This window comes from Anoplopoma fimbria, chromosome 4, assembly GCF_027596085.1.
Source record: "Anoplopoma fimbria isolate UVic2021 breed Golden Eagle Sablefish chromosome 4, Afim_UVic_2022, whole genome shotgun sequence".
Classification (NCBI taxonomy): domain Eukaryota; kingdom Metazoa; phylum Chordata; class Actinopteri; order Perciformes; family Anoplopomatidae; genus Anoplopoma; species Anoplopoma fimbria.
The window spans coordinates 23,897,675-23,969,375 of NC_072452.1; the positions used below are offsets into that span (position 1 = coordinate 23,897,675).

General features: G+C 35.6%; 6 protein-coding genes across 6 annotated transcripts; 4 read left to right on the plus strand and 2 right to left on the minus strand.

Moving 5' to 3' along the window:
* Positions 1-6,490: 6,490 nt before the first annotated feature.
* On the minus strand, positions 6,491-14,221 carry leprotl1 (leptin receptor overlapping transcript like 1). Its single transcript, XM_054597375.1, has 4 exons — positions 14,134-14,221; positions 12,913-12,988; positions 11,075-11,261; positions 6,491-9,619 (listed from the first exon to the last, which is right to left on the minus strand). The coding sequence occupies exons 1-4, from the start codon at positions 14,147-14,149 to the stop codon at positions 9,503-9,505; spliced, it is 396 nt and encodes a 131-aa protein (XP_054453350.1). The 5' UTR covers positions 14,150-14,221; the 3' UTR covers positions 6,491-9,502.
* A 2,350-nt stretch (positions 14,222-16,571) lies between these two features.
* srp72 (signal recognition particle 72) lies at positions 16,572-25,355 on the plus strand. The gene is made up of 19 exons (XM_054597415.1): positions 16,572-16,700; positions 17,187-17,307; positions 18,596-18,716; positions 19,003-19,146; positions 19,454-19,565; positions 19,651-19,682; positions 20,170-20,294; positions 20,732-20,789; positions 20,969-21,100; positions 21,197-21,325; positions 21,764-21,836; positions 21,951-22,015; positions 22,122-22,217; positions 22,509-22,612; positions 23,047-23,124; positions 23,514-23,651; positions 23,763-23,803; positions 24,082-24,241; positions 24,705-25,355. Exons 1-19 carry the CDS (start codon positions 16,601-16,603, stop codon positions 24,883-24,885), a joined length of 2,010 nt encoding a protein of 669 aa, XP_054453390.1. The 5' UTR covers positions 16,572-16,600; the 3' UTR covers positions 24,886-25,355.
* Positions 25,356-26,073: 718 nt separating this feature from the next.
* Positions 26,074-27,385, plus strand: LOC129090433 (snRNA-activating protein complex subunit 1-like). Its single transcript, XM_054598085.1, has one exon. The coding sequence runs from the start codon at positions 26,222-26,224 to the stop codon at positions 27,320-27,322; it is 1,101 nt and encodes a 366-aa protein (XP_054454060.1). The 5' UTR covers positions 26,074-26,221; the 3' UTR covers positions 27,323-27,385.
* A 2,122-nt stretch (positions 27,386-29,507) lies between these two features.
* Positions 29,508-33,624, plus strand: arl9 (ADP-ribosylation factor-like 9). Its single transcript, XM_054597485.1, is given in 5 exon segments — positions 29,508-29,695; positions 29,698-29,811; positions 31,250-31,418; positions 31,503-31,678; positions 32,284-33,624. Coding segments are annotated over 5 exon segments (738 nt in total). The 5' UTR covers positions 29,508-29,593; the 3' UTR covers positions 32,461-33,624.
* Positions 33,625-34,096: 472 nt separating this feature from the next.
* Positions 34,097-42,967, plus strand: LOC129089780 (uncharacterized). The gene is made up of 7 exons (XM_054597146.1): positions 34,097-34,209; positions 35,433-35,489; positions 35,991-36,125; positions 38,176-38,295; positions 40,708-40,849; positions 41,516-41,650; positions 42,109-42,967. The coding sequence occupies exons 1-7, from the start codon at positions 34,097-34,099 to the stop codon at positions 42,238-42,240; spliced, it is 834 nt and encodes a 277-aa protein (XP_054453121.1). The 3' UTR covers positions 42,241-42,967.
* A 15,064-nt stretch (positions 42,968-58,031) lies between these two features.
* hopx (HOP homeobox) lies at positions 58,032-64,596 on the minus strand. The gene is made up of 2 exons (XM_054598062.1): positions 64,259-64,596; positions 58,032-58,300 (listed from the first exon to the last, which is right to left on the minus strand). Exons 1-2 carry the CDS (start codon positions 64,406-64,408, stop codon positions 58,223-58,225), a joined length of 228 nt encoding a protein of 75 aa, XP_054454037.1. The 5' UTR covers positions 64,409-64,596; the 3' UTR covers positions 58,032-58,222.
* Positions 64,597-71,701: the final 7,105 nt, after the last annotated feature.

Sequence of the window (71,701 nt, forward strand, 5' to 3'; positions counted from 1 at the left end):
GAGAAAATACCAAGATGCATTTTTGGAACAGGGAAACTAGAACCATCAGTCTATTTTCAAAATCTCTCTTATATTATTCATAAAATAATTATATTACAAATTATATATATCCTATTCTATGAGATTTACGGAGTGGTGGAGACCAAAATGCAGCAAATAGGAAAGGGGAAATTGGAATTAAAAATGCATCAAGTTCTCAAAAGAAAAATCTAATGTTGGTCACTACATGCTAAACATCACCTAATATTGGTACATTTAGCAGATTTGTGTTGCTGGAGTTGGTGGAAACCAAAAATAGAGCTAAAAGGAGAGTGAATATTGGACTTACATTAATCAAATGGCCAGAAACAAAATTTTGAATTATTTTTTATTATTATTTTATGCTGCATTATTTGATTATTTGGGGCTTTTGTCCATATGTCTTTTTTTCTAATACAGCATGAGATTAATTTAGACATCTCTCGGACCAGACAACGCCAGACTAGCGACCTGTTAAGTACAAGGCAGCCCGGCCTTAAAGCATACTCTGCTTTATGGTCTATTTGACTGTAAATGGGACCATCATTTACAAAAGCAGAAGCTAAAAATAATCACTTAATACAGAATGAAATAAAGAAAAATGTGTTTTGAAGTTGGGTTTCTGGCCACCTGATGAATATCATTTTTACAGTCTCTCTACTATTAGCTCTATTTTTGGTCTCCACCAACTCGATCAACTATGTTTACAATCTTGTTGCTTACTGTGTCGATCTGCTGTTTGGTGCTGTTTTTTGGAGCGTTTTCACTAAAAACAGCAGCTTGTTGAGTCTGAAAACATAAGAGCTGTGAGAGCTCTCATCACCGAAACAGTTAGGTTGATGTAAAAGATGCTAAAATGCTCTTTAGAGTTGGGTGATAAATAACAGTGGGACTACAAGTGCCTTTTGTCATACACACAGTGATTAAATCCATTGTTGATGTATACATATTGATTATAGCAGCATCAAGACGGCCTCTTATATAACTGCAAAGACCAACTAATGAGATTATTTCTTTCTTTGTCAGACATCTGCTCACCTGCTGCTGGTGGATTTTGCCGATGAGCTGCTCCTCTCTCACCCTGAGCTCCATGTTCATCTGCTCCTGGTGGAGGAGTCGAGCTGTCACAGCTTCCAGATCATTCTGCAGCTTCCTCTCCCGGTCTCTGGACACCAGAAACTCCCTGTCAAGCACCGCTGCAGCCACAAACAACAGACCCAGAGTCAGGTTTGGACTGCTAAAACCACAGCTGGTGGGCGATTTTCATTAAAACAGAATATCTGCTGAATGTGTGCCAGTTGGACGCCTTCTCATGAAGGGTGGTGATAAAGTATGTTTTTTACTGCTCGCAGCATAAAATAACCGTAATTTTTAAAACCATAACAAATGTAGGGTTGTATGTCAGCTGCTGACACTTCTGGCATTGAAACACTTTCCTATTCTTCTCACCTCATCACTGCTCTTGTGTGTCCTTAATTCTTTTCACACACGTTTTTCTTGGATCTCAACTCTGTGTTCGTCCTCATCTCTCACATTATTGTCCACATCATGTACATAGTGTAGATAGAGTCTATCATTGGATTTCTTATTGTCTATTAACATTAGCGTTTTTATTTTCTTTCTCTGTCCTCATCTCACCTCATTTCATTTTAATTCTCTTTTTGTGGGGCTCACAAGCCAACCATTGACTGTTTTTTTAAGAAGTCACCGTGACCTCACTCATAAGTTTGTGGACTGCCGTTTTGAAGTCTCAACTTTGGACTTTTGGCCGTCGCCATTTTGTTTTTTTGCAACCAGAAGTTACACGAGAGGCTGGAGCTAAGTACAACTGATGAATAAGATCAGTAACAATTTTAGGCGACTTAAAATGTTACAATTAACTTTCATGAGCTGAAAACTGTTGTAAGACCAAAAGCAGGGACAACTCCAAGACTGGACAATGATGGATACCTGTCAATCACAAGGTAGTCCCGCCCTAAAGCATCCCTGCTTTATGGTCTGTTTGACTCTAAATGGAGCATCATTTACTAAATGAACATCATGCTGTATTGAAGAAGACTTGAAACTAGAGATTGAGACCATAAACTCATGTTTACAATGTTTACTGAGGGAATAAATCAAGAGAGAAGTAGAGTCATTTTCTCATAGACTTCTATACAACCAGAGGAGTCGCCCCCTGGTGGACATTGTAAGGCACTTCTGCTGGTGGCCAACATTACTGTCTTTAAGAGGCTGTAGCTGTCTCACTCTTAAAGCTAGAGTGATAATATTGGTATTACATGGAACTAGACGACCTAAGGCATGCATTGGTAGCAGCCATGTCATATGTTGTCATGGACCCCACTACAAATTTTGGCAAAGGAAAAACTGGCATGACCATATTCACAGGGGTCCCAATGATATCTCATCTGAAGATATCTAAATGAAAATAGTTTTATTGGGACCAAGGTGTCTCCCGTTGACATGAATGCCCACTTTAATATGTTTTGATGCACTTTGGGTGAAAAACCATGCCGTTTGTCTGCATACTGCGGTCCCTAAAACAATTGGAGGGATTTTTGATTATTTTAATTATTTCTAGAGTGGTTAAAAATTGTTACATTTAGCTCCAATTTAAAAGACATAATAGAGCATTGGGTGGTCATAATATACCTCCATCAAAATGTTCTAAGCCCTTTTACACTTTCACGATTTGTTTTAATCAATTAATGAATTATAAAAAAAATATTTTGGATCCATGACAGGAAGAACTTGTTGCACAATGCCGAGCTGCACCTCAAATGAATCTACCGGTGCCTCATTACAGAAAGGTCCTAACCCTTACATCCATCTAATCTTAGTTTAGGATGACATTCAGGATTTTTGGTATTACAGAAACCTGTCCAAACTGCATTTAAGAAAAAAAAACTCCTTTTGGCTATTACACAACAGTTCTAACTTAAGTTATGAATCCTAAATTACAAAGGCATAAACCCTATGAATAATTCAAAATAACTGACAAAAATTGCAGCAGCTTTGTTGTTGATCTGAACTTCAATGACAATGAAGATGGGGAACAACATGAACATCGAAATATCATGATTGAAAGGCTTCTAAAACCGTATGATGATGCTTCAAATTTACTGGACCATGTTTTAATGGGTATATAGATCGACTGCAAAGACAATTAATCAATTTTAAAAACATGATAAGTGCCTCCGACTCCGTAGCTGAAATTAAACGTAAAGATAGGACAACCAGTTGGATATTTTTCTGTGATGAGGCCCCAGGTTTCCAGTTTTCAAATGATGTATCATGCTTATCTGTGACATTTACTGTTGACCTAATCTGAGTTCTTCCTCCAGTGAAGTTATACTGTCTTGTTGTCACTGTGCTGTGTTGTAATTGTTTCTCTTGCTCATTAATCCTGACGATATCAAAGCAGTAAGTAGAACCAGTGATACACTTTTACAGCCCATGAGGCACACTTTCACTTTGTGACCTTTGAAGTTATATTATCTACTCAGAGAATGTGTGGCGGGAATTCACATGTTAATCTTACTCCAGCATGCAGCATGGATCTCTGTTTGTCAGATATGATCTGGTTTTCTGTACATTTAAGGCATAAAACTAAATACCTTCAGAGATCTAAATAGGAGTACTTGTAATTATTTAGATACCACAGTACTATGTGTGTTAAATAACACTTTACATGACATATTCTGCCACTTTTTTTATTATAGAATCTTGGACTTTTAATGTACAATTAATAAAACTGTGAATAAGAGGAGACATAAATAACATAACGGACTAACAAGGTCATAATGGCAGTGAACACCAGACTGAAATGTAAATGTGTAACTTCACTCTTACCTTTGTCATGAGCCAGGCGGGTGCACTTGGCCGTCAGATACTGGATCTGACTGTAGTCCTCGTCCCTGTTGCCTCGGAAAAACCTCCTCATGATGTTTCAACAGCTCTCTCCGATTCCCAGTCTAAAGCCTCCGCCAGTTTCCCATGATCCTTAGGGGCGGGGCAGGTGTGTGTGTCTCCTGAGATATTTCTCTCTCCGTGAACACAACGTTTGTCTTAAAGATGACAGAGTGCAACTATAGAGGGCAAGTTTAAGCATTAATCCAAGCTGCTGTTTCCACAACATGGAGGTGTGCTGCTGTGTGTTTGTTTGTGTGTGTGTGTCTGTGTGTGTGTGTGTGTGTGTGTGTGTGTGTGTGTGTGTGTGTGTGTGTGTGTGCGTGTGCTTGTGTTCAGATCTGATGCGTTTCGTTGCCATCTGGCCCACATTTTGAATAAATAGGAAAACTATGACTTGTTTCATGCACAAATTGAAATGTTAAGAAGGGCAAATACTAAATTCCTCCCCCGAGGCAGTGAGTGCTGCAGGAGAGAGCTGAAGAAGGTCGGGCGTGTTGCGTCTAGCAGACGTGCGTCTTTACAGCAGAAGCCTCAGGGAAGTTCTTCTATTATATAGGATTGCGTGAGAGGAAAATACTCCTACCACTTAATTACATCTTGTATTTATCAGGTTTCTATGTAGAATATAGTTTAAAACTGTTTAATCTTTCCTAATTTCTCACGAGATGCTGCACTTAAAGAAATCTGTGTCACTAGCAGTACTTTAAAGTGTTGTACTTAAGTACAAATTTGAGGAACTTGTACAAGTTTGTTCTTTTTCATGCCACTTTCTGCTTCTACTTCAAAAGAAAAAAAGGCAGTTTTTAATGCACAGCAATTATTTGACAGCTTTATTATTAAGAATGTGTCACTTTGGGCTCTGAGAACTTGATTGATCGGCATTTATCACTAAATATAGAATATTTACAAACCAATCAATTGATTGAGGGAAAAAATCAGCAGATTAAAACAGTGGAAATAATCATTAGTTGCAGCATGATAGAAAAAAGTTAAAGTAGAACAGTAAAATTGTACTTTTACTTTAATGTATGAGTAATAATAATATCATCATATATATTCACACCTTTCTGTTTTGAGTACTTCTACTTGTAAAACTTTACAGTTTCCTGATTATACTTTATACATTTTCAATGCAGGACTTTTAACTGAGTATTTTAACAGTGAGGTATTAATACTTGTACTTAAGTAGGGGATCTGAATACTTTCTGAAGTGTTTTTATTCATAAATACATGGTAAAGTTTTTGGTCCTCAGTGCAGAAGAAGATGATAGAAGTAGTTGCTTTTGAAATATATTCTCACTTCAAAGTGCGAGGTTGTGACTCGTTAGTGTCAAATATGTCTATAAATGAAATGCTGTGATCTCACTTTCTCTCCTCTTCTCTCTCCTTAAAAAGGTGTTGACAGTTAAACTGCATGAAACGTCGCATGACGCGGCAGATTCACTTGATGCCAGCAGAGGGAGACAAGGCGACTCCTCCAGGTCTCCTGTCAGGAAAGCATTTATTTATTTTTATTTATTTAATTTAACCTTAATGCATTTATATTCAATTGAGTTAATTATTAGTTTCCCTCCTAACTCTTTATTTTGTTGTTTAAGTTGTGCTGTGTAAAGGCAGTGGTTTGCTTTTTTAAGTTCTTTGCCACCAATAAATTATTACAAAAGAAATATTTCTGAGGGGAAAAAGTTAATTTGTGACTTTAATCTCACAGAATTTCTGACTTGTTTCCTGCAAGTTTTTTCTTGTAAATTTCCCACTTTGATCTCAGAGAATTTACAACGCTTATCTTACATTTAACACCCTCAGCTCCGTCATCTATCTATTTTTTTTAGCTACCTTTTTAAAATCTAGAACATAATAAAGTGTGCAAAAAGTGAATACTTTACAAAGCCACCGTATGCTCAATAATAACTTATTGGTAACATTTAAATTTCCTTTTTAGTATTAATAAGCAAAATTATAATGTAATTGTATTTAGATACAAGGACATAAATCCTTCACATACATATTTTAGCTTATGTATATAGTGTACATATATTTTTCAATATATTGTCATTCACTGTTTATACAGCAGCTTCCAGATACGAATGCCCACAGGATATAGTTGTAGGATTGATAAATCTGATGCAACTACATTATAGTGTTTTATAAACCATTAAATAAATATTTATATACTGCTTATACATGCGAAATAATGGGGCTTATAGTAAATTGTTCAATTATCGGTAAAATCATCCATTAAATTGGCGATATTGGTACAGGAGAATCAAGTAGGTTTCCCTTCAATATGAACAATATAAGATGAATAAAAATCATAACTGTACATGTTTAAAACGACTTCCTTCTACTCCACATGATGAAGTGTTTTGAATCTGTTTTCTGTCGAGTAATGGTCTGATTCTCCTGCGGGCTCTGAGTGCTGCTCACCATCACGACTAACTAGGCCACACAGATGATATCAGCTCGTTTCCTGTGAAGTCTTGCATAAAAGAGTCTTGTCTGATGGAGACTTACCGACAAAGCAAATGCATTAGTAGTCATTCAAAGGAGAGGATGTTCAAAAATGGCGTTTATTAAAAAAACAAAGAGAAAAGAAAACCACCATGCTGACTTCTGCCTCTTTAACAGAAAAGTTGTAGATAGAAAATGGCGTTGGACATTTGACACGAAGCGTCAGATTATTAAAATAAATAAATACAATATTCTCCCAAATTTGTGATAAACAAAGCGTAACATTTCTCTTCAAACAGAAACACAAGAGAAACCAAGATGCTGTCACAACGGGGAGTTTTTAACGTCAGACTACAGAACAGAGAGAACATTTGACGAACAAATTGAGCTTCATACAGATATTCACACCTCAGGAACACAATATTCCGGTTATACCCTGCTTGTCCAACCACGTGGTGTTACGTAACAACATGCACACAATATTTCAGTAGTTTTCAATGTTATTCAGTAGTTAAATACAATTTAAACTTAAATTAAAAAGCTGCCATCGCTGTGGTGCTTTGGATACAATCAGTGCCTTCACTGAGGTTTATGATCTCTGGAAGAGTCACGTAACAGACAGGGAAGTTTAAATAAATGTAACAGCTGAGGGGGAAGTTTTAACGCCAATCTGCAGATTTCAATATGTTTATTGTCCCATAATTTATGTAGGAAACACTGTGCTTAACATGAGGGTTTTGTTCCTATTTATAAATCATTTGTGTTAATATTCACTTGCCTTGGCTTCAAATATAGTGCTGCAACTCAGGAGCCGATTAGCTTAGCATAAAGACTGGAAGCTATCCTTTAAAAAATAAATAAAAAACACCTATTAACATCCCTAATGTTTACTGATTAACATGTTGTATCTCATTTGTTTTATCCGCATACAAGCATAGATATAAAAAGGACAAATGGTGGTTATAAAAGGAGTTATGTGCTTTTACTTATTGATAACAAACAGCAGTTTATCCAACAATTTATAGTGAACGCACATAAATCCACATTTTGTCATTTATATACATATATTTATTTGTGGAAAACAATAAGCTTCATGTTAAATAATGAACTTTAGTGGTGTTTTAGAGGCATATTGTTGAACTTTTACAGACAAACTGTCTCCCTCTGCATCCAGTCTTTATGCTAAGCTAGGCTAATCGTGAATTGGCTCTAGTTTTATGAACAAAATCTTCTCAATTGACTCTTAAAAGAAAAGCAAATAAGCTTCCCCCAAAAACACTTCCTTTAAATGTGTTCAATTTACTGTATGTGTGGTTAAAAAAAATAAATCTGAAAAAGTGGATTTTGAAAGTGGAAATTATTCTTTGGGACAAAACGTGTGGACATTAGGATCGTTAGAACTTGTCTTAAACGTTAATTGGAAATCTGCTGTTCATGGAAACCCAACTTAAAAGTACCTTCAGGGCTGAACGACAACACAAAATAAAAAAATAAGTTTTGAAATTCTGGGACACAAAACAAATGACACTAATTAAATATTATTCCTCATTAAATATCAGATTTTGTTTATCTTCCAGAGAGCACATATTCAAACTGAACCATCCACAAAAACAAAACCACTCAAACAAAATTGACCCAAAGGAATTGTTCCAGCTTTGCCACCATCCAATGCGGTTAAACAGCAGAGCATCACCTGACTGACTAGAGGCTGTAAGCTGCCGACAGATTAAACAACCGTACGTACAGATTTCCTTCACACAGGCAGGAGAGCACAGAAACGCCTTTAAAAACCAACAAAACAAATCAGAACTGTGTTTTTTATCATCACAATGCTGGTGTGAGGAAATGTGACGGCATGTCTGGACCTAATGTGCTTCTAGAGAGAAATATAACACTGAGCTTTGACGCCGGATTCTTTTATATTGAAGGAGTCACATGTAGAAGCTTAAGGGGCTGTCAGTGACTGACGAGGCCTCGGTTATAAGTCGCCCAGTTCTAAGCTTGGCTCAGTTTCTAACAAGGCCACTGTCCTCGAGCTAATCCTACGCTAGCTGGCGGCTACGAAAAAGCTTTTCATGCTTTCTTGACCTGACACGGCGACGCTTGCCCAAAACACAGAGTGAGGTAACGGCTATGGAGAATGACTAAAGCAGCCTGCATCCAGTTGGCACCTGGGTAATCACAACGTCTGCTTAATTTGATCTCTGCTGTGATGCTGAGGTCGTCTGAATGAGTCTCCTTCCTCTAAGCTCAGGAAACAAAACACTCTGCTGCTCATGAATTTGTCTTCTTATTTTGTGTGATGACTTTTTATGGGTTGCAGACATTTAAATAATTGAAGGAGTAACATTTTAAAGTGACACATGGTCCCAAACAGACATATAGAACATGCTGCTGATACAAAGACAACTGATTTACATTCACACGTGTAACGGGGTTTGGTGGCAGTAACGGCCTAGTTCTTCTTGACTTTCACAGCAGTTTCAATCTAATAAATCTCATGCCAAATGGAAATTTAGCTTTTTTTTATGCTAATCATGAGTGAGTGAAAAAAATCTGAGTTTGTATCAGTTTTCTGCAGATTTACACTCAACTCAGCACTAAGACTGGAAATGTACACCCATCTGTACTCTCAGCGTGGAGAAAACTTCCTCCAGAGTGTCTACTAATTAGAGAAAGCAGCCCAGACTGGACGACCCTTTCCTTCTAGGTCAGATTAAGTCTTAATCTGCATTCAGTTGGATTCCATTTAACGTCTTTTTCTCACAGATAAAACAAGCAGTATTTGTTCCAAAGCGCTCATTATCTTACAACGCTCAAAAATAAAACACACAAATGAAAAACGCTCTAAAACACGGAAACTAAAATGAGTAACGATCCAACAGAAAGTCAGCATTTTCCATCCCACTTGTGTCAGTTCAATGTGATGCAGGCGGTAAAAAAAGAAAAGAAAAAAGGAAGTATTGCACTGGTTTGAGTCTATGGATGGGCGGTCATCATATAAATAACAACAAGAACCAAACAGTAATACCATAATAATAATAATAATAATAATAATAATAATAATAATAATAATAATAATAAAAACAGTTCAGACTAAGGTCCCCCTCTCTCTGCTGTTTTACCACTGCTGCCAACTGAAGTCGTCGTTGGACCCAAAGACCATGAAGAAGCCCAGGATGGTCCCGAAGATGACTACGTTACCCGTTAGCACGAGCGCACACGCCCCCCAGGCGATCTGTAAACCAAGGCATTAATAATTCAGGTTAACAAATGCTGCTGCACATGCTGCCAGGCTGCAGAGCGTATTCAGGACGAAGTCTAGAGGGTCGTCAACGACAACAGTTTGCAGAATCATTTCAACAGGCTGCTCTACAGCTGTACATCCAGGACACAAAGCAGGATGAGGAAATAAACAAGTAGCTAAATGCTAATCTGGTCCTGCTGCAGCATCTGTCAGCTCCTCTGCTATGTGGACAGACTTACACGTATTAAGTCATTTGAATTAATAAGCCATCTTGTTTTGTTTAACTGTTTTTTCCTCATGTTCTTGCTTGTCATATTAGCAAATTTGCATTCTCCTGACAAATCAGAAAGCCTTCTTTTTACTGCATTAGAGCAAAAGATAGTTATATATAGTTATAAAGCTGGTAATATTACAAATGTATGTTTTTCTCATCAGATCTCATGAAAAGACCCTCTCTGTGTTTTAAAAAAAGGCCAAATAATTTCCCAAAACAGCTGCTCACTGTGGTTTTTAGCAAATGTTACTCAAACAGTTGGGGACTATTTTCAGCTGTGGGTTAATCCACATTTGGTGCTCTAGTGAGTATATTTGACAGAAGGACGGTGTGTGTGTGTGGGATTGAGTCACACAGCAGCAGTGATGTGTTTTAGTGAAGCTCTATGACACAAAGTAATAAAGATATCGGACTTTGGCTAAGCAGATTTTTAAATGTTAGTAGAACCAACAAATTGTTTCTTATAATCCTGAGCTTAATACACGTTTTACTATTACAGTTTAAACGTGTGCTTTGCATAAAAACAGAATGTTTGGGTGGGACAGAAAATGAGGAGAGACAGTTAAAAGTGGGCGTAACCAGATAACAGAAAGTGAAACACTTTCTTTGAAACGCTGCACTATTAGTCAAACATCACTTCAAAATTGCGAAATGGCCAAAAGCAATTGTTTTTTTTAGACTAGAGATGTCATTATAGATCCCACATCATACTGCAGTTGCAATATCAGTCAAAATAATCACAATAAGATATTTTTCCAAAATCATTCAGCCCTTCTTATTTTGAGCTTCAGTCGTTCTTGAAGCGTAAACAAGTGAAAGTAAAAATGACGGATAAAGAGGTGATTTTTGGGGGGTTTTAGTGACTGTAAAGGGGGCTTTTTTTATTCAAGATGTGTGGTGGTATTGATGCCTTCTTCTACTCTATGAATACTTTCTATTATCATTTATTTTTCCAGGAGGTAAAAGTAATTTTGAAGTTACATTGTTTATTATCATACGGACTGTAGATACATGTAGCAAAAAGGTTTGAAAATGTCAGATTTTGTTTGATTTTTACTTTAGGTGTCCTGCTTTAGTTGAGTAATGTTACTAAATACATGCATGTCTTCACACAGCGGAGGAGTTCCTCTTGACGTTACAGTAAACTGCACTAAGAAGCATCCGTTACTTACTACTTCAGCTCTTGCGAAGACGACGGGCAGGCCGAATGCTGAGATGACGATGCCCGTCGTGAGGAAGATGGCCAGCTCTTTGCAGGCGTTACTGGCCGAGTCCGTGTCGTCGACCACTCTCCGCGAGATGCAGTAAGGGATGGGAGACAGGATGTAGAAGAAGAGGAGGAACAAAGGCCAGTATTTACTGCAGAGGGGGAGAAAAGTGGAGAGATTAATACACATACGCTGAGATGATGAAGGATGAAGTCAAGTGAAGCACATTAATTAACGTCACAGGTGTATTTTATTCTATTACAACCTAATGACTAGTTTGTGGGTTTGTTTTTAACATAAACACAACACATATGGCCTCCCTTACATTTAGGTATTATAGAGTTATGCGTAAAGAGACATTACAAATATGAACAATTCATTTAACAGGGCTCATAACATTTATTAAACCTAACTGGGAATATTAGTTTCAGTAACTATAAACAACAACAAAAATACAACAAAATAAAACAAAATAAAACCCATGTACATATATTTTTAAATAGGAATTTTACTAGACTATGCCATCTATAATAAACAATAAATAAGCTAGTATTTGAAGTGGACAAGCCTGTATGATTAATATTAAATCAATGTAGATGTGGTAATTCTGAACTGCAATTTCCTGTTATTCATTAGCTGACGATTACACAGTAACTGATTTATAAGGGTTAGGGTTAGAGCTAAATTTGTCTGATGATATCAGACTCCACTAATAAATACCCTTAATTGATTTTCTAACAGCCTCCTTCCACTACATTCTGCTGGACCGAGGCTGTCACTTAGTGTAATGGCTTCAATGAAAATCAGATTAGATTACAGGAGCCAAACCTCAGGGCTGTAGGTCGAGGTATCTCATGTAGGGAGTGAACAACCTTGTCAGAGTTGGTTTTGAATAGAACAAATCGACTGTACCCGACCACACTGGAGATGTGCGGTGTGCTACAAACACACTTCAAAGCTGACTACGCTCTCTTTTGACACAATCTCATCTGAAATCAGCCTCTGATTTGAATGTTGGTGAAAGCCCAAGCTTCACTTTTTGACAATTGGTTTGTGGTTATTTTAAAAACTGTAACCTTGTTTGTGAAAATGCATAAATAAAGTACAATATCCACTGACATGTTGACAGGCTTTAAGGTGCTTTATCACCTAACATTGTGATCAAGTTGGGTGTCGAAAACAGGGTTTAACACCTTGAATATTTCAGGATTCAAATATGTTTGATGTTGTGCCCACTGGCGGTTGTTTCAGACAGTTTGAGAAACAATCAACCAATCAGAGCTTTGTTTTCAGGATTAAGAATTGGGACACTTTCTTCTTATATAGCTATCTAAAGCCACCTCTAGTGTGGGATGAGGCCGACTCAGCAGCACAGGTTGTTGTAAATCCATTTACAGAAATAACAACTCTTAAATCATCATATTTCTTCAATCCTCTTGGATGTTAACTGCTCTGAGAATGGTGTGGCAGTGTGTAGTTCAAATTACCAAATACCAAAAATGACGACACAATAAACCCTTAAGGGGCTGTGTAATACTCCACCATCAAAATGAGAAAGGGAATATCTACACGTCAGAATGAAACTTCACTTTAATGCTCACAAAAAGGTGGAACGTTGTCTTTGTCTCATAGTTTAAGGGAGCCGCCATGCTGGTTAATCCGGCCCTGCATCCACACCTGTATCTAAAGCTGTAAACCTTTGATGGGATCACACAAGGTGCACCTGAGTGTGAACACTGAAAAACAAACACACATTTAACAGGCTGTGATGGTGTGTGTGTGTGTGTGATGGTGGCACTTACTCGTACACAGGGAGGGCACATCCCAGCATGAGGAACATGAGGCCGATGGCTCCTCCAAAGGACAGGCTGATGAGAGCTGGAAGAGAGACAAAGAAGAGGGGGAGGAGGCCATCAGCATGAATCTCTCTCTGAATCTCCTCACATCTCTTGGTGTGGCAGAAAGTCAACGGAGAGACGCAGATCTTGGAGTTCGCCACCAGCGGGGATATTATATTGCAGACGAGCCTACAACAAAACTCAACACGTTCATCCTTTCATCATATCCCACCAGCCAATCACATCATGCCAAGTGGATCTGGTCCTCTTCTTACATCCTGTTCTTAAATACCACGATAACCTTTTTGGCAATACAGCTTATCCTTCCACCGGACATGTTATTCTTATTTCCTGGCACGACGTTGCCTCTGTTATGGGAATTGCAAAGAATAAACAACTTATTTCCACAGATGATCTTAACAACCAGGTTATTGGGGTTCAACATAACAGGTTCTATATACGTCTATAAAGTTGTATACCAAATAGATTAGATATGCCCACACTGACTTCATACAACCTTTATCAGATAGAAAGCCTTCTTTTTACTGCATTAGAGCAAAAGATACAGCTGGTAATATTACAAATGTATGTTTTTCTCATCAGATCCCATGAAAAAAGGCCAAATAATTTCCCCCAAACAGCTTTATCAGGTAGATTTTCCTCACATCTCTCTGCAGGGCCCCTGGGTGCTGCAGCCACCCATGTGATGAATCAGCTGGTTTCAAGTGTCAGAAATCTGCATTTAACATCCAAGCTATCAGGAGCTCCTGTTAAACTCTGGAAGCAACACAGTCAATGTGTTTGCATGATAAATGCAATCAATCCTTGCAGCTCACTTGCAGAAAAAACCCCAAATCAGTGTGTGTGTGTGTGTGTGCAGGTGCAGCCTGACTGCTAGGTTATTACACCACAAAAATGGGATTTTGCATTAATTGCAATGCCATAATGCAGTGGTGCATGGCTGGAGTGTGGATCTATTGTTGTGACAGAGTATTGGCTGCTTGGAGTGCAGGGAATGGAGGCTAGGAGGCTAATGCTATGTGTTGGCCCTGCAGCTTCCTGCACGGTCCCCTTAGAAAGCATGCAGCAAAACGCGTCCATGCGTCCTCACAATCCTCTCCCACAGCCAAATAAAGTGCTGTCGGGGTGTTGTATTGAATGCATTTGTTAGTGGACGTGTTTTACCTTTAATCCCAGCCATTTCTCCTGCACAAAGCTCGACACACACGCAGCCCTGACGGATGACAACAGAGAGAAAAGCCCGAGCTGCAGCCCTGACTGCCGCGCTGCCTTCACGTGCCAACAGAAGTGTCGGATTTTTGTGTGTGATGTGAATATGGCCAGTAAAATGTGTAAAGATAAGATAAGATGATCCTTTATTAGTCCATATGTACAGGACTTACAGCAGCAGAGGGTATAGTGCAAATAAGGTACATAGAAGAAAAAAAATAACAAGTATTTTAAATAAGTAAGTATTTTTTGTTATTGTGGATTTTTATATAAATATATATATATATAAATGTATGAATATGTATAAATGTATATGTATTATATATATATAAATGTATGTCTTATTTTATATACATTTATATATATATAAAAATGTATGTCTATATATATATATATATATATATAAATGTATGAATATGTATAAATGTATATGTATTATATATATATATATATAAATGTATGTCTTCTTTTATATACATTTATATATATATATAAATATATATATATAATTTATATATATATATATTTATACATATTCATACATTTATATATATATATTTATATAAAAATCCACAATAACAAAAAAACAGACAGAATAATTATAGTTATAGTATTGTAAATACATTTTTGTATTATTATTTTTTAAATGGATAAGTATTTTAAATAAGTAAGTATTTTTTGTTATTGTGGATTTTTATATAAATATATATATATAAATGTATGAATATGTATAAATATATGTATATGTATTATATATATATAATAAAATGTATGTCTTCTTTTATATACATTTATATATATATATAAAGAAGATATATATATATATATATATATATTTATACATATTCATACATTTATATATATATATATTCATATATTCATACATTTATATATATATATATATTTATATAAAAATCCACAATAACAAAAAAACAGACAGAATAATTATAGTTATAGTATTGTAAATACATTTTTGTATTATTATTTTTTAAATGGAAAACGTATTAAAAATCCTGCTAAATCAAAATCTGCTTCAAATATAAAAAGTGGTTGTATATTAGTTTATTACAACATAATAGATAAACGTGTAAGAAGCAATTTAATGTAGAAGCTCACCGAAGCTTATGTTCACAAACAAACTTATGGGTAATTTATAATAATCAAAAAGTTCATATTAAAATATTAAAAGTTATATATATATACAGTAAATATATCCAATAAAATGTGTAAAGTTTATTTTATTTTTTTAAATGGTGTTGGAAAAAGTATTACAAATCCTGCTAAATCAAAATCTGCTTCAAATATCAAAAGTAAAGTACAACTTCTCACAGTGGTTATATATTAGTTTATTACAACGGATTCATAAACATGTAAGAACGGTTTTAATGTCACCGAGGTTGAGCTTATGTGCACAACTTGTACAAACTTATGGGTAATTTATAATAATAAAAATGTTTATATTAAAATATTAAAAGTTATATATGCAGTACCAGTCAAAAGTTTGGACACACCTTCTCATTCAATGGTTTTTCTTTATTTTTATTTTTTTCTACATTGTAGATTAATATTGAAGACATCCAAACTATGAAGGAACACATATGGAATGATGTGGTAAACAAACAAATGCTCAACAAACCAGAATATGTTTTATATTTTACATTCTTCAAAGTAGTTGAATGAGAAGGTGTGTCCAAACCTTTGACTGGTACTGTATATATATTTTATTTATATAATTATTAACATATTTTGTGTGTAAAATCTTAACTAGCAAAAGCAGTGGAGGAAATAGTATAATTCCCTCTGAAATATAGTTTAGTAGCCTTGATGTGAGAGTAGTCTTTTGTCAAATAGAGCCAAAATATGCTAAATAATCTTTTAAATAAACAAAATAAAACACTAAACCTTTGTTGTTAACTCAAACATCAATGATTACCACTATTCTTTTTCTTGTTTATCAAAAATATGCTGCTGCAAGTTGAGCAAATGTAAAAATAAGGAATTAAAACTAATATAATAAATATAAATAAATCCATAAAACAGGGCAAATTCCAAGTAGAGTTTTAACCCATTCTCTCTGTGGTTCAAACTGGGTTTTAGTATAAATATCCCACTAACAACAGAGTATTTAGAACAAATACCAGTCTGCACCACTTAGCACCAAACTTTACAGGTCGGCCGTGAAGGCAACATTGTCTACGTCACTGCACAGCGAGAACGCGTTCATCTAACGTTAGCGTCCGTTTCCAAACACATCAAACGTAAAATTTAATTATAAATTAAAAAACGTCACAGTGTATCACAAAACGTTTTTATTGTGTTATCTTTTGATTTTAAAATATTTAAAAAAATATATATATATTTCTAATTTCTAACCCGGAAGTGTATACATTCTACTTCCGGCGGGTCGGTGAACTCAGCAAAGATGGCGACCGGAGGGCTCTCGGTAGCTTCGCTGTGGACCGAAGTGAACCGCTGTGGGCAGAATGGAGACTTTACCAGGGCGCTGAAGGCTCTGACTAAGAGTAGGCCTCCATGTCTGTTATTACGACCCTCAAACCAGACAGGATCCGCGGCGTTACAGCAGACAGGGGCCCCGTTTATTAGCTCACTGGCTAAGCTAAGGCTAGCTGCATGGACCAGCTGTTAGCATGTGGCTATGCTAAAGGCAGCTAGACGTCTACTTGTCAGCTCTCTCACACATGGAGTTAGCTTTGCATACAGAACTTTTTCACATAATTGTGTACTTTAGCATTGAAGCTAATAATCCAGGGTGTTTTTTGGGGTGTCATGTGCAGGATTAAAGGGTTATTTCACCCCATAAATGTGGCGTCTGTTCTTGATTAGTGACGTGTCCCTAGCCTTGAAGCTAGCTCAACATGGTGGCTTCCAGCTCTGTCAGCTGTTAATCCATCCTTTATTAATCCTGATCCCAGTCAGTGGTTTATTGTTCATTTATTGTTCATTTAATCTGCTTTACTCATGAATGTTTTGTGTGTTTTGTGTTGCAGTTCTGCACGAGAACAGGGACGATGTGACGGCCCTTCACTGTAAAGTAGTCTGCCACGTCCAGAATGGAAGCTTCAAAGAGGCTCTGAATGTCATGAACACTCATTCAAAGCTGCTCAGCAGGTAATGCACCACATGTGTCCTTCATTTAAACACAGTACCAGTCAAAGGTGTGGACACACAATATAAAACATATTCTGGTTTGTTGAGCATTTGTTTGTTTACCACATAATTCCATAGATAAAAAATAAAGAAAAACCATTGAATGAGAAGGTGTGTACAAACTTTTGACTGGTACTGTATAAAAGAAGACGTGCATCTATATATATATATATATATATATATATATATATATATATATATATAATATACATATATATATATATATATATATATATACACATACACACACACACACACACACACACACACAGTACCAGTCAAAAGTTTGGACACACCTTCTCATTCAACTACTTTGAAGAATGTAAAATATAAAACATATTCTGGTTTGTTGAGCATTTGTTTGTTTGCCACATAATTCCATATGTGTTCCTTCATAGTTTGGATGTCTTCAATATTAATCTACAATGTAGAAAAAAATAAAGAAAAACCATTGAATGAGAAGGTGTGTCCAAACTTTTGACTGGTACTGTTGGGACAAATGTGCATTCTTAGTATTTGGGACAACTATCTGATTAACCAGACATGGAAAGGATTTGTTTGATAATCAATTATTTTTAATATATGTAAAATGCTAAACCTTCTTTGGTTCCAGCTTCTCAAATGTTAGGGGTTTCACCACTGTTTCAGGTGATTGTAAATTTAATATCTTTGGCTTTTGGACTGTTGGACAGACATACAAAAGAGATATGACATGTAAATACTTGATCTATTATTCAGGTCTCTTTGTAGAGCCCTCTCTTGCACAAACATCAGCTCATAGTGCTTTACATAGGGATTAAACAGTAGAAAATAAGTAGTCAATACATACAGATAGCATGCATACACATATCAAACACAAACATACAGAAATGGCTTGACTTTTACTCTGAAACAAACAGGGAATTTGCAAACTTTCAATCAGCAGAAAGGCTGTTACATACTTGAGTAGCATAAGCACTGAAGCTCTATCTGATATGATTAGATTAAAGACATGTTTGACACTTTAATTGTAAATGAGGTGGTCTTATATGAAGCAGGGCTGCAACTACTGATTATTGAGTAGTTGCAGCCCAGCTTAAAATAAAACCGCGTCTCTGTTTGATGCGGTTATCAAAACCTAAAAAAAAGTATTAAAACTGAATGCAAATTTTGCTGTGGTGTTTCATTCTTTACACAATAACTAACTAGGTTACTTGCTTACATGACATGACTTGCAGTTTGAATGATGTTTGTTTCTCTTCTTTCTCAGTGATGTTGTGTTTGAGAAGGCGTACTGCGAGTACCGGCTGAACAGAGTGGAAAGTGCCCTGAAGACCATCGAGGCCGCTCCCGAGCAAACGGACAAGCTGAAGGAGCTCTACGGTCAAGTGGTAAGGCTGTTAAGATATTTTAAAAGAACATTTTATTATTTCTGGATGCTCTCGATCTGTAGACTGTATGCTTATGAGACTTTTAAGAGTAAAGAAAACAGTGCTCCTGCCCTCCCTGTTGTTTATGTGGAGCATCTTGTAAAAGCCCACAATTTGTTCACGAGGTGTAATTTTGATTTTTTTTGTATCCATCTGCTCTCTCAACAAGAAACCTTTTTTATCACTGAAGCTTTCTGTTTGCTGTAAAGACTCCTGCTGATTGGAAGTGTCTCTTTTCATTTTCCAGTTGTACAGACTGGAGCGCTACGATGACTGCAAGTCCGTCTACACAGATCTGATCAGGAACTCCCAGGATGAATATGAGGAGGAGAGGAAGACCAACCTCGCTGCTGTGGTGGCTTCTATGAGTCAGTGGGAGGAAGCTCCACTGGTAAGATTTACATTTTTGGCTTATTGACAGTCTTAAGTTTTATGTTTCAGACTTTAAACTGATGAAAAGCAACTTTGAACTGATAAACCAAAAGTGTTTACGTTCACACTAAGCAAGTGGAGGAGTTTCTTTCTCTTGAATGCTTAGCATAACAGAATAAAGTTAAGCGACTTTGGTGCTCATATTCAGCTTCTTCTTCAAATGTTTTACTAGTATGAATACCAGAGATCCTGCAAGTTTTACTGTATGTGTCACCAGGTATATTATAGTATTATGTTTTTTAACATGTTATATTTTCATTCTGCAGGAAGATCTAGGTCTTCCCGAGTCTACGTACGAGCTGTGCTACAACGCTGCCTGCGCTCTGATTGGCCAGGGCCAGTTTACGGAGGCCTTCAATAAACTACAACAAGCAGAGGGTCAGTCTCACTCAGTTCTACCTTCTTACTATTTTATCCATTCTTTTATTTGCCATAAACTTGATTGCTTTGTTTTTTTCCACAGAGCTTTGCAGAGTCTCGTTGGCAGATGATTCTGTGAGTGTTTATTTTTTTTTTTTTTGCTCCTAAAACATTTAAGCACCATTCATGAAGTCATCCATTTTTTTCAAGGAAAAACAGCTGTTTTAATTTGCATCAATTATACAGAAGAATATGCTTCAGAGATGATGATGTGATGACCTTTCTGGACTTTGTATTTTTTTTTAAAGATATTTAAGTGGAGAATATCAAGAGTCTTAACTGTCTTATAATTTAAGGCTTCATAAGGAAAAGGCAAAACAATTATTGTAAGCATTAATCTTGTCTTACAGAACAAATATAATTTGTCTGGACAAATACTGGGATTTTGAAATTAATTTGAGTTTAAATGTTATAAAGACAGATGATGGATTACAAGAAAATATTGACATTACAGGTCACTACTAATGGCTAAAAATGGATTTATTTATCAATTATTAGTACATTTGGGGAAAATGTAATTCGCCCATAAATAAACCGTCCTTGCTGCTTTGTCCCTTTTCAGGATGTGACCGAGGAGGACATCGAGTCGGAGCTGGCCGTCATCCATTCTCAGATGGCGTACGTCATGCAGCTACAAGGTCGGACGGACGAGGCTCTGCAGCTCTACAACCAGGTCATCAAGCTCAAGTGAGTGCAGGATTCAATACATTTCAATTACTCCCAAAATGAGGTGAAGAGAATGTAGCACGGTTTGAAATAATAATGATGTTGTTGTTGTATACTCATTTGAATTTGTGTTGCGATGGCACTTTTTGCTACATATGTGCCAGAAACATTTACGCAGGCACATTACACAACTTGTATATGGGTATGTGTCAACAGTGCAGATGTCAAATATATATTCCATAATATAGAATAAGATACTATATACTTTGTCTTGGACTCAAATGCTGCACACATGATATGACACATAACATATTGTCTTATCATTAAAGCTGCCTCAACCGTAGTAAAAACGAAACAAACTATTGCACTACCTCTGCATCCTCAAGTAACATCATTTCAAGTTCTTGTTTAGTGAGGCACAAATTAGTTTCTAAATGTTATATGCTCTTGATTTTCAGGCCGTCAGATGTGGGTCTGCTCGCTGTGACCGCCAACAACATCATTACAATAAACAAGGTGAGTGTGTGACGAGCTCACCAACTGAAATATTTAATCATGAAAGTATCGTTGTGATCTCACAGTAAACCTCAGACCAACTCACTGAAAACTTGTCTAAAAAAATACTGAAATTTGTTAACATCTATCCACAGTTTGATGAAATGTGTTTTGATTAAAGCTGTTGTCTGTTTTCACAGGACCAAAACGTGTTTGACTCGAAGAAAAAGGTGAAACTGACAAACGCTGAAGGTGTTGAGTACAAGCTGGCGAGGAAGCAGCTGCAGGCCATCGACTTCAACAAAGCCCTCCTGGCCATGTACACCAACCAGGTAGCTAAACAGCCGCTTGGATTCAGATGAATAGATTTTCCACAATTTTAGATTTCATGACTGATCAGGATTTTGTTGGCGCGTTGCCATCAACAGGCGGACCAGTGCAGGAAACTGGCGTCCAGTCTTCAGTCTCAGAATCCGGGTCACCCGCGGCCGGTCCTCATCCAGGTGGCTCAGCTGTGCAGAGAGAAGCAGCACAGCCGGGCCATAGAGCTGCTCCAGGTAGGAAATGACCAACACTGCTGATTGTCTTCAGTCCGACTCGCATCCTAAAAACATACTAGATCCTCCTCCTTCTCGTTCTGATTATATAAAAGTAAAGCACCAACTTTGCTGATGTTTCATTCCCACATCTGTTCTGTAAAATGTAAACAGAAAATAGGCTTTTAAACACCCAGCAAATGGATTTTCAGTTACAGGCAAACAGACTAATTCCACACATCTCTGTTTTGGCTTTGAATTATTTACTCAAGAATAATTTTCCTGATGTGTGGACTCTCTGTGACTTTAGAAAAGAAGATCAATATAAAGACGTGTCAGTGCTCCATGCATCCAGAGCTACAATAATAAAGTTATTAAGTATGTTAAGCAGGATTTTATATGCAATAAGTGCATATTCTTAAGATCATGCTTTTACTGACTATTCTTTGTTTTTTCCAGCAATTTTCAGACCAACATCAAGAGAGTGCATCGAGCATCAAACTGACAATGGCTCAACTCTATTTAATACAAGGTAAGGGCATGTTTTTATGTTGAATATGGTTTGATAATGCATAACATTTAGGGAGTTTTCTTGGTCACTATGGAATTTGTGTTATAATCCTATGTTTTTATTTTTTGGTCTCAGGTCACGTAACAAAAGCTTGTGATGTTCTGAGGTCCATTGAAGAGTTCAAGCACAAATCGGGGATGGTAAGTCTGTTTTGGATTTATGACCATTTTTATATAACAACGTTGTCTCTTTTCAAAGATGGCTGCCATCACCTCTCACATCTAAACTGTGTCGTTGACTCCTCAGATTTCAGCTCTGGTAACGATGTACTCCCACGAAGAAGACATCGACAGCGCCATCGAGATTTTCAAACAAGCTATTGAGCATTACCAGTCTGAACAGGTTCGTGTCCCGTGTTTAGTTGTGAACTCACAAATACAGTATCTGTTGATGGAACAAGTTAGTGCTTTTTCTGTGAGTCTTCTTGTCAACTGTATCAACAAAACATTCAGGAAACAACACACTGTTGCTACAACCCACAGTGTTTGATTCATAGAAAAAAAGTCAAAACAAACATGGAGTCCAAAAAAACAGTTGCCAGTCACCACTTATGCTTTAGTTTATCCTGACAAGACAAGGCAACACGTGAACTCGTTAGTTTGTAATCAGCATCCTGTTCTTCTCCCTCCTCAGACCGGATCTGCTGCACACTTGGCGCTTGTCAGAGAAGCTGCCAATTTCAAACTGAAGTACGGACGGAAAAAAGAAGCCATTAGTGATCTGGAGCAGCTGTGGAAGTGAGTTACAGCCCTGCAAATCTCTCTGAGGCTCAACATGTGTGGAGTATTAGAGGTCGTTTCACAGCTGTTGATTCTGCTTTTTTGTTCTGTCGAGCTTGTCGGGATGATTTCAAGTAGCTCATGTGTTTGTCAAGTTCTTAAACGGTTTGATAAACATCATTACAATGTGCTTATAGAGCAGAAAAAACTATAAAATTATAAAACGACAATATAAACTCAATGTGAAGGCATAGCATGTATGTATTCTACATGTTTATGCAGCACATCTGTGAGTGAAAGAGCAAGCTTTAAAGGGATAGTTTGGATTTTTCCTAATTTCATAGTCACCTTTTTTCTGTGTTAGTCTGTTTTTGTCATTTTTACTGCAAAAGTTGTTGGGATTCCTCTTTTAACATCAATGAATCTTAATTGTTAAATTTTTCCCAAAACAGGCAAAACACTAACGACATCCACACGCTGGCACAACTCATCTCGGCGTATTCTCTGGTGGACACGGATAAAGCCAAATCGTATCCTTTTTGATCTACTGAAATTGAAGACACTAAAGCTGAAAAGATTCTTCTCTTTTAATTTGCAACTGTTTTGGGACACTTATAGTGGTTTCAGGCATCTTTTTAAAACAAAAACACCAAACAGTCTCTGATTTTAATGTCTCAAATGTGTGACGCAATGTTGAGATAAAACAGAAACCGAAAAGCTGCTTCACTATAGTTTTAAGTCAGTTTTGGTAAATTGAGAAAGCTGAAGCTAGATGACCTAAGAGAACGCTTAAGAACATACTCAGATAAGCAATGCAAGATATGAACCATTTAACCAAGTAAAAAAAATTCAATTCTCAATCTTAAAAGTGTCCATTTGAAATGTAAAAAAAGGTTACGTCCTCAGCCTTCCTCTCCAGCCTCAGCAAGCACCTTCCGTCCGCAGACACTATGGCCTTGAAGGTGGACGTGGACGAGCTGGAGAACTCCATCGGAGCGACCTACGTCAGGAAAAAGGCTGCTAAAGTCACCGGAGAAAACCTTCCCAAAGAACAAATGTAAACCCTCACTGCTCTCTTCCTCTAACGGCTTCATGATGTTCACAACATGATCTTAGGTGGCTACGCTTTCACCCCCTTTATGCTAACACATCTGCATTTTCTTTACAGCCAGCAAGGCGAGATCAAAAAGAAGAAGAAGAAAAAGAGAGGTATGGCTTTAACCAAATGTTTGTGGGACAGATTCACAAATTCTTATAAAGATTAAAGTAAAGCGATTAACTACTATTTTAAAGTTTCTATGCCCTCTTATAGAACTCTCACACCTCCACATGTAATCTGTGAACACGGTTGACCTGCAATATTATAAATCTTCTAATACAAGATGCTTTCAAGATGATATATAATGCATAGAGTTACTGACCACAGACTCATCAATTCATGTACTCCTCCTAATGTTATTTATTCATCTTTGATTGTTATTTTTTAGGCAAACTGCCCAAGAACTGCGACCCCAAAGCGACCCCTGACCAGGAGAGGTGGATGCCCATGAAGGAGCGCTCCTACTACAGAGGCAAGAAGAAGGGGAAGAAGAAGGACCAGATAGGAAAGGGCACACAGGGAGCGACGGCAGGAGCTTCAGCCGAGCTGTGAGTAAAGAATCGCATGCGTATGCGCGTCGTCGCCTGCGAGGTGGAGTTGTCTGGGTGCAATTTCCTGTAATCGAAAACCCAGTAATCAACTTGGCTAATGGAGGAAAAGCACCAGAGATTTTCCTTTTTGTTTCTCTGCCAATGAATCCTCAGTGGAGGTGTCCAGCTGCTGTGCAGAAGAAACAGACTGTGTGTTATTTGGGCCAAAATAAAATTATTCTCAGCCTCAGACAAAGTAGAAATCAAAAATAGCAAAAAAAAATGTTTTATAATGTTTATAATATAAAGTACTTGAGCCAGAGGGCAATTAGCTTAGCATAAAGACTGGAAACAGCAAGACGCATGATACTAGGTTAGCCCCATCATATATATTTTAAGGTTTAAGTATGAATTTAGGTGCAAAATGTTCTCAGGATGAGCAAATATTTCCTTGATAACAATGTCTTTTGTTCTGTTCCAGGGATGCCAGTAAGACGGCCAGCAGCCCCCCTACCTCCCCCAGACCAGGATCTGCATCCGGCAGCTCCACAGCCCCCGCCAGCAACGTGGTCCCCCCGCGACAGCAGAAACCTGCAGCCTCGGGGGCCACACGCAAGAAGGTACCACAGAAGAAGAAGAAGGGAGGCAAAGGAGGCTGGTAGTCGGAGGGAAGCGACGGAATACGCTGACATCTCACCAAGAAATCAGAAGCTTTTCTTTTTTTTTATGTTTTTAGTTTAATTTGACTTTTGTCTTACATATTTAAATATGTGAAACCAAAAACTCCCCTCTGCTCTTCTGTGTCATTTGATGTGTTTAAAGTACAGAAGAGAGTTCTTAAAGGAGCGTCACACCGAAATTAACTTTTTGTTGCTCTGCAAAAGCAGATGGTTTCTTAAAGTTTTTTTCAGTTTTTACTTTTTACTTTTGACCTTCTCAGGTCACGGTAAAATAAAGAATAAAAAACTGCAGATATTGCAATTCATTCTTTTTTTCATTAAAGGTCGGATGAATGGAGAAAAAAAAAGCCTTGTTCTTTACTGGTACCTGGTGCTGTTAATGTCTATAACAAAATGTGTTAATGGATTGTTTGGTTGATCAAACGAACCTCAAATAAATCTTTAAAACCATGTCCCTCCTGACATAAAGAACATTTTTTGGGACTTAACATTTTCATTTTGGCAATACAACATTTAATTAATCTCAGTATATCATCTTTCTTGCTATTTTAAATATGCAGTTAGGAAAACAAAGTAACTTGAAGCTAAATTTCTGTAGAAGTGTCTTAGTATTACTTTGGTCTGAGTATTATGACATAACATCATAATTCCTTAAATTGTCCTTCAACTTTCAATCAGCTGCAATGTTAAAGAATATTTATTTTTGAGGCCCAAGACAAGTCATTTAAACTTTTGTCCGATGCATGTTTTAGGCCCAGCAGATGTCTTAATAAAACCCTGAACAATGACACATGACCCCTGTGCTTCATATAACTTAACTAGATGGTAACTACTCCTGAGCTGCATTTTGATGAGTGGAGCTAACTAGCCAGCTGCTACATGAGTAGGAATTAACCAACTTTGTTTCTTCACACAAACTTTGTGTACTAATCACCTGATGAGTGACAACAGCTCATCCTCTGTAACCAGTGGAGCATGAAATTATGTTGGAATTAACTGACTAATATTGTAATGTATGTTCAATGGCTGCAAAAAAAAAACTGCAGTGCACAAACCAATGGATGGCTAAATCCACCTCTTGTATAAAGTCCATGGTAATAACCCTCTTTTGCATCCTGCAGACAACCCATCTCCTTTTTCCAATTTTTCCGACACCACTTGAACGCAGCCTCAATCGCCATAATTGACTCCTTCTCAGGTGATTTGTGTGACGAGCCTCACCTGTCTCCTGAATCCTTCCACAGCTCCTGCAGACTTTTCTGACCAGCAGCTTCAGAGGGCTTCAGAGCTGACTGAGGTTGTTGTTTTTGGGGTCAGGATGCCTCGAGTGCAGCCCATTTACTCTGACATCTTCTATGATCCTCTGACAGAAGATGTGGAGGAACTTCTGGCTCGATTCCAGCAGACAGAGTCCATCAGGTTTCAGGACTTCTCAGCCATTTGGAGGGAGATGGGCTTCTCCGATGTGTTCAGGGGCACCCTGAGCATGGGAGAAATGAAGAGGTTCTGCAGAGTGGCGCTGGCCACAGCCGTGAAGTTCTTCATGCCTCCATACAGCTACCAGATCCGAGTGGGAGGCCTGTATTTGATGTTCAGTTTGTACCACACACAACTCGCCAGCCCGCCCGTGAAGATCAGGTTCGCTCTGAGGGACTGGGCTCTGGTGGAGAAGTTCCTCAAGGACTCTGCGGATTCTGGGCATCAAGATGTCGTTTACGTTTTCCAAAAGCTCGTTGCAATCAAAGCCGTGCACTACGCCGCCATGCAGCACTTTCTCGCCTTCCAGAAGCAGAGGAAGCCGAAGATGGAGACCGTGTGCGCGGAGTTTCTCGGGAGGACCACGGCGGTCCAGGAGCTCTCCTCCGCAGACGTCCTGGAGGAGGTGGCCAACATCCAGAGCCAGTATGAGAAGCTGAAGGAGGCCACGACGGAGGTCAGCTGCAAGGTCACCATGACCTACCCGGAGTTCTCCAACCATGTGAAAGACTGCATGTCAAAGTTCATCACATGGCAGCACAAGACTTTCTCAAAGCATGACAAGGACAAGAACTCTGACGATGAAGAAGAAGAAGAGGAGGAGAAGCAGACTGAGGCGGAGTACTGCAGCAGCAGGGCCCAGCTCCTGTCCTCCATCAAGCAGAAGAGCTACGGAAACTTCCAGGAGGAGTCCAAGTCCAGGAGGCATCGACAGGCCGAGACGGTGGAGTCCTCCAGCTCGGGGGCCGAGCAGGTCCAGGAGAGGCCTCCATCGCCCGGGCACAGGAAGAGGCCTCCATCGCTGAGGGCCCGGACCAGGAAGAGTCTCGGGGTGACGCGGGAGGAGTGCAAGCTCCAGGCCTGGCTCCTGAGCGTCCCTGAAGAGACGCAGCAGAGGTCGCCGGTGAGGAGGTACAACCAGACGGCACCGATCAAACCGTGATGGAAGGGAGGACTTTAAAGTAAAGAAAGAGGTTTTTTCTTTTTGTTCTTCCAGGTTAAATGAAAATAATACTTTACGTTTGATAAACATTTGGATTTGAGTTGATTTTCATTCATTATTAATCAGTTGTTAACTGGAATCCTTTAATTTGTTAATAAATGTATTTCATAATTGCCTCACTTTCTTGTTTTCTCTCCTGGCTCCTTGAAAAATTGCTGGTTTGAGTAAGAAAAGATTTGGCTTCCAAAACTCTTTTGTGAGGGGACTCTACTGTTTTTTTCCGACGTCCTCTGCACTGGAAACACCAACCAACGCCACTGTTTTTGGTAGATATTTATGATTTACTTGACTTGCTTATTTATGACTTACTTATGACTTACTTTCTGATGTAAATTCATAGATAGAAACCAGTTGTGTGGGGAAAAAGGATGAGAATTCTAGTATTTCTGCTTATACTTCAGTAAAAGATCTGAGAACTTCTTCCAACACAGGTTATTATCAATTGTATTCAAAGCAAGAAGATAAAAAAATAAAAGTATTATCACTAAAATAAGCATCAAAAGTGAAAGTACTCAATGAAAGAAGGGCTTATTTGATGGTGTTTTATTTTATATATCATATGCCTATACAGTACCAGTCAAAAGTTTGGACACACCTTCTCATTAAATGGTTTTTCTTTATTTTAATTTTTTTCTACATTGTAGATTAATATTGAAGACATCCAAACTATGAAGGAACACATATGGAATTATGTGGTAAACAAACAAATGCTCAACAAACCAGAATATGTTTTATATTTTAGATTCTTCAAAGTAGTTGAATGAGAAGGTGTGTCCAAACTTTTGACTGGTACTGTATATGTTTTGAGTCTGCAAACATAATTGTATTTAAAACAGCTTGTGTGAAAATGCTTCAAAAGAAGAAAAGTGATGAAAAATATTTCATAAAATTACTCAATTGGCATTAAAAACATTACATTACAGTCATTTAGCAGATGCTTTTATCCAAAGCGACTTACAATAAGTGTATTCAACATAGGTATTCAAGAGAACTACTAGTCACCAGAAGTCATAAATGCATCTCCTTTCTTAAACAAGCATCTAAAAGCATAAACCAGAGCAAAACAAGTCGGATTATTCTTACAGCACTGGCAGATTGGGTCACTTTATAAAAACAAAACAACATAAGGGCTAAGATTACTCAATAAGATTATTTTTTGCACTGAAAAATGAATCAATAAAAAAAACAAGTTTATATGTTTGAAATTAAGGAGGACTTTTTATTACACTGTGCAATAATAGTTAAAATAGTTTTTTCTGTCTGTAAATATTATATTTCAGTTATTGTTGTTTTTTATTGCTTATTTATAATACTTTTTTTATTTTTTATCTTGTCTTTCTTTTACTATGTCTCTTGTGTGCACTTTACTCTATGCTGCTGTAAGCCTGCAAATGTCCCCATCTTATCTTAAAATTGTATTATGCAAAATAACTATTAACTATTATATTCCTTTATTGATCCCCATGGGGGAAATTCAAGTGTTGCAGCAGCTCAGACTAAATACACATACTATACAACTACACAGACAATAAATACACATACTATACAACTATACTATAGAATTATAGCCATGAAAATAGGGATAGTAATGTGACAACTACACAGACAATAAATACACATACTATACAACTACACAGACAATAAATACACATACTATACAACTACACAGACAATAAATACACATACTATACAACAAAAATAAAGATACAACTACACAGAACAGGAATAAAAAACAGGAATAAACATTTTTTTTAAAAAGTATAAGTTTAGAGTAGCAGAACAATTAAACAATCAAGTAAGGTACCTAAATATCTTAAACATACTATTCACTTGGTTATATTTCCTTTATTCATCCATGTTTATTACAAAGCAGCCTTTCATTCTAGAATACTGTTTTCTGAAAGTCGGAACATTTGCGCCCCCCGCGGTGAGCTTGTTTCACTACAACAACAAAAAGCGGCGCACTCCTTCCCCGGAAGTAGCTGAAGGAGTTCCTCCTCAACTTCCGGTCCCGTCTGTTAATCCACCTGTTGAGTCGCAGAGGAGGAAGAAGGAGGAAGAGGAGGCATCATTTATATACTCTAGAACTTTTTTCTGCATCACTTTGAGACAGGATTTGCAAACACACAAACAAGCTTCACCAAAAGTACAACAATGGACGGATAAAGACAGCGACAGTTCGGGAGAACACACAGCCGGAGATCTAGCGCCATGCTCGGGCTGAGAGAGGCGGGAGTGCTCGGCGCCTCCGTGGCTCTGGCGGGAGGAGTCGCTTATTTTATCTGGAACTACACCTCCTCCTCCTCCTCCTCCGGGGGGAGAAGACACAAACACGGCCGGAGAAAGAGGCTAAAAGTGCCGCAGAGGAGAGGAGACGGGAGGCGGTGGTTCCGGATGTTGCTGCTGCTGAACGCCAGAAAGCGTCGGAGGTACAACAAAAAAAAGCGTAGAAGAAGAAATATTAGAGGAGTCAATTTAAAGCGTAGAAGAAGAAGAAATCTCTTCTTCTTCGGTTTGAGTTGATTCCTCTAGTTTTCATTTAATTTCTAACCTAAACTCTAAAATAGAGCAGAAAACAAAAGCTATATAATATATTTAATAAAAAAAAAAAAGTTTGAATAAAAAAAGAAAGAAATTTTCTTAGACTCTAAGAAGATTTTTCTTCTTCTAAATTGACTCAAACTATTAACTGACCATAAAAAAAGTTTGCAGATTAATTTTCTGTCTTTCTGAATATATGTGGGTGATCCTACATTTCCCAGAATTCACCACAGGAACCTACAGAGAACTTGCCTTTAATTATAACTGTTGTAACCCCCAAATAAATGGTTTAAATATTAGTTTATAAACTCTGAATGATGTTTATAATTAAAATTAAAAATATGTATATTTTATAGTTTTTGTTTTCTGCTCTATTTTAGAGTTTAGGTTAGAAATTAAATGAAAACTAGAGGAATCAATTAAAACCGAGAAGAAATTTAAAACCGTCTTCTTAGTCTTCTTAGAGGAATCAATTAAAAGCATAGAAGAAGAAGAAATCTCTTCTTCTTCTACGCTTTGAATTCAGTTAATTTTAAACCATTTAATTTCTAAATTTTCAATTTAATTAAGCAAAGAAATTTAGGGAGAACTACTAACTATACAATAAAACTCATTTTTTCATTGTAGATTAATCTGCAGATCATTTTCTTGATGTAAAATGACCATTAAAGTACTCCAAAGTTTGAGGTGACATCTTCAAATGTGTTGTCTTAAACCCCAAAATATTTATTTAACATTGATATGACAAAAGAAAATCAGCAAATCATCAGATTTTAGATGATAGATACTTTATTTATCCTTGGGTTGACTATTTGAAAGTCACAGAAGCAGCACACAAACAAACCAGGTAGGTAGGAAGAACAGTGCAAAAATAAATGTAGGCTAATTCATTTAAACTATTCATTTAAAAAGATATGCCATTTGCCGAATGCATGCACGTTCTTAAAGGGGCATATACTTTTTTGCAACTATTTTTGCTTGATTATTGACTTAAATAGTAAATAAATCACCTAAAATTGTTGCAGTTAAAAATAATTGTCTAATTGTTTGCAGATGTTAACTTATTTTTGGAGCAAATATTGCAGATTTTTAGACTTAGCTTTACTCTATGTACAACTGCTTTATGTTATAAAAAAAAATCATATTTTCCTTCATTTTATTTTGATATTTCTAAATATAAACAAGGGGGTTTGTTAAACATGCATGACCATATTCCTCAGTGTTATGTATCTTTATGATATCAATATAGAAACTCCTGTATCACAAACATTCTCATATTGTCCAGCCTTAATCTGACGTGTACTGGTCTCTGTGTGTCTGCCACAGTCTAAACCAGCAGGGACACAGGTGCTGGTTCTGGGTCTATACGGAGCCGGTAAGTCCAGCCTGCTGAACTGTTTGGCCACCGGGTGTCTGGAGCAGGACATGCAGCCGACGCAGGGCTTCAACGCCGTCTCCATCAACAGGGAGGACCTGCGCATCGAGTTCCTAGAAAGTGAGTCTAAACTCAAAAGAGACCAGTTCACTTCTAGTCTGTCATGAGTTTGATGTCACAGTCGTCTGTCCGTCTGTCTGTCAGTTGGAGGTAAAGAGGAGCTCCGGCAGTACTGGCAGAGGTACATGTCCAAGGCTCTGCTGCTGGTGTTCGTGGTCGACTCCTCCTGCCCGGAGCTTTTCCCCGTCGCTAAGAAGCATTTACACGAGCTGCTGGCCTCCGAGCCCAGCCTGCCTTTGATGGTTCTGGCCAACAAACAGGTGAGTTTGACAGTAAAAACACTCAATGCTGCTTTCAACAAAAGACTGCTGAGACCTTTTGTCCTCGGAGAAGCTTCCACAGTTGCATCAGAGACTTAATGTTCACATCGGCTGCAACAAACGATTATTTTCAATATAGATTTATGCACCGATTATTATTGAGATCAGTTGTTTGGTCTGGAAATTGTCAGGAAATAATGAAAACGTCACAGTTTCTCTTGGTCCAAGGTGACATCTTTAAATGTCATCAAAACATGATTGTGACCTGCTATCACTCCCAAATCAACGACATGTATTTCAGACTTGGAGTAACGCTTTTCTTCGCTCCAATTTTTATAAATCCAGCTCTCTAAAAAGCAGGAGTTACAGTATATATATATATATATATATATATATATATATATATATATATATATATATATACCCTGACACAACCGTGTCAGAATGAAAATATTTAATCACAATATAATATTTATATATTTGTCAATCAGATCTCATAGCTACAGATTGTTGCCTCCTAATTCAACAAAAGCTGATCAGAAATCTCCAGATTTAATGTTTAATTTATTAAATGGATGATTAAAATGTTTGACTCATGTTTCCAGGACCTCTCAGGAGCTTGCGGCATCACCGACCTCCACGACGCTCTGTCTCTGTCCGAGATCGGAGACCGCCGGTTGTTCCTCATCGGCACCCACGTGAAGAGGGGCGAGATCGAGCTCGGCTCCGGCCTCCAGGACGCCCGGGACCTGATCACCCAGATGGTCTGTGACGGCAGATAAGACACAGAATAAAATAAAATCTACAGGTTCTCTGCACCTTTTTCGCTAAGATGTTTTCACCAACACTAGGTCGGCTAAAAACTCTTATTTATTCATGAGAAAATTTGAATGTATTCGTTGTTTTGTTTTGGTAGATTTGGTATCATAAAAACGAATAGATTCTGGATTTAAAAGTGTAAAACTATTTTCTTGTTACCAAAAGTAGTTGTTCATTTAAGCTGTGGGCCTAAAGGACACTTGAACTGTGTTTAGATAATATCTTCACCAAAGATTTATTTTCATCCAAGAAGGCGGTGATGAGTCTCATCAATAGAGACATGAATGTTTCACTTTACAAGAATCACAGTGGGTTTAAATTCACTCAGGAGAAACATCTGTGTAGCTGCTGGGTGCAGCTTTATCACCAGCGATGAGCTAACAGTCTGTTAGCTCTATATATATCTAGTTTTTGAGGTACTGTTAGCAGTTATTATTCTTATTTGGACTGTGCCATGATGTTTACATGATCCACAGGATATTTAATACCTCGACATAAAGACTGTTGGGCAAGATTTAATATCAAATAGTACAAAAATTAGCCTCCCATACCTAGTGATAAAGATACAAATATAAAGCTTGCTGTTTTTAGGTCAGTGATGGTACGTGACAGGTTTTCTTGGTATTCACCTTTAAATAATTTAAAACTGTTACCTCGTTCTGCCATGTGGGGCCGCCAACATGCTAACTTCACTATTACCGCTTTAAGAAACTAAGAACTTGTTGAGCTTTCTGATGTGCCGTTAATATTGAAACTGAAAAACTTCAACAGGACACCACAGCTATTAAAAGTCTAAATAAAACAGTTGTTGAGTGGAGCAGATTATGTGGATGCTGAGGGCTGTTTGCTCTAAAAAATCAGCAGTTTTTTCGGCATTTTATTATTGAATAAACACATCTAGTCAACAAACTTACGAACTTAAACACTACCAAATCATTTTGATAAGCTTTAAAAATATTATTGCTTTTGTGACATGTTCATTTAAAGGGATTTTGCTTAAAAAGAGAAACTCTTGAAACTTAAACCATTTTCTAGATGTATTTAGTTTCTTCGCTGTTTTTGAGAGAGATGCTCTCAGCAGCTTGTTCCTTGTTATTTCGTCTTAATAAAGTTTGATTTGTTGTAAATCTGCTTAATTAATCACTGTCTTAACTTTGGAATGAAGGGGAACTACATTGATGAGTGCAAAGCCTTCATGTGTTACATTTGTCCAGGAATGTAAAAGTTTCAAAGAGCACACTTTTTTCACATTTCAGATACCAAAACATGTCCAATATACAGTATTGATCAACTGTTTTTTTCACACTTAAATAAACTGTTTCCACTAAATCGATTGCTGTGAAAATTAAAGCCAGTGACCTCCCACATTCTGGACACCCTGCGGCGACATATTTGTGGGTATTAAACTAATAATAACAGTTTATTTGAGGATTTTTATATCTGGAATCTGATCCAAACACACGGCAGCTCTGCAGAAAAATACGTCCGCCCTTCACAGGCTGACCTCCACGTATCACTTTCTGTTTAACGGAAGTCTTGAGACGGTTAGATGCATGACTTGAGTTCCCAGACTCCAGTTTCAAGGAGTCCTCGGCTGTGATGTTGGTTGCTAAGGACTCCATAGTAACAACAGGACATTATGTGACACCATCGTCAGGCAGCGAGAGGAGACATCCAGCTCGCTGCAGTGGAGATGGTTTCTGGAAAAGAAGGTGAGTTTACAAAATATGTGCAAAACAGCCTTCATATATTTGTAATTGCATATTTTCAGTCTAATTAGTTTTTCTTGTTGATTTCTTTTGCAGGAATTCAGTCCAGATTTGGTCCATCAAACAGGTGCAGTAACAACATTTTTATGAATTTCTACAAACAAACTACAAAAAGTTTACCAATGTTAAGTTTGTTGTAAGAAAATAATGACAACTTTTAACAAACTTTAATTGCTGTATGTTTTTTTTTTTGCTCATGTGTTTATTTTCTCATATCTATATATTTCATTATGTGTTTATTTTCTCATATCTATATATTTCATAATATATCATTTGTATAATACTCTATACTTATAGTAAGCCAAAAGTAATTACATTTTTTGGGGGGGGAACCACATATTGCAATTTATATATATATATATATATATATATATATATATATATAGTATAGTTTTTTAATGTTACTCTAATTTCCCTGTTTTATTTTGTATCTATTTCATTCATATATCGTTTTCTGCTTCTTTTCTTTCGTCTTAGTCTCTGTGCTGCTGTAAGTTAATGTGAATTGTGTCGCCGCTGACTTAACTTTATTTCAGGTTCTTGCTATTTTGGTAGCACTTTATTTGAACCCCCCTATTTAGCATTTATAAGCAGCACTTAAACATTCAATACATGTTTTTTTAACACAATATAAATGTACCACTGATCCTTTGAGGTCTTTTTAAGTATTTAGTGTATTTATCAACGACTTGTAGTCCTCCGGTGCAGCCTCCATAACTGGATTCAAACATGATAAAAGACACTATGTTATAAGACAGTTGTGTTTTTAATTTAAGTTTCCTATATAAGTTTCTATGTCCGTAAACCACCTTGAGGGTTCTCCGGACAAAATATAAAAGCCAAAAAAATTTCTCTTCAAAAAAGAACTTCTGTCATGAAAATGTTTGATTCACAGATAAACTTTAAAAAAAACAAAACAGTTGAGTCTTTGACTTGATTAGTGGCCACAGTGAGGTTAACAGTTTGAAGCCAACTTTTTAAAACTGTAGAAAGAAACCAGTTTTTGGATGTCACAGCTCTGCCAGAAAGAAGTAAAAACCCTCAACATAGACGGGAAACCCACTGAGTGATTGCATGTTCCCCCTCTGGGGCCCAACGTCTCCCAGTTACTCTCGTATTTAGAGCTGATTTGTGTTTTTTAGGAGGTTTGTGTGTTTTTTCTGCAGACTCTTGGAGCTGGCGCAGCACAAAACCTCAAAAACTGTTTGGGCCACGACTCCTTGGTGAGTAGCTGAGTCATACCACATTTTTCCTCTTCATTAAAATCAGTTACATATTTAAAAAAACAACTTTACCACAAGAGGTGAATGTTCTTTATTCTTATTATTCTTATTATTATATCTGGTTATTCTCAGTCTGTAAACATCTTCAGCGTAGCAGGATGGGTTCTGTTCCAGCCGTTACATCATAGAAAAATTGCACGTTTGTTCATTGATCTGATGTGAAATTGAGTCCAAGAATTCAGGAGCCTCTGTGGTCAGCGTTTCCTTCCTTCACTGGGTTTCTTTAAAACTACATAATTAGACACAGATGTCTGTGAATGTGTGGTTAAAATATAAAAACAATGGGTAAATGAAAAAGAGGTCACATTTGATTGAAAGTATCATTCTTTCATTTGCTCAACGCTCGCTTGGAAAATATTCATCCTGCTTCTGCGCCAACATTGTCATCACCGCATCTCCTCATCGGAAACTTTCTCATCTTTTTTTATTTTTATTGATCAGTGAAAAGCTGAGCTGGGGCAACCAGGAGTCAATATGGCCGCTCTCCGCATCAGCACTCGGAGCCATTCCAAGTGCAAGAATCCAATACCTAGCCAGGCACAAAAGAGACTTCTCAGCAAGGGAGGACCACCGGAGGTAACTGAAGCCTGTCTGCACTCCTGGAACATTATTGATGACTCTTGCAGAGGCATGAGAGGGTTTGTTTGGGTTCATGCTGTGTTCATCACAAGCCTTTTATGCTGCGCTGCGTCGACATATCTGAGAAAATGTTTGCTGAAGGGGTAATGACTTTGGCGAGGAGTTGATTCAGGAAATGCAAACTGCAAAGTGAAGCTCAGGACTGATGCCAGCTGTGTATCCTCATCAGGTGTATGTCAGGATCAATTAGTGGAGGAGAAAGCTGTGATGGCACCTCCAGAGGCTTTTATTTTGATGTTGTTTGTTGTTGTTTTTCCGTCTTGCCTCAGCTGTCAGATTAAAAGCAACAGTAACATGCAGTGTAATTCAATCAGAAGCCCACACAGGAAGTGCAGCTCCCAGAACAAAATAATGCTAATTTACTGTAATTGAAGATGACGGCAATCACCTGCTGGTTTGGTTCAGAGCAGGAGGAGCTGCTGAATACATACAGTTTATATATATTGGCTTGTTTTGTGTTGATTAGTTGAATACTTAATCTAGATTATAATGATATCTGATTATTATGCTGCTACTCCTATTCTAATCAAATCACTCTGCAGTCTCCTCCGTTTTGTTCATTTCTAATCTGATTATCTGGCAGACTGTCTGGTCAAATATCACAACAGCACCGGTGTAATACATCAGTTAATTGGGTCTTTTAGTCTATGAAATAGTTCTTAAAACCCAGACAGACTTACATTACTGTCTTTCACTCAGATTTATCCAGGCTGCAACTGCTGAGAATCTTCATTATGGATTAATCCGCACATTAATAAATCTTTTAGTCTATGAAATAGTTCTTAAAGCCCCGACAGACACCTTCAAATGCTTTGTTGTGTCAGACCAACGCTGCAAAACCCAAATAAACTCAGTTTGCAATAAATATAAGATAGAGAAAAGTGGAAAATCCTCACAATTGAAAAGCTGGAACCAATTAATTAACTTTTTTGCAGATTAATATTTAGTCCATCCACTTGTAGCCTGTTTTTTTTTTTAAATCTTAAGGATTATTAATGAACCTTTAAAGATCTTTTGACTGGTTATGAAACAGTCTCAGCTTAATACTGATGCCTCTATATGACCTTCATAAGTAAACCAATCCGGCAAAATTATAGAAATCATGCAGGTTTGCAAGAAACTCCTTCAGCTCAGACTCCAGCAGGGACCAGTCCACCGTGGTCAGACCCAGATCCGGCTTCTTTACCGTCATTGATCTGCAGCCAGAGCTCCAACAACAACACCGTAAGGCTGGAGACCGAGGCCGTATTGCTGGAGGGAAGGGAGGCAAGGAAGAACCAGAACCAGGACCGGGGCAGAATGTCAGACCCTGCTGCAGTGAAATTAGAGATTTTCTAAAGGGAGTCTGGTGCCGGGAAACAATACTGCAATAGTCCACAGTAACCAAAATACCTCTTAGTAGCTTTAAGAAAAAATGACAAAAATGTACCAGTTCCAGCTTTCTCAAATAGGAGTATTTGTTTTTTTTCTCAGTTTACAAAATTTAGTACTGAATATCCTAAATCTTAAAAAAAGGGGGCACAAATATGGTAAACTTTCACTTTTCCTAAAACCGCTGCACACTTTAGTTAAATGAAAACATAACTCAAACGATTAAAAATGTAAATATTGCTTTTGTTTGGGACCACCATAGTAGATTTATGTCTTTTCATGACATTTGTTGACAATGAGAAATATAAAGTACATTGCCAGCCTTTTCCTTGATATTTGATGATTCATTCCTCAAATCCTCAACATGATCTGTTTGACTACAGAACAATGAGTCAAAATGAATTTGTCAGCATTTGACCTTTATGTGTCATCCAACTGTCTCCACTAAGTGTTTTACAAATTTGAATGTTTTTGTGGTTACAGATGATTTTCCATGCACTGACACCCATCCATTGTTCTGTGTCCCCCCCCCACTCCTCCTCCTTCCTTCTGCCTCAAGACATTCTTTTGTCCCGACTCATAATGGATGTGGTAATAGCCTCCATTTTTCCTGCAGGAAGGAGGAGGCGAGCTTCTCCAGGAAGACCCAACGTCCTTCCTCCGAGGCACCCCAGTACGAGCACATTGTCCGCTTGTCAACACCCAGAACCCGGAGCCGTGGCTCCCAGGAAGCAGGGTAAAAGCCTCGTTAGACATCAAACAGCACCAGTAGAGTGAGGACAAGTAGAGCTGAACCAAACAAACTCGGGTCAAATTAGTTCTTTAGGTTATTTTTAGGGCCATAAAAACAACAGCTTCACACATAATTCAGTAGATATCGTTAACGATCGGACTTCTTCCTCTTCTTTGGATCGTTTTGTTGAGCTGAGATGTTTGCTTGTTGTTTTAAACACACTTTCCCTCCAGCTCTTGTCACTGGAAAGATTTGTCATTTGTCAGAAACACATATTACATAAACGTTTTGAGAATCGATTGGTTGTCTAAGACAGTTGTTCCCAATCTTTGGGTTAAAACGAGAAGATAATTAAAGGGTTTTAAGAAAAACAACAATATTTTTTTTAAGAAGAATATTGTTTATATTTTTCTGGCTTTTGTCAATTTTCTTTCTTGGGAAATACTGATAACTTTCAACACTGCAGGCCTCTAAAAATAATTTTAAGAAAACAATCTGTGAAGGAAAAACATTCTTTGGTTTAACCGCTCACACTAAAGCTAAAACCACAAGTCATTGCTTATTTTAAGGGGTGACCAGCCAACAGGGTTGGGGATCACTGATTTAATGTATTTATAATGCAAATAAACCTCAAATGTGAAGAGTTTTTGCTGCTGGTTTATATAACAGTAAATAGAATATATTTTATATTTTTGGAATGTTAATCACACAAAACTAAAACCTTAAGACGTCACCGCAGGTTCTGAAAATATGTGATGAGCATTTTTCAGAAAGGTTTGATATTTTGCCACCTGAACGAAAACGTGTTAATCCAAAAATAAGAAAAAAAAATATTAGTTGCAGCCTTGACTAAGCAGAGGACAGTGGTAGTCAGTGGTAGCTGAATTTTGATGATTATCTTTTCTCTACGGACAGCAACTATTTGGAAACCGTCATCATATCTGACAACTTTAACGTTATGGGATGTGTACAGTAGGTTCAACAGTTCAATAATAAACTCTTAGGTTTCTGTTTTAGAGATTATTTTGATCTCCAGCTCTCCATTAGACCTCTCCTTCTCCCTCAGGGGGGGTCCACGTACGAAACCAAAGTCTAGAATTCAATCTCTGCAGAATATTACATAACATGTAGTTAAATATGAGCAGCAGCAGTTCCGTTCCAACACTAACGTCTACACGCTGTTGAGGAAGCCAACGTTTGGACATCTGCTATTTCAGTGTCAGACTGGGAGAGCGAGGAGCCGAGACAATAGAGCTTATTGTCCAAAGTTCAGGTCCCCCGGGACGCTCGCAGACAGCCGCGGAAGTCTTTTTATAAATCCTGAGCTCGGCGGCAGAACATGTTGTCAGGCATGAAGATGAGATTTATACAGGGTTTACATTCTGGATGCAATACACAAAATGAATTGTTGCTTTTGTAATTTAGATTGTAGATATTACAGTGATTGATTTTTTTTATTCTGTTTAATGCCCTGCAGAAAAATATAATCATCACCAGCTGCTGAAACTTAATCCTCTCATCCTGTATTGCTCCAAAAAAACAACACAAAAAAGCTTAATAGATAAATAAACTTCTACAATTACAACCTTGACTTAAAGATTGTAGTGTTTAATGAAAGCTGCTGGAACTATATTATTGGTCGCTGATACATTTTTAAGTATTTATAAGACGAGTGTTTACAGATGTCCCTTTCTGTATTGGTAATAATAAGTGTACAGTGTAATAATATTCTCAAATACTAAAGTACCAGCCCTCTGTTTCATTATGTTTTCATTCAGAATATTTTAAGTACCAAAACATTACAAAAATACCCAGCGAACATATACAGCAAACTCATTATTAACATACTTAAATATTTCATATCCAAAATACTTATACTATTTATGTTGTCTATGAGAGACTGAGACATGGAGCTTTTCACGCACAGATTTTGTCAACAAATTTTCAACCAATATTTGAGAAATGTCTGCAGCTACATAATATTTTCCCATAAAAATGCATCTTAGAAAAGCATTTAATTTGTTGTTGTTGTTTGTTGAAATGTAAGAAAGATGCCCCATCTGTGGTAAATACTCTAAATGTGAAGTTCCTCACTGTAGCTATTATCTGAGCTTTCGACTGAATTCAGAGATGCTCTTCATTTTTGCCCTCTGAAGGATGCGATTAATAATTAAAGTGGGGCTTTGCGTTTATAATACTTACCACAGATGTATTCCCTCATACATGTCCTAGAAACAGTTGTTTGTGGAGAAAAACATCGAGATTTAACGGATAAAGACGCAAAAAAAATTATTAATTTTAGAAGAAAAAGCGTGGTTTCTTTTAGAAATAAACCTCGTAAAGAAACCACTTGACTTTTTTTCCGATGTTTATTTCTGGCAGTTTATTAAAATGTCTTTCTTCTGATCCCAACAGGCCTCCTCACACACCTCAGTGTGATAATAACTGTCCTATTTGGCACGTTGCACCCAACGTGAAAACCGCTGTGATCACACCGAGACTGCTGCACCTCTCCATCCCCAAACTGATCCATCCAGACTTCCAGAGCAACAGAGAGGTGAGATCCTGAAGCACTTACACTCTGAGGAAACCCATCAGATTCTAAGTGGTGATGTCGGCCAACAAGATGCATTGTTGTATTGATTAAATAAGATCTATTAGATATTGCTGTACTACACTATATTTTATGTTCTATAAAAAAAAACTTTCACCATATGCTCGGCTATATCTCATATCCAATACAATGTAATAATTGTCCATATTTTGTCTAATTGTTGTTAATTTGTTATTGATTTTTTTGCATAACATTCTATATTATATTTATATTAAATATCGATATCAATACAGACAAACACTAAGTTCCACCAGTTTATCATCATCGGCCTTGTGTACACTGTTAACAATGAGTTGCTGACTCTGCTGCTATTAATCGCATTAATATCACATTTATTTTATTCTTAATTTAGTTTTATATGCCTTTTATTATCTGTTTCTTGTACTTAAGCTATTTGTAACGACTGAATTTACCCTCTGGAGATCAACAAAGGTGTATCTTCACTTAATATGCCTTTGGTCATAAATGTTAGGGAAGATGAACGTTTGTTTTTCTTCTAACAAATCTAAACCTTCTTCAACCAGTTTTTCTTTGCAAGTTATCTTACTAAATCATAACCACAAAGCAGCATGAAGTCTTGAATCCCCTCCGTCTCTTCGTGTTCCACAGAACGCTGCGTCCATCGTTTCTTTTCCTTCCAAGACGGCTCGAATCTCTCAGCGTCTGGTCCAGCTGTCGTTGCCCAGACTGAAGCAGAGCAACATCTGCCAGGAGCTCGGACGCCCGGTGGAACCAATCTGGACCGTAAGAGCGCCTCCTAATAAATCATCTCAATATTTATTGCTGCAGTTTAGTTTCTTCTTTAAAACGCTCTTGAATGAAACAAACATTTCAACAAAGCAAGATCAGTTTTTCATTATATGTGTTCATGCTTGGCATCACACAGTAAATGTTAATATGTTCCAGCTGTTTAAACCAGCTCTCTGTCATAAACTGTAGTTGTTTTCACTTGATGAGTAGTTCTTACAATTAATTGTGGAATTTTCCAATCATTGTAATCAGCCAAATGACTGCTTTCCCACCATTGCCAGATGTTTTTCTGCCCTTATGATCTGTAGTTTTGCACTCCGACTCTTATTTTGATGAATGAAACAATTACAAAAACATTTAGCAGCTCAGTGTTTGGCCAGCAGTTTTTTTTTTTCTGGAATTTCTGTCAGCGCTAAAACAATGAACAAAATGTCTGACTCTCCAAAAACCAGGTTTCAAAGGCGGCGATGAAAGCCACGGCGAGTGCTCGCGTTGAAATGTTGGCGACGCCAAAACAGCTTTCCAAGGACTACGTTCCTCCACGAGAACCAGACTGGAGCCGAAACAACGTCCCGTTCTCCTGAGCCTCCCTCAACATCACAACCAAGTCAGCCTCGGTGAAGCAAATTCAACGTCAGCAGAAACCTTTGAAAAGGATAAAGACAGTGACGATGGTCGTTGTGGACATTTGACATTTTTGGTGCTTCATCCTGTCCAAAGATTCTCCTATTCAATGGTTTTTTTTCTTATTATTTTAAGATAATAATCCAGATAAAGTCTTTGTTTGCAGACAAAAAAAATACCAAAGCAGTTTCTTAGATCATTTTCTGTCATCATAGAACCACAAACATATGAAAGAAAAATCAGGATAAGCAAAGACACCAGGATTTAGTAAAAGGATCTAAATGATAGCATAAACATTTACTAAAACACATTAAAATAAACCGTAAAAAGTTGTTTTTTTTAAAACATCAAGCTGAAAGATAATACAAGTATTGAATATGTTTAAATCCAAATTCTATTTCAGATGTCTTGAGTAGAAAAAAAACACATTGGTGGGTCTGTTTCTCAGCGGTTCTGTTGATATTGTTACCATGTGTTTGAATACATGGAATAAAAGATTTGGACCACAATACTAGAATTTATGACAGATTGACTATTTATGTCTCAGACCTTTTGAATAAATCAGAGCAGCGAAGATGAATAATGTTGGTAATAAAAACATGCCATTGCCTCGGTATGAAATGATCCACAGGGTTTTTTTTCTTTTGACTTTGCATTTATATCACAACCATGTGTGAATGGATCCTTACAGACGGACTTTTATTTTGTAGGTATTGTAGCCTTTGAAGAGTGATGTTTCCTCTGAGGCGACATTGTGCTTTGTCGGTTTCACCACTTCCTCTCCATCTCTCTCTGAAGTTTTCAATTTGAAAAAGATGTGTGTCTGCCATGAGCATTCTTTCCCCTATTACATATTCTGAACAGTGTCACTTCAGGCAACTGTCTTCATGCATGGGCAGTGAATGTGAGATCTTTTTAGCAAAGCTCTTCAGAAGCTCCTCTTTTAAAAGTCACAACTTTTTTCTCTGGAAAAACCACAATCTGGCCACAGTTTAGTTTACCAAAAATCCCACAGCTTCAGTTTGGAAATCCCCTGTAATCACATTTACACTTGTGTAAGTGAGTGTCAACATAAGAAACAGTCACAGTTGATGTGTTCAGAGGTGGAGGCGCCCTGTCCTGTAATTTGATTTGGAGCGCTACAGGCAGTAGCAGCTAGCGTGGGCTTTAGATCAGTGCAGGTTTGTGGCCCAGCACGACTCGGCTAGACATCAAAGGAGATTGAACCGATGTGCTACTGGGAGGCTAATCTGGGATTAGCCTGCCAGAGATCATGACCTGGGACCACAAGGTGGTAAGGAGGAGGTGGGTGGTAGAATAGGGACTTTAATAACACAACAATCATTTGTTTATCCTCTGCCATTAAACCACTAAGATTTCATCATTGCAATATCCTAAAGATCTTCAAACTTCTCACTAAACCTCCCCCTCGGATTTAAATGTTAACAGCCTCCACCCATTTTCAACACTTTCATTACTAGACTTCACTAAACCTCTACTAACAACGGAAGTATATCAGAAGGAAATAGTAGAATTAATGTACATATTTCTTTCTCATTTTAAGGCAAAACCCTCTGTAATTCCCTACATGCCAGCTCAATGCAGATTCAGTCAAGTCCTGGTTAAAACTTGGCCAGATCTGTTGGTGACATCAACTAGTTATTTGTGAAAATATGGCCATGTTTTCTGTTCTGTTTTTATGCGTTTCATTTGTTCTTGTCTTTTATTATTATAAGCACCGATTTTTAAACTGTGACATGTCATTTTAATGATCACTTATACACATGGCCAGTACATTGGCCAATGCTTCTGCAACTGTCAATGTTTCTCTGTACTTGTCTCTGACAATAAACAAATAACCAGTAGGAAAAAATATATTGTGCTTTTTGTCTCTTTTGACTCAATATCCATTTACCATTTATCATAAACTGTATATGTTGCAGAGCAGTTGTTTTGCATTTTGGTGTACAGATTTTGCAGTTATTGTGTAAAAAATAGACAATTAGTCTATTCATTTCAAATCAATAGATAGTCAATCAACATAAAAATAAATCAACAATGTTTTGATAATTGTAATTCATCAATCAAAAACACCAAAAGTTCTCCAGCTTCTTGAGTGTGAAGTTTTTGTGCTTTTCTCTCTTTTAAATCACTGTGAATTCAATATCTCTTGGTTTGGACAAAACAAGCAATATGAAGACACTTTGAGTTCCTGGGAAATTTGATGTGAACTGTTTCTTCTATTTTCGGAGACTGAGGAAATGATAACTGATAATGGACTGATCAATGACAATGAAAGTATCACTATTTGCAGCCAAACTGATATTTTTTTAAGATTGCTATATGCTATATTGCTGTATTTCATCCTAATTGTGTCCACTGTTCTGTAAAATGCAAATGCATGTTTTTAATTGATAGATCACAGTATAGATCATCTCTGAAAAGGCTCAGTTGCAAACAGTAAGAATGCTTATTTCCTGCTAGGCACTCAGTGGTTTAGTACACAGTTTTCATGGTATCATGGTGGTGTCACACGCTTTGTGCCAACTGCCTCACACAGGAAGTTGTGCACAGTCAACTCCCACCTTCTGCTAAACACAGGAAATTGTTGAATCACCGCATTCTCATATCATCGCCCTGCTCTGTCCGATACTGATACAATCACTTAGCCTTCATTTAGGGATGCATATTTAATGTTCTTGTTCTGATACAAGTTGCTTTACACAGTGATATTTAATAGTTCAATAATCGAAATCAAATTTAAAGAAAATAAATTAAAACTACTGCAGATAATAAAGTGAAACCAGTTATGATCCATCTCATAGAATTTCCTTACAAATAGTTTTAGAGATACTTATCTATATCTCTATTTTTCGTTGGCAAGCTGTAACTTTGCAAACAACCATGTCATGAACAATTTCATGAAGAATGTCGTAATAGAGTATGCCATGAAAATATCATGAAAAGGTAATAGTTTCAAGATCTTATTAGTCACATTACTATTATTATTGCCTGTACTATTACGCTTATTGACTTGCTTGTACCCTGGAGTCTTTGTGCTTTCTCGCTTTGCAGGCTTCTATAAATCGTGGCTGTACCTGGACCGTGGTCGTGCATCCTGCTACGGCCCTGCTGACACCGACTGCTACCACCATTATTATTATTACTAGTCACATTACTATTACTATTACCTGTACCATTAAGCATTTTAGCTTTACTTCCACCCTGAAGCCCTTTTGCTTTCTCGTTCTGCAGGTTTCCATGAATCGTTGTGGTACCTGGACCGTAGTCGTGCCTCCTGCTGTGAGCCGACTGACACCCACTGCTACTTCGATTATTATTATTAGTCACATTACTATCCCTATTTTCATGGCTATAATTCTACTGTAATAATTGCTGCTGTTATTATAAGTAGTCTTATTATATGAATCATTTATGTCATATACATGTATCTAAGAACTGTTATGCTGCTCATTCTGTACACATGACATCTATTGCATTCTGTCCATCCTGGGAGAAGGATCCCTCCTCTGTCGTTCTCCCATAGGTTTCTTCCTTTTTTCTCCCTGTTAAAGGTTTTTTTTAGGGGAGTTGTTCCTGTGCCGATGTGAGGGAAGGACAGAGGATGTCGCATGTGCACAGATTGTAAAGCCCTCTGAGGCAAATTTGTAATTTGTGATTCTGGGCTATACAAAATAAACTGAATTGAATTGAATTGAATCTTTATTGTTTTATGCACATAAGAAAATCATAGTATAGTATGTCATAAAAAAGTCATAGTATAGTATGTCGAAAGAAAGTCATAAAAAAGTCATAGTATAGTATGTCGAAAAAAAAAAATAGTATAGTATGTCGAAAAAAAGTAATAAAAAAATCATAGTATAGTATGTCATAAAAAAGTCATAAAGAAGTCATAGTATAGTATGTCGAAAAAAGGCCATAGTATAGTATGTCGAAAAAAAGTCATAAAAAAGTCATAGTATAGTATGTCGAAAAAAAGTCATAAAAAAAGTCATAGTATAGTATGTCGAAAAAAAGTCAAAAAAGTCATAGTATAGTATGTCATAAAAAAAAAGTCATAAAAAAGTCATAGTATAGTATGTCGAAAAAAATAGTAATAAAAAGTCATAAAAAAGGTCATATTACAGTATGTCGAAAAAAAGTCATAAAAAAGTCATAGTATAGTATGTCGAAAGAAAGTATAGTATAGTATGTCATAAAATAAGTCATAGTATAGTATGTCGAAAAAAAGTCATAAAAAAGTCATAGTATAGTATGTCGAAAAAAAGTCATAAAAAAGTCATAGTATAGTATGTCGAAAAAAAGTCATAGTATAGTATGTCGAAAAAAAGTCATAAAAAAGTCATAGTATAGTATGTCGAAAAAAAGTCATAAAAAAGTCATAGTATAGTATGTCGAAAAAAAGTAATAAAAAAGTCATAGTATAGTATGTCGAAAAAAAGTCATAAAAAAGTCATAGTATAGTATGTCGAAAAAAGAAAAGTCATAGTATAGTATGTCGAAAAAAAGTAATAAAAAAGTCATAGTATAGTATGTCGAAAAAAAAGTCATAGTATAGTATGTCGAAAAAAAGTAATAAAAAAGTCATAGTATAGTATGTCATAAAAAAATCATAGTATAGTATGTCGAAAAAAAGTAATAAAAAAGTCATAGTATAGTATGTCGAAAAAAAGTCATAGTATAGTATGTCGAAAAAAAGTAATAAAAAAGTCATAGTATAGTATGTCATAAAAAAAGTCATAGTATAGTATGTCGAAAAAAAGTAATAAAAAAGTCATAGTATAGTATGTCGAAAAAAAAGTCATAGTATAGTATGTCGAAAAAAAGTGATAAAAAAGTCATAGTATAGTATGTCGAAAGAAAGTCATAAAAAAGTCATAGTATAGTATGTCGAAAAAAGATCATAGTATAGTAAGTCGAAAAAAAGTATAGTATCGTATGTCATGAAAAAAGTCATAGTATAGTATGTCGAAAAAAAGTCATAAAAAAGTCATAGTATAATATGTTGAAAAAAAGTCATAAAAAATGTCATAGTATAGTATGTCGAAAAAAGGTCATATTACAGTATGTCGAAAAAAAGTCATAAAAAAGTCATAGTATAGTATGTCGAAAGAAAGTATAGTATAGTATGTCATAAAAAAGTCATAGTATAGTATGTCGAAAAAAAGTCATAAAAAAGTCATAGTATAGTATGTCGAAAAAATAAAATAAAAGTCATAGTATAGTATGTCGAAAAAAGGTCATAAAAAAATCATAGTATAGTATGTCGAAAAAAGTCATAAAAAAGTCATAGTATAGTATGTCGAAAAAAAGTATAGTATAGTATGTCGAAAAAAAGTGATAAAAAAGTGATAGTATAGCATGTCGAAAGAAAGTAATAAAAAAAAGTCATAAAAAGTCAGTATAGCATGTCGAAAGAAAGTATAGTATAGTATGTCATAAAAAAAGTCATAGTATAGTATGTCGAAAAAAAGTCATAAAAAAGTCATAGTATAGTATGTCGAAAAAAGGTCATAAAAAAATCATAGTATAGTATGTCGAAAAAAAGTCATAGTATAGTATGTTGAAAAAAAGTCATAGTATAGTATGTCGAAAAAAGTTAAAAAAAAGTCGTAGTATGGTATTTCGTAAAAAAGTAATAATAAAAAAGTCATAGTATAGTATGTCGAAAAAAGTAATAAAAAAGTCATAGTATAGTATGTCGAAAAAGTATAGTATGTCAAAAAAGTAAAAAAAAGTCATAGTATAGTATGTCGAAAAAAAGTCATAAAAAAGTCATAGTATAGTATGTCGAAAAAAAGTCATAAAAAAGTCATAGTATAGTATGTCATAAAAAAGTAATAAAAAAGTCATAGTATAGTATGTCGAAAAAAAGTTATAAAAAAGTCATAGTATAGTATGTCGAAAAAAAAAAAAAGTCATATAGTATGTCGAAAATAAAAAAGTCATAGTATAGTATGTCGAAAAAAAAAAAGTCATAGTATAGTATGTCGAAAAAAATAGTCATAAAAAAGTCATAGTATAGTATGTCGAAAAAAAAGTCATAGTATAATATGTCGAAAAAATAAAAAAGTCATAGTATAGTATGTCGAAAAAAAGTCATAAAAAAGTCATAGTATAGTATGTCGAAAAAAAGTCATAGTATAGTATGTCGAAAAAAAGTAATAAAAAAGTCATAGTATAGTATGTCATAAAAAAAGTCATAGTATAGTATGTCGAAAAAAAGTCATAAAAAAGTCATAAATAGTATGTCATAGTAAAAAAAAAAAAAAAGTCATAGTATAGTATGTCGAAAAAAAGTAATAAAAAAGTCATAGTATAGTATGTCGAAATAAAGTCATAAAAAAGTCATAGTATAGTATGTCGAAAAAAGATCATAGTATAGTAAGTCGAAAAAAAGTATAGTATCGTATGTCATGAAAAAAGTCATAGTATAGTATGTCGAAAAAAAGTCATAAAAAAGTCATAGTATAATATGTTGAAAAAAGTGATAAAAAAGTCATAGTATAGTATGTCGAAAAAAGGTCATATTACAGTATGTCGAAAAAAAAAAGTCATAGTATAGTATGTCGAAAAAAAGTAATAAAAAAGTCATAGTATAGTATGTCATAAAAAAAGTCATAGTATAGTATGTCGAAAAAAGTAATAAAAAAGTCATAGTATAGTATGTCGAAAAAAAGTCATAGTATAGTATGTCGAAAAAAAGTAATAAAAAAGTCATAGTATAGTATGTCATAAAAAAGTCATAGTATAGTATGTCGAAAAAAAGTAATAAAAAAGTCATAGTATAGTATGTCGAAAAAAAGTCATAGTATAGTATGTCGAAAAAAAGTAATAAAAAAGTCATAGTATAGTATGTCGAAATAAAGTCATAAAAAAGTCATAGTATAGTATGTCGAAAAAAGGTCATAGTATAGTATGTCGAAAAAAAAAAAAGTATAGTATCGTATGTCATGAAAAAAGTCATAGTATAGTATGTCGAAAAAAAGTCATAAAAAAGTCATAGTATAATATGTTGAAAAAAAGTCATAAAAAATGTCATAGTATAGTATGTCGAAAAAAGGTCATATTACAGTATGTCGAAAAAAAGTCATAAAAAAGTCATAGTATAGTATGTCGAAAGAAAGTATAGTATAGTATGTCATAAAAAAGTCATAGTATAGTATGTCGAAAAAAAGTCATAAAAAAGTCATAGTATAGTATGTCGAAAAAAAGTCATAGTATAGTATGTCGAAAAAAGGTCATAAAAAAATCATAGTATAGTATGTCGAAAAAAAGTCATAAAAAAGTCATAGTATAGTATGTCGAAAAAAAGTATAGTATAGTATGTCGAAAAAAAGTAATAAAAAAGTCATAGTATAGTATGTCGAAAAAAAGTAATAGAAAAGTCATAGTATAGTATGTCGAAAGAAAGTATAGTATAGTATGTCATAAAAAAAAAAAGTCATAGTATAGTATGTCGAAAAAAAGTCATAAAAAAGTCATAGTATAGTATGTCGAAAAAAGGTCATAAAAAAATCATAGTATAGTATGTCGAAAAAAAGTCATAGTATAGTATGTTGAAAAAAAAAAAAGTATAGTATAGTATGTCGAAAAAAGTAATAAAAAAGTCATAGTATAGTATGTCGAAAAAAAGTAATAAAAAAGTCATAGTATAGTATGTCGAAAAAAAGTAATAAAAAAGTCATAGTATAGTATGTCGAAAAAAAGTAATAAAAAAGTCATAGTATAGTATGTCGAAAAAATAAAAAAAATAGTATGTCATAGTATAGTATGTCGAAAAAAAGTCATAAAAAAGTCATAGTATAGTATGTCGAAAAAAAGTAATAAAAAAGTCATAGTATAGTATGTCGAAAAAAAGTCATAAAAAAGTCATAGTATAGTATGTCGAAAAAAAGTCATAAAAAAGTCATAGTATAGTATGTCGAAAAAAAAGTCATAGTATAGTATGTCGAAAAAAAGTCATAAAAAAGTCATAGTATAGTATGTCGAAAAAAGACAAAGTATAATCTGTCGAAAAAAAGTCATAGTATAGTATGTCGAAAAAAGTAATAAAAAAGTCATAGTATAGTATGTCGAAAAAAAGTCATAGTATAGTATGTCGAAAAAAAAGTAATAAAAATGTCATAGTATAGTATGTCATAAAAAAAGTCATAGTATAGTATGTCGAAAAAAAGTAATAAAAAAGTCATAGTATAGTATGTCGAAAAAAAGTCATAGTATAGTATGTCGAAAAAAAGTAATAAAAAAGTCATAGTATAGTATGTCGAAATAAAGTCATAAAAAAGTCATAGTATAGTATGTCGAAAAAAGATCATAGTATAGTAAGTCGAAAAAAAGTATAGTATCGTATGTCATGAAAAAAGTCATAGTATAGTATGTCGAAAAAAAGTCATAAAAAAGTCATAGTATAATATGTTGAAAAAAAGTCATAAAAAAAGTCATAGTATAGTATGTCGAAAAAAGGTCATATTACAGTATGTCGAAAAAAGTCATAGTATAGTATGTCGAAAAGAAAAAAGTAATAAAAAAGTCATAGTATAGTACGTTATAAAAAAGTCATAGTATAGTATGTCGAAAAAAAGGTCATAAAAAAATCATAGTATAGTATGTCGAAAAAAAGTCATAAAAAAAAAAGTCATAGTATAGTATGTCGAAAAAAATAAAAAAGTATAGTATAGTATGTCGAAAAAAAAAGTAATAAAAAAGTAATAGTATAGTATGTCGAAAAAAGTAATAAAAAAAAGTCATAAAAAGTATAGTATGTATGTCGAAAAAAGTATAGTATAGTATGTCATAAAAAAAGTCATAGTATAGTATGTCGAAAAAAGTCATAAAAAAGTCATAGTATAGTATGTCGAAAAAAAAGTCATAGTATAGTATGTCGAAAAAAAGGTCATAAAAAAATCATAGTATAGTATGTCGAAAAAAGTCATAAAAAAGTCATAGTATAGTATGTCGAAAAAAATAGTATAGTATAGTATGTCAAAAAAAAGTAAAAAAAAAGTCATAGTATAGTATGTCGAAAAAAGGTCATAAAAAAGTCATAGTATAGTATTTCGAAAAAAAGTAATAAAAAGTCATAGTATAGTATGTCGAAAAAAAGTATAGTATAGTATGTCATAAAATAAGTCATAGTATAGTATGTCGAAAAAAAGTCATAAAAAAGTCATAGTATAGTATGTCGAAAAAAGTCATAAAAAAGTAAAAAAAAAGTCATAGTATAGTATGTCGAAAAAAAGTAATAAAAAAGTCATAGTATAGTATGTCGAAAAAAAAAAGTCATAGTATAGTATGTCATAAAAAAAAGTCATAGTATAGTATGTCGAAAAAAAAGTCATAAAAAAGTCATAGTATAGTATGTCGAAAAAAAGTAATAAAAAAGTCATAGTATAGTATGTCGAAAAAATAGTATAGTATGTCAAAAAAAAGTCATAGTATAGTATGTCGAAAAAAAGTCATAAAAAAGTCATAGTATAGTATGTCGAAAAAAAGTCATAAAAAAGTCATAGTATAGTATGTCGAAAAAAAGTCATAAAAAAGTCATAGTATAGTATGTCGAAAAAAAAAAAGTCATAGTATAATATGTCGAAAAAAAGTCATAGTATAGTATGTCGAAAAAAAGTAATAAAAAAGTCATCGTATAGTATGTCAAAAAAATAGTCATAGTATAGTATGTCGAAAAAATAGTAATAAAAAAGTCATAGTATAGTATGTCATAAAAAAAGTCATAGTATAGTATGTCGAAAAAAAGTAATAAAAAAGTCATAGTATAGTATGTCGAAAAAAAAGTCATAGTATAGTATGTCGAAAAAAGTAATAAAAAAAAAGTCATAAAAAAGTCATAGTATAGTATGTCGAAAAAAGTCATAAAAAAGTCATAGTATAGTATGTCGAAAAAAGATCATAGTATAGTAAGTCGAAAAAAAGTATAGTATCGTATGTCATGAAAAAAGTCATAGTATAGTATGTCGAAAAAAAGTCATAAAAAAGTCATAGTATAATATGTTGAAAAAAAGTCATAAAAAAAGTCATAGTATAGTATGTCGAAAAAAGGTCATATTACAGTATGTCGAAAAAAAGTCATAAAAAAGTCATAGTATAGTATGTCAAAAAAAAGTCATAAAAAAGTCATAGTATAGTATGTTGAAAAAAAGTCATAAAAAAAGTCATAGTATAGTATGTCGAAAAAAGTCATAGTATAGTATGTCGAAAAAAAGTAATAAAAAAGTCATAGTATAGTATGTCGAAAAAAAGTATAGTATAGTATGTCATAAAAAAAGTCATAGTATAGTATGTCGAAAAAAAGTAATAAAAAAGTCATAGTATAGTATGTCGAAAAAAAGTAATAAAAAGTCATAGTATAGTATGTCGAAAAAAAGTCATAAAAAAGTCATAGTATAGTATGTCGAAAAAAGGTCATATTACAGTATGTCGAAAAAAAGTCATAAAAAAAGTCATAGTATAGTATGTCGAAAAAAAGTCATAGTATAGTATGTCGAAAGAAAGTGTAAATAGTATGTCATAAAAAAAGTCATAGTATAGTATGTCGAAAAAAAGTAATAAAAAAGTCATAGTATAGTATGTCGAAAAAAAGTAATAAAAAAGTCATAGTATAGTATGTCGAAAAAAAGTCATAAAAAAGTCATAGTATAGTATGTCGAAAAAAAGTAATAAAAAAGTCATAGTATAGTATGTCATAAAAAAAGTCATAGTATAGTATATTGAAAAAAAGTTATAAAAAAGTCATAGTATAGTATGTCGAAAAAAAGTAATAAAAAAGTCATAGTATAGTATGTCGAAAAAAGGTCATATTACAGTATGTCGAAAAAAAGTAATAAAAAAAGTCATAGTATAGTATGTCGAAAAAAAGTAATAAAAAAGTCATAGTATAGTATGTCGAAAAAAAGTAATAAAAAAGTCATAGTATAGTATGTCATAAAAAAAGTCATAGTATAGTATGTTGAAAAAAAGTAATAAAAAAGTCATAGTATAGTATGTCGAAAAAAAGTATAGTATAGTATGTCATAAAAAAGTCATAGTATAGTATGTCAAAAAAAGTAATAAAAAAGTCATAGTATAGTATGTCGAAAAAAAGTCATAAAAAAGTCATAGTATAGTATGTCGAAAAAAATGTCGAAAAAAAGTCATAAAAAGTCATAGTAGTATGTTATAAAAAAGTCATAGTATAGTATGTCGAAAAAAAGTCATAAAAAAGTCATAGTATAGTATGTCGTATGTAGTAAAAAAAAGTCATAAAAAAGTCATAGTATAGTATGTCGAAAAAAAGTGATAAAAAAGTAATCGTATAGTATGTCGAAAAAAAAAAAAGTCATAGTATAGTATGTCGAAAAAAAGTAATAAAAAAGTCATAGTATAGTATGTCATAAAAAAAGTCATAGTATAGTATGTTGAAAAAAAGTCATAAAAAAGTCATAGTAATGTAATCTCTTCAAACATGTAAACTACAACTTCGGACCATGAAACTGTCCATGATATTTACAACAACAAGGAAAAAGGCATTTTTAAAACATCACAAAGCAAGTAAGGACATACATTCAGCAGATGTGTAATTCAATTAAAGTTAAATGAGGACAGACAGGCTTTGAACTTAAATAACAAGGTACAAGAAAAAAAAGAGCACAAAAGTAAAAGTAAAGCTAGGAATGAGTAAAGTGATCTTAAGTGGAATAACAGCTGATCATGAGGCAGGAATTACTTGTGGCGACATCTCTAATGTCGAAAAAAAGTCATAAAAAATGTCATAGTATAGTATATCCAAAAAAATGTCATAGTAAAGTGTGTCAAGAAAAATGCTGTTATATAGTGATTAAAAAACATCTTTAAAAGTGATTGTGTAGTATGTCAAAAAATGTCATTTAAAATGTCATGTTATAGTATTTCTCAAAAATATTTTAACAAAATCATGGTAATATATGCCACACATTTTAAAAAACGTTTCATAATATAGTATTTAGTACATATATAATAAAAAATGTGTGTATATTATGTCAAAAAGGTAATACAAATATTATTGTCTAGTATGTGAGAAGAAATTAAAAGAATAAGGTTGTATGGAAACTAGTGGCACTTTATGTTCAGTCCTCAATGCTAGTGCTTTAAGTTGTTAGCTGATAGCAAAGAGGATAACTCAACATTTAAATGTGGAATTGCAATTGAATAAAAATTGTTGTTGTATTTGGACACTTTTTCCTGTGTGGCCCTCAAATCATATGTAAGCTTTCAGTCATCAAAACTTTAGTAAAACCAAAAGTCAGGTTGCACAAAGTGACTCAAACTGAGCCTGGCAGCTTCTAAATGGCAGATTCCTCACAGCTCTGCAGAGTCCTCTTAGCAACAGACAAAACCAGACTGCATTTAAATTCTGCACACACTCTGATCGGCGCTTAAGGCCCACCATCAGACGCTCAGATCCTCCTTACCCTGGAGTGACTCGAGGACAGAGAGCACTGAGCCACATGTTCTCCTTCGTACAGGAGCATTTGTTGCACCATTGAGGCTTCATGACCTCTCAGAGTAATATTAGTAATAAAGCTATTTAAGCTGTTTATTCCACTTTAAGTTCCACTGTAAAGGCACTTTACCCCTCTTCCCTTTTCCACAAATTAAAATGACCAGGTGAAACTCTATCTGCTTATTGAATTAATTTGTTTAAATGTCATAAAGTAATCCTTCATTATTACTGTCTCATATTGGTAACAGGGTATCACAGCTGGTTTTGAGTAATTCATGACAAATAACTTAAATGACTTTGCTTTCAAGTTTTTTAGGAGTCATATCTTTCTATATAGTCTATCTTCTTATTCTAATATGGTGTGGTCAAATACACCCAAAAGTATAAAAAGAGAGACTGTAAATACCACAGTATGAATGGTGAAGCCACACAAAGACTCAACAGACCATGAAAGTATTTCAATTTTCAAAATACTCTGCAGCAACGAGAGTACTGCTGTTTTTTTGGGCTCCATAGTTGAAACTGAAAACAGGAGGGAGTCTTGAAAGGACTAGATTTGTTTCTAAACTTTGCAGACTATTAAATTAGTTTTTCTAGAGACAAGCAGCACCAGGTCGATAAATTGTTATATCCTGGGTTTTAATTCATAATCCTTTAATTCATAATACAATATCGTGATCATTTCAACACTAACAATCTGACATAACCATGTAGTGGGTTTAAGCAATCAAAACTGTAGAGCAAGTGGGAAAGGGGCGAGGTCTGTGATGTAATGTGTGTTTTTAAGCAGAGGCTTTAGTAACTTTAGCACTGTGTGTGTGTGTGTGTGTGTGTGTGTGTGTGTGTGTGTGTGTGTGTGTGTGTGTGTGTGTGTGTGTGTGTGTGTGTGTGTGCAATATAAACAAATACTTGTTTTTCAACTGAACGGATGAAACCCCCCAGGTTCAGGAAACAGACACCAGTATGTGAACATGTGTGTGTGTGTGTGTGTGTGTGTGTGTGTGTGTGTGTGTGTGTGTGTGTGTGTGTGTGTGTGTGTGTGTGTGTGTGTGTGTGTGTGTGTGTGTGTGTGTGTGTGTGTTTTTCTATACAATGCTTAGAAATGAGGTGATTTTCTCTTTAAATGTAAAAATTAAAGTTATAACTCAAGAGAAAAACTAAGTTAATGTCAGTAAACATAAATATGAGTGCTAAAGTGTTCATACTTTATGAAAGTGTGCAGCAGATGCCTGAGTGGAAACACTCTGTCACAACAGCGTGATAAAAAGCAGCGGTGTGTTTTATGAGCAGTTGAACTACCTGTCGGGTCGGTGTTGGTTTCTGTCGAGCTCGTTTGGTCAGACTTTTTCCAACAATCACAGGGTGTTCACTCCGGGCTCTTTGGCAGGAAACCTCATCCCCTCACTCGCTCTCTTTCTCTTTCTCCCACCGTCTTCAGTCTCTTCTCACACAGAGAGAGTTCTGGATGTCTTTTCTGTCCTGTAAAATGAGAAACTGAAGCCTTTTCTCACTCAAACGTTCCACTTTTTCGGTCTAATTTTAGGACATTTGTGTTCCTTTAAAGAACAGCACTCCAACTACTTTAATCGTCCAGTAAACACCTTTATCTGGGGAAGAATTTGGTCAAACAATCTTAAATTCCTCTCAAGAATGCCTCATTTATTTCTCCTGAAAAAGAACAACATCCTTCATTTCAAAGAATTCATTTAAACTCTTATGTAACGTCACAAACTAGAAACAGGCCTTGACATTTTATCTTCTTTGATGGAGTTTTGGCAGCTCAAGAAAGAAGTGCAGCCTTCTTTGTTTTTTGAAGGACTGACAGCAAAACCTGACCTTTTAGATTAAATATAAAACTCCACTGTAGGTTCTTGAAATATCTTGAAATATCTTTAGATCATGTATATTATATATATATATATATAATGTCATCTGCATATTTTTGCAAAGGCGGAAGAATCCTCTAAATTGCATTCAATGTAAAATGTTTCATTAGGTTTGTCTTTGTGCACCTTGATCCTGTTCAGCAGCAAAGTGACAAACGTAACAGATACCATGTCGTTACTCTTGAGGTGCCGGGACAATTAATGAACAAAACAGCAGCCGATTGATTTTCTGTTGATTGGGTAATCAATGAATCGCCTCAGCTGTGGTTATAGAGTAGTACAGAGTGAATTTGTAGTCAATTCGAGTCAATTCAATGTGGTATGAAAGATGTTGCCAAAAAAAGTGTTAAATTAATATATATATATGTATATATACTCTCTGTCAATCAAATATATATTGCAAAAAGCAATATATATGCTTTCTTCCCTGTCAGAAGTAGGAACCCAAATCAAATAAACTAAAAAAATATATAAAATTGGAAATAGAAAACTGCACCACAAAAGGTAAATTTCAAAGGATATTTGTGGCAATCAACCCAAAAACCACTGGTGTCTACTGAAGACGTTATTCCTAATAACACAGGGAAAAGAGGGTTTCTCATCCCAAATCAGCTCGACACTATTTTTTTAAGCAATCGTTACTGAAACTAAAGAAAATAGTGTTGGGGAATAATTACAACAGAAGATCTGCATACATCTGGTGAGTATTTAGGGCTGCAAGTACTGGAGTTCTTAACTTGTTAGCAGAATACATTCTCTTTTAGATTAAAACCAACAAAGAACTGACTCTTAATTGGTTTTGATCTCTTTGTTGAATTAATCAATAGTGCTAAAAATACAAAATACCTTCAGCTCAAACGGTCTGCTGAGATCACTTCCTTTTTCTTTTTTTTTTTTTTTTTTTTTTACATAGAGTGACCACAACGGAAAAACTAACCATGAAATTACATCACCTGTCATTTACTCAGCTCAGCCCGCTCACATGTTCTCCTCCCTCCTTCCTCCTCCTCCTCCTCCTCCTTCCTCCCTCCTCCTCCTCCTCCTCCTCCTCCCTCAACAACTGGAAATGTTCCAGATTTGTCCCTGGATGTTCCTGGATAGCGGCAGCTGATTCCAGCAGCATCTATTGTAATCCTTCCTCACATCTTTTATGTTCCCGTGAACAGCTAAGCGTCCAGCTCCGCTCCCTGCTGACAGACACACATGTAAACAAAGCCTGAAAACAAAAGCACACTGTCCCCAGTCCTCCCTACTCCCTCCACATCATTGTATAACTCCGCTTCCTCTGTGAATTTGGACCCCAGGCGTACCGTAGCAACAAAGCACACTCCAGTCATGTTTAACTTATAATAACAATATGTTTATTTCTGTAAACATGGCGGTTATATTGGCAACAGCACACAAACACCTTCACATTCCGTATACAGTAAGTTAAAATAGCTTCATAGATACAAAAAGGAGAGCATGACACATGGAGAGGGAGGGGGGGTGGGGTGTATGAGGAAAAGGTGGTAGGGTCAGTTTGTCCGAGGAGAAACAAAGGCCAGCACGGAGAGCGTCTCAGTCCAACACTGATCCGAGTTCAGCCGGAAGACCCTCCTCCTTCCTCCACTGTTTGTTACGTATCTTGAACCACACCTGGAGGAAGCAAATAAACAAAGAGAAAACAATTACAATCACATTGGGAGTTATATAGAAATGCGTAACATGTGCTGCCGAGCCTGAAATACGAGAGCGATGAGGTAACGGGTCAGAATACACAGTCGTGACATGAATATTCCTGAGAAGTATCACAGGTGGAGTTCTTGTGTTGAATAAGAACGATTTTGAACAAAACACTGAGTTCTCAAAATTCATTGTTGTAGTTTTCTTATCCTCGGGGGCCTCTGGTTACATTTACACACACAACAATAATTTAACAATCACTGAGTATTCAGTTGAGTTACTGTAGGTAATCAAGACACACGAGATACTAAAACAACTATCGGGCCACTATGTGCAACTTAAAGATCTGTGAAATATTATTACTGATGTCTATTACAGTTTGTTCTGAGGTAACTTCAAACTAGTATTCTTCATAATATTACAGTACTACAAATGTGTATTTTCATGTGATGATTATAAAGCTGCCATGGCACCTTTTTGGATAACAGAAATGATCTGTAAGACTGGGATGAGAAAAGTAATTATCATATCTGTGCAATAAAAAGCTGTAATCAGAAGAATGTTAATATAGCTTAGCATAAAGATTAGCGCTATATACTTAGCATGTAACATTTTGTATCTTAGCATGCAAACATTTACTGCATGTTGACATTTTCACAGTTCAATAAAGGCAATATGTTGCTCGTATCATTAGCATACCAAAGGGCCCAAAGTCACGTTGACATGCTATAATCTATTATCTGTCTATGAATGTATCTTAATACTACTTATAAGTTACAAATGGCATCTTAAAGAGCAAATTAACGCAGAATTGAGGTTTCAATAATTTCATTTTTGGGGTGATCTAAGATGAGGGTGAATGTCCTCATATTTACTTCAAGCCATATTTAGTTTCTTCTTTTTTTTCTTGTAACCAGAGTGCAATCATCAAAACCCCACATATGAAATCTGAATAAAAGAGACTCATTGTAACTATGTTTCCCTTCTGACTTTCATTATCTTCATAAACACAACACAGTCACATTTCTGGGTGCATGTAAGTCTGGTCACTGACTCATACAGACACACCAGTGACCCTGAGGCCAAGTTGATTCAGTGGAACCACAAAAAAAGACGAATGTTTCCATCCAATTTAAACAGAACGCTCCACTGAAACCCTGACCAGATGATGACTGCGCCGAGTGCCTCGACACACACACACACGCACATACACACACACACACACACACACACACCCGTGACCCAGCACATTGCTGTGTTGCGGTCCGTGTTGTCAAGGGATTCACAACAATGCTGACATCATTTCGATAACGCCATGGGAAAAGGGAGGGATTCAGAGCGGCGGCCGTAAGACACGAGACCCTGGCTGGATATGTGAGAGCATGTGCCTGACAGGAGGGACGATTTCCCACATTTGTACTTAAAAACACATGAGATTCCCATTTGGAGTCATCTGGATTTGCACTCACGAATGAGAACTGCTATTTGATCTTGGCTGTTCATCTGTGTTTTGGGATTTCATACTAGTATAGCTCAGTTATATAATGCAGGGAATACATTTTCAAGGAAAGTTAAGATATTTGGTTAGGAACCTTTAAAAAATGCTATTTTCTTTACCAGGTTTTGAATGGAAGTCATTTGTTTTGTTTGTGCTCCTTTTTCGAATTGCAAAAGATCATTGAATGTCTCATAAAAACACATGCCACTGCAGAACAATAATAAGATTCATAATGTGGTGCTTGTGTAATTTTTTTCCAATGGTCTAGCGGTGGATTACATAACTCTACCTTTTCTGACTGAAGCACTGTACATAAATAAATAACGGCCTATGAAAGGAGCTCAAACATGCCGCACAGAGCCCGAAGCACCTTGTAAACATTGTTAATGTGAAACGGGGAGTGGTAGCCGGGGTGTGTTTCCTCAGCTAAACCTTCTCCAATGAGAGCTTTGTTAACGCTCGACAGGGAGGGGGAATTGGCGGGAAGAAAAAGGCAACACATCAGCTGGAAATGAAGCCAGGTCTTTTCATGAGAGGCCAGACCTTTACCTCAACCTGGACCAGGCTTCCCCTGTCAGGTTGGCCTCCCACCTTTGTATAGGATGAATGGAAACAGTCACTAACACACCGGGAGAGGAATTAGGACGCAGCTTAGTGCCGTTTTTTAGTTGATCTAACATTTTTCATTGCTGCTCTGCAGGCAGAAAAAGCTGCAATATAAACCTCAGTGGAAGGAGACAAATAATAAAACACCTTTGCGGTTCTAGTAACAAAGATGGGGCTTGGTTAGTTGTTTAAAAGTTGCTTATTGCGCAAAATTCCTTCTTCATTCCACCTCTTTCCAAGGTCCAACGTCCAACATAAATGCAACTATAGTTGAGGAAACAGGCCATTAATCTTCACACAACTACCAGGATGAAGATACCCTCTAGCCTTATTCAGCTAGCTTCTCTGCAGTTGTTAAGAAACAGTAAGCATGTTTCCATTCAATTGTCAAGCAAATTTAAAGCAAACTTTTGAAATGTTGCATAAAAGGATATGAAAATAAGGTGCGTTTCCATCAACTGGTCTGGACCAAATAACCTCAGCTACAGCATAGCTTGGTTAGAAGTTGGCGCAGTAGGCTACGCATGACTGTTATCCGCCAATAAACAGAGTAGAAGAAGAAGTAGAGGCTCGGAACTGCAAACAAAGCTGGTCGGCTTGGCCATTATGAATTTTAAGGCTTCAAGTATTTCATTCTACGGTGATTTTGCTTTTGCTCCGCAGTCGGATTAGACAAAAGAGGTTACACCTGCATTTATAATACAAAACACTTAATCCGATGCTGCTGCAGACGTTTTTGTGCTTGTGTATACTTCAGCCCTGAGGAATCTAGAGGAACTGGTTTTCCGAGACATTCACACGCACACAAGTCAGACATACATGAGTTATTGACTTGGTACAGTGTTTGTACAGGACGAGTTTATCACCAAAAAGGGTGCGACATCCATGACATGTGAGATATAAACCTGTCTGTCAGCCTTAGGATCACAAACATGAGCAGATATTTGCCTATGAGATGAACCCGATGCTACGTCAAATCAAATGACATAATTTACATGTAGGGTTTTCACCTCCTGGTGAATACAGCTAAGCAAATAGTCATCTTGTTCCCTGACAAATCCTGAGAGAGAAAATACCAACTGAACTAGATATTCATCATTCAGGCTGTTTCACAAAAACTGGTTTGGGTGCTTTTGCGATGATGTGTCTTTCAGAGGAATGCTACTGAAGGTGCCTGCAGAACTTGTTATCGGCGCTCTGAGGCTTCACATCTGGCTCCTGATGTGACAGACTTTACAGTTAGACATTTCTCAGATAGAGGCATGGTGGGAGTGCTTACATGTGGGAGAGAGAGAGGGCGGATGAGATTAAATACCTCAGTAATAATGTAAGGTTTTATTTAATTGTCTGCAATTAAAGACAAATGTTCTTGAATGGACTTGTTGTGCTTAAGAATCGCTGTCTGGTGGCTCTGTCCTGCTGGAGTGGATGATGTGTTCATTCATAAGCTCTAGAGCTGCAATGATCTATTCATTAATTAGTTGATGACAGAACATTTTGACAGTTTAAGTTTTGCATGAAAAATCCAAACGATCTCTTGTTAAAGCTTCTCAGTTGGAAAATGTTGCTGATTTTCCTTGTCTTAACATAATAGTTCATTAGATATGTTTGGGTTTTTTGGTTTTGTCAGACAAACCAAGACATTTGATGACATTAACTTTGGCTCTAGGACAATTTTTTATTGATTTTTTATCCCCATGTCCTACAAGGAAAAACTAAATAAAACAGTTTCTCAAGGTCTGACTTGATGTTAAAGGACTACTTAATGGCATGCTTTCGAAAAAACTGTCTGATCAATCTCCTTCCACTGATGAAGATGTGGTTGAAGCTCTGGAACGAGATGGTAAGCGGACATTGGGTTAAGATCATTTTTAGGGCCGTCCCCTCTTAGTCAACTAATTGGGCATTTGAGTCTTTGTAGATTTCTTTAGTCGATACATTCTTTCATGCTGAATCACTTATGAGCACATCTGCGTAACACGCGATATTAAAAATGCTTTTGTAGAGAAACTCAAGGACAGCCCTAATCATTTTGTCAAAGTAGTGTGCCCACGGTTATGTTTCTGCCAATCAAATCTGTATCTTATGCTACAACTAACCATTATCGTCAATTGATGGATTTGATTGGTCTACAAAATGTCAAAAAATTGTATAAAATGTCCATCACAATGCCCTCAAGCTCAAAGCGATGTTGTTTGTTTGTGAAGAATCGACCAAAACTCAAAGATATTAAGTTTACCATCACATAAGACAAAGAAATGCAACAAATCCTCACATTTGAGAAGCTGAAACTTGGCATATTTGGAGCATTCTTGCTTGAAAATGTACATAAATTATTAACTGATTATCAAAGTTGCTCGTTAATTTTCTGGTGAACGACTAAACTACTTCCTAGGAGCCTAACAAACACATGAAAGCGTTTAATATCACTTATTTTCTCTTCTCAGCCAAAACAAATTTCCCAAATCCGATCAAATGAAAGCAGCACAAACACGAGCAGCCATAGCAACCACTTTGCCAACAAAAGTGACGTCACAGTCCTCTCCTCACTGATTGACAATCACACTGCACAGATGAATCAGCGTCTGTCAGAATGAACAACAGTTGCTCACTGAGCAGAAACAGTAGCAGGAAACCCGACTCTGTGACTTCATCAGGAAACACACAACCAGGAGCTGGTCCAGTGACGACCAACGGGGCGCTGCTGCCTCTGTGGTCCGTGTTTACACTCAAATGAGGATTATTTCATCAGACTGTGACATTTCAACACAGATATATCAGCCAGGGTCACACTGACGCTGACCACAGTGCTGTTACATTCACTCGTCACATGTTCAAAGTCTTGTTTTGCTTTTAGAAAAACCCTTTTCCTATACATACAATGCACATAATGTACACTTTGTGTCTCTAGCAGTACATTACTTCCTCAGAGGTCACCTGACTGAGACACTGATGGTGATCTTGACACTCGCGGCTTGTAAACTTTGTTGACACTTAGTTGTGATGCCATAAAGTCAAGTCGCAGGTTGTTGTTTCTGTGCTGGTCATTCCAGTTAAAACCTCTCAAAACTGCAGAGATGCAAAGTACTTTTACTGAAATACTGTTGTTTAAAGGGTACTTTACTGAAGTATTTTGAGCCAAAATTATACTCATGCTCATCTTTATTCCATATTACTCCTCCACTATAGTTACTTTGCAGATTACTGTCATAAAATGTGTTGTATTGCTTTAGATTTAGCTACTTAATGCATTTTAATGTTCATTAAAAACATGTGCATGCTTACAAAATTACAATCTAACACACTGACAGGACACTTGGAGTCTTGTTTATTAGGGAATTTTTCATTTGTTATTTTAAGTATGTTGCTTAAGTGCACATATATATATATATATATATATATATATATATATATATGTGTGGTAATAAATTATATTGTAGATAGGAACATTTAGCAGATAAAAGCACATTTAGCAGATAAAAGCGTCTGCTAAATGACTGTAATGTAATGTAATGTAATGTAACTCCCTAAAGGACACCACAGATTATTCTAAAAACTCCCTAAAAATAAAAGTGATTCCATGAGAAATCAATTACAAACTAATTTTACTTCTCAGCATGAGAATTCAGTCTCCATGTAGTTATATAAGCCTCTTCAATGATCAGATTCTTTCTAGAAATCCTGCTCAGGACAACCATTAAGCAACATAATAAACACTTTCCAGTCTAAAAACATACTTGTAAACATTTGAAAAACACACATCAACACATTTTTCCAATAATTCCCACACAGATGATCAGAAGAGAGAGCAGTGACATGTGACTCACTAGTGTTTCCTCCTCTGACAGCCCGCACTCCGCAGCGATCAGCATGAGCGTCGTTCCGTCCGGATGCCTGGTGACTTTCTTGAAGCTGTCCTCCAGCACTTTGACCTGCTCCTCCGACAGATTCAGACACTCATTCGACTGAGAAGACATATTCCTGTATTCCAGTTATGTTTTTTCTTTTACTAAACAGTTCAGCTTTCAGCCCTGGTTGGGAGCTTTCAGCCCTGGTTGGAGCTCTTGGAGAGATTTACGCACAGCTTTACGCACAGCTTGGAGAGGCTTGGAGCAGCTCTGAGGGTGAAGTGGAGGCAGTGAGAGTGTGTGTGTGAATGTATGAATGTGTGTGTGTATGGGTGTGTGTGTGTGTGTGTGGAGGTTTTTTTTACAACTGTCAACAGTGGTGCGTCATGAGGCCGTTCCCACCGGCAGAGCCCTCCCCCAAAAACATCTCAGTGACAGGCTTAAAGGGATATTATGGGAATATTATAAGGTGATCCCAGGAAAATTGTTAATTGTTAATTGGCCTGCAAAAGAAAATATAAATTAGAAAAATGTGAATGGAACCAGCTACTGATACACTTTTATAATATACATAATATATATATATATATATATATATATATATATTTATTTATTTCATCTGAAAAGAGTATGTTTTTGGTATTTTTCATATAGGCAAAGGCATGTATCTTTAGTTATTGGCCTGCAAAAGAAAATATAAATTAGAATGTTTGGAACCAGCTACTGATACACTTTTATAATATATATATATTTATTGTCTGTGTATATATATATGTATATTTATTGTCTGTGTAGTTGTATAGTATGTGTATTTATTGTCTGTGTAGTATATAGTATATATATTTATTGTCATCTGTAAAAGAGTATGTTATTTATTTCTGTGTAGTTGTATAGTATGTATTTTATTATCTATCTTTATTTTGTATAGTATGTGTATTTATTGTCTGTGTAGTTGTATAGTATGTGTATTTTGTCTGTGTAGTTGTATAGTATGTGTATTTATTGTCTGTGTAGTTGTATAGTATGTGTATTTATTGTCTGTGTAGTTGTATAGTATGTGTATTTATTGTCTGTGTAGTTGTATAGTATGTGTATTTATTGTCTGTAGTTGTATAGTATGTGTATTTATTGTCTGTGTAGTTGTATAGTATGTGTATTTATTGTCTGTGTAGTTGTATAGTATGTGTATTTATTGTCTGTGTAGTTGTATAGTATGTGTATTTATTGTCTGTGTAGTTGTATAGTATGTGTATTTATTGTATTATATATTAGAACGGGCCCTCTGTATGTAGAAGTTTATATAGTTTAATTAAAGTTTTCATTTTTATGACCTTTACCACTGGAGGGCGCCAACATTGATTATTTTTTTATTCTAGTGGTCTTAAAGTCTATTTTTAGGTTATTTAGATAAAACAACATTTGAATTAACATGTGATAGATTTTACCTAGGTTCTTCAAGTCATTAACTTATATTGAAATACGTAAATTAACATTTTGGGAAATACAGCTATTTGCTTTCTTGCTGATTGTTAGCTTCGCATAAAGACTTGAAGCAAAGCGGAGATATTTAGAATATAACATGAATCTGTTTAGACGTAAAATACATCATGCAAGTCCATCTAAAACCACAACATCTAACTAATATTTCTTAATATTCCTCTACATAGTTTAAGGAGTATTGTTAACTGTTATAGTTTTGTAGTCTTGTTTTTATGTCTAAATATTTCAAAAATTCTAATAGTCCTATAGTTTTATATATATATATATATATATATATTATATATATATATATATATATATTATATATATATATATATATATATATATGTATATATATATATATATATATATATATATATATATATATATATATATATATATATATATATATATATATATATATATATATATATATATATATATATATATATACATATATATATATATATAAAACTATAGGACTATTAGAATTTTTGAAATATTTAGACATAAAAACAAGACTACAAAACTATAACAGTTAACAATACTCCTTAAACTATGTAGAGGAATATTAAGAAATATTAGTTACAATGGGATAAATATAGCATAATTCAGCCTTAATGTTTCATCAAAACATAAATAATGTAATAACCCAATGCTATTAAGTAAAAAAGACATTGTTTATGTCCTAATAAGATTAATAAGGTGATTTTCTTTCATTTTAATCTCTCTGTTTGTGTTCATAAACCTTATCCGCCCATTACTGAACATGTTGACTAACTCGAGGATACTACAGGAGGCAGCTGTTCGACTACAAAGATAAGATACTCCTTTTTAAATCATAAACTCATCCTCTTCCTCTTTCACAGTCCCTTGAAAGGCCTTTCTCTCCCAGTGAATGTTATTATGCATTTTTCACGGTTCTGCACTGTAACGTGAGGAGCGTCGACACGACTCACTGTGATCAGATAGATGCCGACTGTTGTGTTGAGTCTGCTGCAGTGGAAACATCCTGAAGCATGTTGATTTCACGTGGTAGAAACAGTAAATACTGGCCTGATAATTCCCCTCAACACACACACACACACACACACACACACACACACACACACACACACACACACACACACACACACACACACACACACACACACACACACACACACACACACACACACACACACACACACACACACACACACACACACACACACACACACACACACACACACACAGTCCCTTTTGATGCTATCTTTGGGTTTTGATTAGACCCGTAATTATGTGGTACTCTCACTGAAACCTCGACTTAAGTGATTGCAAAGCTTGCTGGGTGATTTTCCTCTTGCCCGGATTCTTTATGGCAAATAATATCTCGCCTACACAAATCTTACTTGGACAGTATGCCTGGACCAGTCAAAACATATTCATATATATCCTTTAATGCAGTTATATTAGCGCTATTGTCTAGGATCTACTGTATTTGACATCGGCGTGTTTAACATGCTTGGAACTGTTTACAATCCAGAGGGGGTTTTCTCCTTTTGGGAAGTCTGCTCTTTTTCAACAGGATTATAGCTTTTTTTAAATTGGAGTGAAAAACATTATCCGAGCCAACATGAGGCAATGAGCCCAAAATGCAAAGTTTGATGGGTTTAAGGAGTCGGATGTTTGTACCAGATGGCCTCCAAGTCCTCAGGCATTTAGGATCAATACAATGAAAGAAAATAAAGCGTGAAGATATTTCACAACTGGAATAAACACCAAAGAAGAAGATATGACATAAGGCCTGAAAGCATAAATTGACCTTTAACAACCCTCCGCTCTGCTGGCTGGACACCAGCACTGAGAGACTGCTAGCACCAAAATCATGCAAATGTACATGAATGTGATTATATGCATCAATACATTTGACTAAATTGAACTCGTATTCAAAGCAAACAACTTGGCATAAAAAAAAAAAACAAGACACAAAGCTTGCTTTACAAATAGAACATGACAAACATGGCGTCTCTCTCTATACTTTCATGATAAAGAAACTTTTTTAACTATCAGACCTGAGAAAATCTTATAACAGTTTTCTATTTAATTTCAAATGAAGCAACACAGAACACAAAACAGTTGAAGTCAGAAGCATGTGAGCACAGAAATAAATAAATACTTTAGGCAAAAATCTAATCAGCTGATGCTTTGGGCAACCACTGTTTGTCCCAGTTTTAGGTATTTCGAGGAGGGAAAACATCTTTATAAAGCCTCGTCTCACACTAGACAGATGTGAAATTGTCCTTCACACACAGAGGACGGTTATTACCCGACCTAAAGACACGGCGTACGCTGATAACAAGCTGTCAGTTTATGACGAACAAACAATATACAGCTCTGTGGGATTCAGTGGAAAAATAAACTGACAGTGACACTGCCGCTGTCACAGCTGATTGGCTGCTGACGATCGTCCAGGTTGTATTCAATGATAAGAAAAGTAAATCCCATCTGGTTGATCCAAAGTGCACACAGGCGGCTCTGATCGGAAACCTGATAGATTGGATTGACTTGGACTCTCTTTCAGTGTTTGTACACGTCATTAAATGTTGATTTTATCACCAGTGTGTCTCACAGAGAGAACAATGGCATCTGTTAAAAAACTACATGAAAGTATCAAAATGTTCTTTTAAATAATATAGAGAAATAGGACATGAGAGAAATGTGTATGTTGGAAAAGCAAAGGTCAGATCTTGTTTTAAAAAAAATTATTATAATACAGTGAAAGCGTTGAATTTATGGAACAGAACTGAACTGAAAACTATAATTTAATGATGAAATATAGAACAATGATCATAATGCAATGTTGGCCATAGCATTGTATAGATATCGTAGAAAAATAAATAAATCTAAATGTTATATTTTGTTATATAACAGGTTGTGTATTGTATGTATTTTATTTCCTGTTACTATGTTGTTTTGATACTGGGAGTATTTTATTTTTTACTAATTGTTTTATTACTTACAAACCTAATCAAAAGGTAACCTATTAATATTAACCTTTTATTAGTTTGACAAAGTTAAATGGGCAATTGAAAGCTATTAAATAAATGCATCATACCATCCATCCATCCATCCATTTTCCGTGCTTATCCAGTTAAGGGTTGCAGGGGTGCTGGAGCCGATCTCAGCTGTACAACCAAGTCTTTGTAACTATTCAATTCAATTCAATTCAGTTTATTTTGTATAGCCCAGAATCACAAATTACAAATTTGCCTCAGAGGGCTTTACAATCTGTGCACATGCAAAACATAATAAAAAACGATTAATTTACTATAAAATTCAGTTTTATTAATGTCACTGATTTAATTTAACAATCATGTGGACTGCTTGTAATAAAAAGATTAGAATAACGTTAAGAATAAAAAACTTTTTCTTGACTACAAAAGACAGAAAAGTGAAAACTTTACAATTGCATAACACAGAAACCGTTTATTTTGTCAACAATCCACGTCTGATGGAAATGTTGTGTCCAAAAACACTGAATCTTCAGACAGTCTGCTGACACGAAGAGCCGGTCGGTAGTCTTTGTTCTACTGTAGGCGTTTGTGATAACAGGACTCATAAAGAGCCTGAAATAAACACTGTGATAACAGTGAGGGGCTGAGAGTCCAACACCAGAGTAAAAATATCAGAGGTCACGACCCTTTATTTCCAGCCAGTGGAGGAAATAGTACAAATCATTTGTGAGCCAAAGCCTAAAGGTCTTTGCACACTTGCGCAGAGAGAAAGGCTTTATGGGTAAAAATAGGTAGAGAGGAGCCAATGTGCTCATGGGAAAAGTTTAACTTCAGGGCTTCATGCCAGATATCTCCTTTGGTTTATGCAAAGAAACCTACTTAGTAAGGTTTCAGGAAAATATCATAAATTTGGGTTGAAATAAACTTTTTCTGGCCGAAAACCCTGAACATGCAGCCGACGTGCACCCAACTTTCAAATCTCAAGTTGATTGGTTTATCCAACTTCCTGTTTTTTGCATTTTTTTTGTGCATACATTTCAGGATAGTACTACCACATCTTGTTATTATCCTGTCTGTTTATGTTAGAAAATTTCAATTTTTTTCAAGTTTGCTACAAAGACGCAGTGGTTTGTTTACACCGTCACCGGGGTGATTTCCATTTTCTGAGTTCTTTTATATGTTTTCTTTACATTGTGCTTTGCTCAACATGAAAATGCTTCCTACTGTACATCATACCATCAAAGTATAAAATAAACAACGGCGCCTGAACAGCTAAGTACCAGACTACATCGAGCAAATGTTTAAATGAGGATGTGACTCGCCACTTTCCAATATTAATCATCAGAAAAACAAATAAAACAACATAAATGCAAGAAGTGACGCCTTACGAATCCCACGAAATGTCAACTGACATCAGCACTAGTGTAAAATAGAGGGGACAATACTTAAAAATCAACTTTCATCATATCAAAGCTTGAAAACGAAAACAGAGGAAGTGCACTGCTGTAGAAGAAAGTGTTCATGTGTCCTGAACAACGTCTCAATGCTTCATTGAAACTTTATCTTTAGGACAGTTTGCTCGTTTTATCTTCCAGCTACTATCTCTCCGACACATTCTAGTTCTTGGTGACGGTTTACTTCATTCACTAACTGTCCAGATAAAACTGAAACACTCTGCACTGTATTTAGAACAGTAGATAAGAAACGCTCTCTGTCATCTGTATCTTTCTCTACTTTGTCGTCACCTTTCTAGATGAATCTCCTTCACTCAGGTTTCCATCATTTTCCTTTTTAGTTTAAGCATCAGCTGTGCTTCACATCATCACATATATTCTCAGCAAGTCTAGTGAGTAATGTATTCTTATTGGAAAAGTGACAAAATTAAGTATACTGAAATGAGACATAATGCTATCTAAATATGTCTGAATCTTGAGTGTGCTATTGATTTGATGCTATTCTCCCACAATGCAATGTGTTTAAGAAAGCTAGGAGCTGCTCACAGATGGGAGACATTCACATAAATTGTTTTTGGGGGTGAAATATCTAAAGCTAGCAAAACAAAAGTAATAAATATTGAAAAATACATTTTTCCATCTCTTAGCCACAGTTGTTGAAGCACCTAATGTATCATTTTTTGTTAGTATATGTGTGTTAATTTGTATACTAACTGCTAAATTTGTATATTATGATAATTATATGTAGTGCATATTGGATAGAAGTAATATTTATTATTGATTTGGGCTCATTGCCATTGCTTATCATTGTCTGAAATAATGTATATTCCTGGTTATCTATTCATTTCCGTGTTTAATTCTTGTTACCTGATCCTAATATTTAGTTTTTACTTGTTTGTCTTATTGTTATTTATTGATCAGAACAAAGTAAAGTGGTTTTTTTTTAGCACTATAGACATTTTTATATATAAGCAATTACAAAATAATACAATTCTTTGTCTGGACTTGAGTTGTCCTTAAATTTGTATCTGATTATAATTGAATTTATGAGATTCAAAGGGGCTCATAATAACTTACTGTTGTCTTATGCTGTAGGAGAAATTGTTCATAAATCAATTTTGTGAGAAGCGACTGGATATCGTCTGGAAATTATAGAACTTATTCAACTTTGTTCTTGTTGTTCAACTGAACATGAACATGGAAGCTAGAGGCAACATCTCCCACTTTGTTCTATTAAGATACCTTTTAAGCCATAAATGAAACAATTACCTAAATATGTAGGTGACTTCAACAGGTTCTCAATATGTTGCTCTAAATAGCAACATTAGCTTAGCATAACTTTATGTTTAAATATTAGAGCCAGCTCTATCTGGGTCATAAGCAGCCTTCTGTTCCCTCAGGATGTGATTTCTGAGGTAAAACCATTCCTGAGGTAATCAACACTCATGACAAAGTCAGACTCGGGACTCCAATACAGATGCTCAGACACATAC

What these genes read in the sequence shown, in the direction of transcription:
- LOC129090433 (XM_054598085.1), top strand. Translation starts at nt 26,222, where the DNA reads ATGCCTCGAGTGCAGCCCATTTACTCTGACATCTTCTATGATCCTCTG.
- leprotl1 (XM_054597375.1), bottom strand. An exon ending in TGTGCCCTCCCTGTGTACGA is followed by an intron (nt 11,262 to 12,912) that starts GTAAGTGCCACC and finishes CCCCCTCTGCAG; the next exon opens with TAAATACTGGCCTTTGTTCC. An exon ending in TCTTCGCAAGAGCTGAAGTA is followed by an intron (nt 9,620 to 11,074) that starts GTAAGTAACGGA and finishes CTTGGTTTACAG; the next exon opens with ATCGCCTGGGGGGCGTGTGC.
- LOC129089780 (XM_054597146.1), top strand. Translation starts at nt 34,097, where the DNA reads ATGTTGGTTGCTAAGGACTCCATAGTAACAACAGGACATTATGTGACA. An exon ending in CGTGGCTCCCAGGAAGCAGG is followed by an intron (nt 38,296 to 40,707) that starts GTAAAAGCCTCG and finishes TGATCCCAACAG; the next exon opens with GCCTCCTCACACACCTCAGT. An exon ending in ACTTCCAGAGCAACAGAGAG is followed by an intron (nt 40,850 to 41,515) that starts GTGAGATCCTGA and finishes CGTGTTCCACAG; the next exon opens with AACGCTGCGTCCATCGTTTC.
- srp72 (XM_054597415.1), top strand. Translation starts at nt 16,601, where the DNA reads ATGGCGACCGGAGGGCTCTCGGTAGCTTCGCTGTGGACCGAAGTGAAC. An exon ending in TAAACTACAACAAGCAGAGG is followed by an intron (nt 19,566 to 19,650) that starts GTCAGTCTCACT and finishes TTTTTTCCACAG; the next exon opens with AGCTTTGCAGAGTCTCGTTG. An exon ending in GAAGAAGAAGAAAAAGAGAG is followed by an intron (nt 23,804 to 24,081) that starts GTATGGCTTTAA and finishes GTTATTTTTTAG; the next exon opens with GCAAACTGCCCAAGAACTGC.
- hopx (XM_054598062.1), bottom strand. Translation starts at nt 64,408, where the DNA reads ATGTCTTCTCAGTCGAATGAGTGTCTGAATCTGTCGGAGGAGCAGGTC. An exon ending in TGTCAGAGGAGGAAACACTA is followed by an intron (nt 58,301 to 64,258) that starts GTGAGTCACATG and finishes TGCTTCCTCCAG; the next exon opens with GTGTGGTTCAAGATACGTAA.